The sequence below is a fragment of the Neomonachus schauinslandi genome, chromosome 7, assembly GCF_002201575.2.
Source record: "Neomonachus schauinslandi chromosome 7, ASM220157v2, whole genome shotgun sequence".
NCBI lineage: Eukaryota > Metazoa > Chordata > Mammalia > Carnivora > Phocidae > Neomonachus > Neomonachus schauinslandi.
This window is the reverse complement of record NC_058409.1, coordinates 58,204,538-58,276,626: the sequence shown is the minus strand read 5'-3', so window position 1 is coordinate 58,276,626 and position 72,089 is coordinate 58,204,538. Positions and strand designations below refer to the sequence as shown.

General features: G+C 38.3%; 2 protein-coding genes across 2 annotated transcripts in view; one reads left to right on the top strand and one right to left on the bottom strand.

Annotated features, from left to right (window-relative positions):
* Nucleotides 1-9,894, top strand: part of ANKRD34B (ankyrin repeat domain 34B) — a 12,030-nt gene extending 2,136 nt beyond the window's left edge. Inside the window, exon 3 of the mRNA XM_021699730.1 lies at nucleotides 8,226-9,894. Coding sequence (XP_021555405.1) covers nucleotides 8,248-9,792 — 1,545 coding nt within the window. The 5' untranslated portion in view covers nucleotides 8,226-8,247 and the 3' untranslated portion in view covers nucleotides 9,793-9,894. The remainder of the gene's footprint in view (nucleotides 1-8,225) is intronic.
* Nucleotides 9,895-22,788: 12,894 nt separating this feature from the next.
* Nucleotides 22,789-68,859, bottom strand: FAM151B (family with sequence similarity 151 member B). Its single transcript, XM_021699745.1, has 6 exons — nucleotides 68,750-68,859; nucleotides 59,981-60,106; nucleotides 50,116-50,281; nucleotides 45,014-45,231; nucleotides 40,888-41,023; nucleotides 22,789-23,032 (listed from the first exon to the last, which is right to left on the bottom strand). Exons 1-6 carry the CDS (start codon nucleotides 68,772-68,774, stop codon nucleotides 22,873-22,875), a joined length of 831 nt encoding a protein of 276 aa, XP_021555420.1. The 5' UTR covers nucleotides 68,775-68,859; the 3' UTR covers nucleotides 22,789-22,872.
* Between the last annotated feature and the right edge of the window lie 3,230 nt (nucleotides 68,860-72,089).

Sequence of the window (72,089 nt, the reverse complement as noted above, 5' to 3'; positions counted from 1 at the left end):
AGGTCTGGGAATTCCACCATTCAGCCTGTAAACTCTCACTTTATCACCTATTTTTAGCCTTTCTGATGGATCTGTTCAGAGCATAAATCTTGTTTTCTTGCCTAGGATAGTGGTTGTCTACTTGGGGTGGGGAAAAGTACCTGGGGGTCCAGTAGATTTGTCCAGAGACTTTGAACCACCCTCGCTGTCAGCCCTGCACCTCATTGCCACTTTCTGTGCTACGTGGGGCCTCTCAGCACTAAACTTCCCTGGGCCTGTGGGTCAGCTGGCTCCCCTGTGGTGGGGCCACCTCCTGGGAGCTTTATGGCACAGCCTCTGCTGTGCTAAGGCAGTTTACCACACCGCCATCCCCGCTCTGTTTCCAAAGCTTGTCTGAAATCGCTCATCTGATGATGCAGCTCTCCTGCAAGCTTTTGTTCTTCAGAGTGTGTATTTTTTTAAATTTTTAAGTAACTAAACTGTAATTTCAGTGAGGTCTCGGGAGTAGAGAGAGGCACTAAAAGAGTATAGTAAATATGCCGTGATGAATCATAAGTGATGTTAAAGACATTCTAATTTTAAAATAAAAAGCAATTTGTCCAGCTGTTTAATAATTAATCTATAATATGCTGAAACTATTGTATTTGGAAATTATAAGGAAAATACATTTAAGGCTATCTTTTTTCCATATTCACTTAATAGATTCCATTTATGTTTACAAAGAATTATTTACAGATCTTTAAAAAAAATGTTAAATATTTTATCTGTTATTTAAGTAGCCTGTGAATTAGAGACATGATATAAATAAAAGAAGGCTAAATTCTGAGATAAAATTTTTAAAAAGAATACATTGCCTAGTGAGGCACAATAGGAAAGTCTTTTTCTAGACATCTGATTTCATCACCTCATCCCACCCCCTCCCCACCTTGAATGAAGGTTAGATCCTTGTCATGTTACAGAGGAGGGACCCAAGACTGAGAGGCTGAGACATCTGACTGTGGTATACAGCTTGTAAATAGGGGAATCAGGATGGAAATGTGGGTCTGTCTGAGTCCTGAACTTTCTCCAGTTGAACTGCTATCTATTTGGCACGTGTAACTGAATGTGGGGGTTATTTATATGCTATATTATAACAAAGGGTCTGACTGAATGTTAATACAGTATCAGCATTGGGTACTCAGTGAGGATGTTTCACAGAATGAGACAGGAAGCAAGAACATTCCTGAACTAGGATAATTGTAGGCTAGAGAAGTGATCTTCGTCACAGGTAGAGCTTAGCTCTATGAAGAGTAGATAAATAGAGCTTCAGTTTCAGCATTTTTGATGTGCAAATGGATGACCATGATAAAAGAATTGAAAGAGAGTAAAGGCATAAAGACAAGGGGATTGTTCCAGTAAGGAACTGAATATGAGACACTAGGAAAACAAACATGTATACATGTGGACAATAAAGTATCTGACAGCTTTTTTTCTCTGTGAATTTTAATTTTAAACAATTTTAGAATTGTTCTATTAAATGTGAACAATTTAAAAAGTGAGCAACCCAAGGGGTTTTAGAAGTCTTTAAAATGAACCAAGAGGGCACCTGGGTGGCTCAGTTGTTAAGCGTCTGCCTTCGGCTCAGGTCATGATCCCGGAGTCCTGGGATCGAGCCCCACATCGGGCTCCCTGCTCTGCAGGAAGCCTGCTTCTCCCTCTCCCACTCACCCTGCTTGTGCGCTCTCTCTCTCTCTCTCTGTCAAATAAATAAAATCTTAAAAACAAAAACAAAAACCTTTAAAAAAACAAATAAAATAAAATAAAATAAAATGAACCAAGAGTAAGGCTTTGTTGTGGCTGGTTTTTTTTCTAGACAGTTCTAGAGGGGATATGCCTACATCCATGAGACAGATTCACTAGTTGCCAGTAGCTAGTGGTGCCACTGCCCAGCCTCTTCAGAGAGCCCTGGAGCCCACAGCACCAGCCCTTTCCACAGGACCACAGTGGGGCCACTGCCCCCTTCAAGCAGCCAAGCTGGCAGTACCTTGCCAGTTCCCCTTCTTTTCCCAGAACCTTCTGATGCTAATCTTGGTGAGAGAAAGTTATGACAGAAAGTGGTCAGGTTTAGTGTTGTAGAGAAAGCCTTCACATGAGGGTGGGTGAAAAGATTTGAAAGTCTTTCCAAAAGATTCTTATAAGACTTTTTTAAAAAATAAACAAACAAACAAGCAAGACTGGCCCCAAAACTAGAAACTATATGAGAATACAGTATTGAAACCTACGGGGCACCTGGGTGGCTCAGTTGGTTAAGTGTCTGCCTTCAGCTCAGGGTCCTGGGATTGAGCCCCGTGTTGGGCGGGGAGCCTGCTTCTCCCTCTCCCTTTGCTGCTCCCCCTGTTTGTGCTCTCTCTCTCTCTCTTTCTCTCTCCCTGTCAAATAAATAAATAAAATCTTTAAAAAAAAAGAAATCTGCTATCTGGCAACTTGTTCTCATTTGAATATGTTTCTCAAATGCCACTTTTGGTCAAAGGTGTTTTTATGTGATTGATACTGTACCTCTTCTCCAACTGTGGTTATTAAATGATTTCTATATTTGATATTATGTTCCAGCTAATTTCTCTACATCTCTTTGCTTTATTAAACACATTAGTACTGGGGTGCCTGTGTGGCTCAGTCGTTAAGCGTCTGCCTTCGGCTCAGGTCATGATCCCAGGGTCCTGGGATCGAGCACCGCACCGGGCTCCCTGCACCATGGGAAGCCTGCTTCTCCTTCTCCCACTCCCCCTGCTTGTGTTCCCTCTCTCTCTGTGTCTCTCTGTGAAATAAATAAATAAAATCTTTAAAAAATAATAAAAATAAACACATTAGTATATGAAAAATGCAACAAAAGGTTTCTTTTGCGAACTCTTTTCAGATGCTTTGCATTCAGAATAGACCTCTGTTGGGACCCAAGCTGTCAACCAATCCTAAATTCCTAAGGTCCCAAATTGCAGGTGTGCCTCGCTTTGGAATGGCTTTTATAGATGTTGCACAGGGGGACAAAAAGCGCAGCATTCACTTTCATTGTATTTATGTATGTATATATTGAATAGTTCTTTGCTTAACATAATGAGTGATACTAAAGTAGAATGATAAGTATATTCTTTTGAATACTGCCTTTCAGGAGCTCCCTAGTTGAAAGTCCTTGAAAGTCTAGGCATAAATACTACTGATAATACCACAAAACTGAATGATGTTGTAAAAAGCTACAACCTCATATGGCTCTTTTAAAATTTTAATTATGGAACAGGGCACCTGGGTGGCTCAGTTTGCCTTCAGCTCAGGTCATGATCCCAGGGCCCTGAGATCAAGCCCCGCATGGGGCTCCCTGCTCAGCGGGGAGTCTGCTGCTCCCTCTCCCTCCGCCCCTCCCCTCTCCTCATGCTCTCTCTCTCAGAGGCTCTCTGTCTCTCAAATAAATAAAATCTTAAAAAAATATATAGGTACTGTGTTAAAAAGGAACAGAGACGCAGTCAGGACAAAGCACATAGAGATAAGAGCTGAAGGCAGGGTCACCTGGGCATTTAGTTCTCAGTTAATAAGATAGTAAAATGACAGTATGATCTCAGAGATGATGTGCACATCCATCATCCTGACCCCTCACCATCTTCCTGGAGATATTTTGTACTTCTCCTCTGAGATGATCTCCAGCCTCTGGTATCTTGTTTCCTCTTTCTTCTTCTACCATTTCATCTTTGTAGATTATATCCTTCAGTACATTCTTAAGAGTATCTCAATTCTTGGGGTGCCTGAGTGGCACAGTGAGTAAAGTATCTCACTCTTGATTTCACCTTAGGTCATGATCTCAGGGTCATGAGATGGAGCCTGGCATTGGGCTCTGTGCTTAGCATGGAGTCTGCTTGAGATTCTCTCTCCCTCTCCCTCTGGCCCTCCTGCTCCTGCGTGCTCTCTCTCTCTCTAAAAATAAATAAATCTTTTTTTTTTTTTTTTTTTTTTTTTTAAGATTTTATTTATTTATTTGACAGAGAGAGAGATAGAGAGAGCAGGAACACAAGCAGGGGGAGTGGGAGAGCGAGAAGCAGGCTCCCTGCTGAGCAGGGGGCCCGATGTGGGACTCGATCCCAGGACCCTGGGATCATGACCTGAGCCAAAGGCAGACGCTTAACGACTGAGCCACCCAGGCGCCCTCTAAAAATAAATAAATCTTAAAAAAAAAAAAAAAGTATCTCAATTCTTGACTGATGGTTTGGCTAGATATAGAATTCTAAGCTGGGAGTTATTTTTCCTTCAGATTTTAAAGGACATTCCTCTATTGTCTTTTACTGTTGTTGATATATCTGAATCCACTGTAATTCTTGATCCTTTAGCATGTGACTTATGTACCCAACTCCCCACTTGCCCCCAAGCTTGTGGAATCTTCTTTATTCTCAGTGTTCCTTGAAACTTAAACCATGTGCCATGGGTCTGTTTCCATCTATTGTGCTATGTTCTAACTGGACCCTTTCAATTTGGAAACTGGTATCACGCATGACATTTTTCTTGATCTCAGTCATCATTTCCTTTCCTGCTTGCCCCTTCTTCCACCCCCACTATTTTGTCTTGCCAGAACTTCGAGTAGTTGAATGTTCAACTTCTAGTAGTTGAATTTCCTAGTGTAGACCTCTAATTTTCTTTTTTCCCCCCTCTATTCTTTTTGTTTAACTGTTAGGGATTTTATCAACATTGTCATCTAACCCTTCTATTGAGTTTTGCAGTTTGTATGGTGTTTTTACCTTTTGAGAATGCTTTTTATGGTCTCTGAATATTTTATTTTTGTTTCATGGTTACAACATCTTATATCTAAAGATAATGAGCTTTTGAAGTTTTCAGCTTCCCGACTAGTATCTGTCTCGTCCAAGTTGCTTTTTTTCTATGTCTTCTGGTCTCTAAGGTAAGAGGCTTTTCTATTTTGTTTTGTTTTTTATTTTGATTATCTGCTCATGATTAAAGGGCTTGGATTAAAAAGCTGATGAGAAGCTTTGAGCACATGGGTGAGGCTTGTAATCCTTAAACCTCACTGTAGGATGATCTGTGTGGCATGTTAGGGAATCCCTGTGGTTAGTACCCTTAGGTATTTTCTTTTCAGCAGGTCAGATTATTGAGAGAAGAGTACAGCAATATTCCGTTGCATAATAAGGGTACAGCTGCCAGCCTTCTTGGAGTTGAGTTGGGGAGAAGGCTCTGAGTCTCTTCATTCAGTGATCAGTGAGCATTCCGTCACTTATTCACTGTTTTCTTGTCCCCAAATATGTCAGGTGTCTTCCAGTCCAGAGACCCTCCATTTCACCATTTCTGGAGAATAAAGGTCTGGACATCTCACGTGGGAGGGCTAATATCCTATCCCCTAGTGGCTTGGAGTGGTGGAATGACCTGAGGCAGTCAGATTTTAATGCACATACAAATCACCTGAGGATCTAATTAAAATGTAGGCTCTGATTCAGTAGGTCCGGCTGGAGCCTGAGATTAAGCTTCAGGTAATGGTGGTGCTGCTGCTGGTCCAAGGTAGGATCACACTTTGGCTGACAAGGACCTAGGGATCTAACTGCTTTTCCTGACAGCTTTTCACCTAGTCCTCATTATTTTAGCTATACTCTCCACCACCACCACCACCACACCCGCCCAGTTCTAGAACTTCTGCTGTTACTGCCTCTTGTGAGGATGCTGCAGTGTACATGGGCTGAGTTCTCAGCTTTATCATGAATGATCTGAGGCACAGCCTTCTCGGGTTGGATAAGTTGGTTAACACTGGCCCATCTGCTTTCTGGCTTCCAAAATGTTGCCATTGTCTCCTTTTCCTGCTATCCTTGTGAAGTTATGTCCTTTAAAAAATTCTTGGGGCACCTGGCTGGCTCAGTCAGTGGAATGTGCGACTCTTGATCTCAGGGTTGTGAGCTGGAACCCCATGTTGGGTGTAGAGATTACTTAAAAAATAAAATCTCGGGGCATGGGTGGCTCTGTTGGTTAAGTGTCTGCCTTCGACTCAGGTCATGATACTAGAGTCCTGGGATCGAGCCCTGCATCCAGCTCCCTGTTCAGTGGGGGGTCTGCTTCTCCCTCTCCCTCTGCCCCTCCTCCCTGCTTGTGTTCTCTCTCTCTCTCTCAAATAAATAAATAAAATCTTTTAAAAAATAAAAATCTTAAAAAATAAAATTAAAACTTCTTTCGTTTCAAGGGATTGTTCAGGAAGAGGCAAAATTAAATGTGTGTGTTCTGCCATATTTACCCTAACTATAACCATCTGCTAAAATATTTTTCTAAAGTTTGGTTATATCAGCATAAATAGAGCCTGATTTATGATAAATAACTGCTATTTTAAGCCTCTAGGTTTTTGCACAAGGAACATTCTCTACTTCTCTCTTCCTACTTTATCTGCCTACCAGACTCTTATGCAGTCTTTAAGACCCAGCTCAAATGGCTGGCCTCTGTGAAGCCCCTCAGTCCCCAAGCCACCAAAGCCTGTATATTCTCATGACTTTAACTCATAACCAGCTGCTTATATAGTGTTTCTTCCAAACAACTGAGCAAGCTCTTCAGGGCTAGGGCATGTGCCTTTGTAGCTCAGTGCTCAGGAAATAATAGGAGCTTGCAGCTGTTTAACACTTAGATTCTAAGTTCTGTGTGCATGTCTTTCTTCCCCCCTTCATTTTCTTTCTGTTCCCTTCATCTCTTCTTCTGTCTGTTAAAAGGTCATTATATTTATTATCTATTCTATTATCCAGTAAAAAAATTCATGTCCCATATTGTTAATCTACAAGTAAATAAGTGGAATAAATAATACTTCTCCATTTCTAAAACCTACCTCATTAAATAAAATAGATTTAAATATTATATAAACTCCATTTGATTTTTCTCCCCAGCTCTAAGTACTGTTCAAAGACAAACATTTCCTCAGCTCTAGATAAAGACATAATTCTTTTTTTTTTAATAAGCTCTACACCCAATGTAGGCACCCCTAAGGACATAATTCTTATCAACTAATGGAATTATCTGTTGAAGGAGTTTGAATCTAAATTATTTAAATAAATTAAACATAAATAATTTTTAGTTTTAATGATAAAAAAATAAAATGTTTATAAAGGCACCTGGGTGGCTCAGTCGTTAAGCGTCTGCCTTTGGCTCAGGTCATGATCTCAGGGTCCTGGGATCAAGCTCCACATCAGGCTCTCTGCTCAGCAGGAAGCCTGCTTCTCCCTCTCCCACTCCCCCTGCTTGTGTTCCCTCTCTCACTGTGTCTCTCTCTGTCAAATAAAATAAAATCTAAAAAAAAAAAAATTATAAATAAATAAAGGCTACATGTCATCATTCACATTTCCAGCCTAGAAAACTCCTTTTTCAGAACAAATGTACTGCTGTCCAAATTTAACCAAACAGTATGTGGCCAACCCCATCCATAATCTAGTGTCTGATTTAAATAATGAAATCAAGGAAACTGCATAATCACCTGTTCACCATTCCCATCTCAGTGTGAGTTCCAGACAATGTGTCAGGTATTTTAATGTCTTGTAGTTCAAATGATTTTTCATCCTTTAAAAGAAACATAGAAATGTTCTTTAAGGGGCACCTGGATGGCTCAGATGGTTGAGTGTCTGCCTTTGGCTCAGGTCATGATTTCAGGATCCTGGGATCAAGCCCCACATCAGGCTCCCTGCTCAGTGGGGTCTGCTTCTCTCTCTGCCTCTCCCCTCCACTCGTGCTCTCTCTTTCTCTCAAATGAATAAATAAAATCTTAAAAAAAAATGTTCAAGTTGAAAATCTAGATAATAGTTGCATTATTTAACTCAAGAGCACATATAAGTAATTGGACACTAAGGAATTTTTAGATTATCTGCCATAAATATCTGTATTTTAATTGATTCAGTTGCAATTACACAGAATTTTGGAATTTTTGCTTAAATCTACATTTTTAGTGTTATTTTAAAAATATTTTTCACAAGTAGAAAGTAAATGGATTGTTGTTTAATTAACGTGGAATTTAGGGAAGTAATGGGTTGGTATTATATCATAAATATTCAATGAAGATTTTGAAAGTAAATTTTAGTATGTAATTCCCTAAAAACTGTTACCATTCTAAAATTTCTTTAATTTTGCAATTCACTATTTTGTTCTATATTTATTAATAACATAATCTCATTTATGTCCTATTACTCTATACATACATATTTCAGAAATTATGAATACAAATTGGGATTCTGTCTAATCTTTTGTTCTTCATATTCTTTGATAACCAGGTATTGATTCTGACTTTTTAAGATGGATGAAGGTGTAGAAATTTCAAGTGATGGAAATTCCCTCATCAAAGCAGTCCATCAGAGCCGGCTTCGCCTCACAAGACTCTTGCTAGAAGGTGGTGCCTACATTAATGAGAGCAATGACCGTGGGGAAACCCCTTTAATGATTGCTTGTAAGACCAAACATGTTGATCACCAGAGTGTCAGTAAAGCCAAAATGGTTAAATACCTGTTAGAAAACAACGCTGATCCCAACATACAGGACAAATCTGGGAAAACTGCTTTGATGCACGCTTGCTTAGAAAAAGCTGGTCCTGAAGTTGTTTCCTTGCTCCTAAACAGTGGGGCTGATCTCAGCTTGCAAGACCATTCTAGTTATTCAGCCCTTGTTTATGCTATAAATTCAGAGGATAGAGAAACCCTGAAAGTTCTACTTAGCGCTTGCAAGGCAAAAGGGAAAGAGGTCATTATCATAACAACAGCTAAATCACCCTCTGGTAGGCACACTACCAAACAGTACTTAAATATGCCTCCTGTAGATATAGATGGGTGTCATTCCCCAGCCTCCTGTGCCACTCCTTCAGAAATAGACATAAAAACAGCCTCATTGCCACTTTCACATTCTTCTGAAACTGAAATGACACTTTTTGGCTTTAAAGGTCTGGAGCCCTCAGGAAGTAGTGATGATACGCAGGACCCAGGCTCCCCTATGAGGAAGCCTGCTATGGCCTCTAATGGGCCCAAGCTACCCCAGGCTCCAACTTGGATCAAGAGTCCTCCCTTATTAATGCACCAAAACAGAGTGGCCTCCTTGCAAGAGGAGCTCCAGGATATTACTCCAGAGGAAGAATTATCCTACAAAACCAATGCGCTGGCACTTTCCAAGCGATTCATTACTAGGCACCAAAGTATTGATATAAAAGACACTGCACATTTGCTAAGAGCCTTTGATCAGGCCAGCTCAAGAAAGATGTCATACGATGAAATAAATCATCAGTCATTTTTTTCAGAAGGAAGCCAGCAATGCATTGAAATCCCTGCTGACCCAGATCCAGACTCTAACCAGACAATCTTTGCTTCCACCTTAAGAAGTATAGTTCAAAAAAGAAACTCAGGGGCAAATCACTACAGCTCTGATTCCCAGCTCTCGGCTGGTCTTACCCCTACAACTCTAGAAGATGGCAAAGCACTTATAGGAAAGAAAAAAATCTTCTCACCATCTCCTTCCCTGTTGTCAGGGCCCAAAGAATTGCTGGAGAATATCTCACCAGGTCCCTTGAGCAGGAGAAATCATGCACTTTTAGAAAGGCGTGGTTCAGGAGCTTTCTCTTTAGATCACAATATTACTCAAGCCAGATCAGGATTTCTGCCACCCTTAAACGTGAATCCTCACCCCCCCATCTCAGATCTCCATGCCAATAACAAGATTTCCAGCCTCCTTTCTTGTGGTCAAAAAGTGCTTATGCCAATAGTTCCTATGTTCCCTAAAGAATTCAAAAGTAAAAAAATGTTGTTAAGGAGACAATCATTGCAAACAGAACAAATTAAGCAATTAGTAAATTTTTAAGAAATGGCTAGAAAGCACATTTTGTTCAAATGTCTACATCAGAGAAATATAGAACCAGAGAAGAAATCTCAAATGTCCATCCTTTTAAATCTTGTAATTGGTTAGTCCATAATTGTTAGGGGTATCAAAATGTACTGTGTATCGTACTAGGCACTGTGGACATACAAATAACATGTAGTTCCTACTAAGGAAATTCAAACAAAATTAAAGCTATATTTCTCAAAACTCCTAATATTTAGCAACCTTCATGTGGTCCAGGTTTTTAATTTAAACAAAAATCAGTTAAAAAAAAGGGCAAATATGTTGGAGATGACTTTAAAATTTTTTTCAGATTTCCCAGATGTTTTATTAGGAAACACTGCATTCAAGTCAATAAACGTTTTTAACATTACAAGTCAATAAATAAGATTGTAATTTTCCATGATGCCAAAAGCATAAAAACAAAACAAAAACAAAACAGTCCTATGATCAATAAGCCTATAAGGTATAAGGTATAAGGAAAGAATGAACTAATTCTTAAAACTGTTGATTGCAAGTATGTGAAATCTAATTAAAATTGTAAAAGGCCAACCATTATAGTAGACTGGGCAGCTAATATTCACGTTGTCAGCTTAATCAATGTCAAATAACAGATCAGAGTTTTACAAGCTAGTAATAATCTATGCTAAGTGTTGGCGTGTTGTTTTTTGCTTGGTTTTATTTTGTCTTTAATGTTATCTCATAGAATTCTTTCTTCATATCTTTTAATTCCTGTTATTATTTTTGAGGTCTATCTATAGGTTCCCAATAACAAGATAAAACAAAAGTTTAAAAGCATTCCTCGTTACTTATATCAAATTATTCTTGTCTTTCTTACAGACAACCAAAAAAAAAAAAAAAACCCGGGGATTTATCACAAATAGAGACTATGTGCTTGCTTCATTTTAGAAAAGAAAAACTGATTATTAGATTCTCTTAGATTAGCTAAAATTAAGAAAGCCAATAGAAACTTACAGAATAGAAACAACATACACTAAATATTTGGTCAAGATTAAATAATATCTCTTAATTTCTAACATAATTATTAAACATTTATATAATAAGGATAATAAGGATAATTTCCTTAGTGTGACATTCCAATCATCTAGTATTTAGGACCTGTGAATAACTTCTAACAAAATAAATGAATACCATGTTACTATTATAAAATGTTACAAAATGACTATATTATCTATATGATTTCAAAATGTGTTTATATAAAGAATCCTTATTTCAACCTAGCAGTTTCACAACAAAGAATAAGTCAAATTATATAAAACTGGAGTGCACTAATCTGATGACTGTCATATACAAGTTTATTTCTTTGCCTTCTATTAGTAGAGGAGATCCTAACAATTGGTATGATGCTTTTCTTGGTAATTTGATATAAGCAAGTTGTAATGTACATGGTAATTATTTAATGTTTTTGTGGCTTTTATTTGAAAAAAAATAATTGGAGGTTTTTCATTTAATGTTTTAAAGAACATTAATGTAAATTACATTAGAAATAGTTTTTGATTCAGAACTTAGAATTGTACCTGATGTTTATAGGTAGCTAACCCTTTTCACAAGTTTAATATTGAGAAAAGTGCTTGGCTTTAAGTTGCAAGGATACAGTTTGGAGAAATATGTAAATATATTAGTTCATAAACAAAATGCTATCAATAAAAATTTTAAATGTTATTTTGATTATCATTTTTATTTATCTCAAATAGTAATGATAAATATTTCAACACAATCTCAAGAGAAATTGTGCCACATGTTACTTTGACTAAATAGAAAACTGAGAATAATTTTTGTTGCTATTCTAATCCCAACATGCAAAAAATATTTAATAGTACTAAACCTTTGTTGGCCATATTTGGAAGAGGTTTTAGTCTTCTCTCAATCCTGAAAACATTTTAGGGGCTAAGGTTGCCTGAGTTAGGTTGTAAAACCATCCTATGGGACTCTTCACTCCATTAAGTGGAGTATATCACTGGGCTCCCAATGGTAAGTCACATATGTTGGCAACAGGAGTCAGATATGTATATATGTGTTATATTTTAACATAAAAGTATGATTTAACTTTAATTTAAAGGTCTGATGACACTTCATGCATTAGTTTTACAGGTACCATTCTTAGTTACTTGTGGCTAGGACTTCCAAAGAGTACAGCTAATACTGATGCACAGCAAGGATAATTTTGGGGAGGATATAGGGCAGTCTTAGTTACAGAGACAAGTGCTGACAGTGTCCCATCCAAGCAGTGCCAAGGGAAGGTGATGAACACCTGCCTGGCATATTCTTTGGTAGAGATGTACCCATCAGTTATCCAGTACCTGGACCTTTTAAAATCTCAAATGATGACGCTTAGTCTGATTAAATACCATGTAGCCTTCTAGTAACTTGATTTCCATATAGTTTGTTTAAAGGAAGGAATGAACTTGTCAGGGTGGTGACAACTGTATTAATCATGGGGGTTTTTTGTTGGTGTTTGTTTGTTTGTTTTTTGTATTTTCTGATGCTTTGATATCTTGGGGCCTTGCTGACACTAGAGGGACCGCCCCTCCCAGGGTTAGCTAATTCCTAGGGATAGAAAACAATTTGCCCCAGAATGCATCTTTCATATGCAAACCAACCAACTCAGAGTCCATAGTCCAACCATCTCCTTTATCAGGCACTCACAGGGCTCTCAGGGCCACTACCCCCCTGTCCTGATCACCCCAGGGTCAGGTACCAAACAACCAGTGACAGCTCCCAAATCCCAGAAACCACTGAAATTATTCAAACTAGCCAATCCTAAACCTGTTGACCTTGCCTCACCCCTTCCCTCCTACAGAAACTCTAATAAAGGGTCTGACTGACCCAGTTTTGCCCTCACTCCGTCTGCAGGCAGACACTGGTGCTTCCCCACATTGGCCCTGTGTGATGTGGTATGCCTGCCTCTTCTTGGCAACTGTGAGTAACAAACTATATTTTCAATGTAACGGTTTCCTGTTGGCCTCAACATATGTGAATAATAAAACCTGTATTTTTAAACAAGAAGGCACAGTCTACTTGGAAGTCATAATTCTTGATAAAATAATATTTGAGTTTATATAGCCTTGTTTAATGCCAATATTCCTTAGATCTAAGTCACATTTTTAAGTCATTTCTAAGTCACCAAGAGGGCCAGAACATGGACCATGATAAATCCGCTAGATTTACTGGAGCTGGCCATTGGCCTTTCTAAGGTGACATCCTATCTCCTTATGACCTTCTTTGAATGTCTATAATTCTTTTTTTTTAAGTGTATGTATGTATATATTTATTTGAGTAATTTCTACGCCCAGTATGGGGCTTGAACACATTCCCCCTGACTAAGCCTGCCAGGCCCGCCTGAATGTCTACAAGTCTTTTTTTTTTTTTTTTATGATTTTATTTATTTATTTGACAGAGAGAGACACAGCGAGAGAGGGAACACAAGCAGGGGGAGTGGGAGAGAGAGAAGCAGGCTTCCCGCGGAGCAGGGAGCCTGATGCGGGGCTCAATCCCAGGACCCTGGGATCATGACCTGAGCGGAAGGCAGATGCTTAACGACTGAGCCACCCAGGCGCCCCTGAATGTCTACAAGTCTTAAAGGGAAGACCAGAAAAGGAAAATCTGGCAAGAGTAGTTAACACAACAAATAACAACAAAAACAATTTAAAAGACTTTCAATTAGCTGGAACACTGGATCAAAGTGTAATTGTACTAAAACAGTCAAGATACTCTGCTGGGTCAGGATACAGGCACTTTCCCAATGCTAGGTTCTAGCATTATCCAGCATTATTGTTGAGTCTGCCTGATCTACTTTGCTAAAGCCTCATCTTCCGAGGCTGTCTTCCATCCTTTGCCTTCCTCCTAAAGAGAACTCCCTCTCATCTGCTTCTCATGAGTAGGCTACATTTAGGTTTTGAAAATCAATTACTTGGTGCCTGGGTGGCTCAGTCAGTTAAGTGACTGCCTTTGACTCAGGTCATCATCTCCAAGTCCTGGGACTGAATCCCGCATTGGGCTCCCTGCTCAGCAAGGACCCTGCTTAACTGACTGAACCACCCAGGTACCACAGTAGACAGTTTTTCATCAGTGACATCATCACTGTCATTGAGACATTTTAGAATGGCACCTAGCATCATATACACACTTATTATCATCATCATAAATGTGTGGATAAGGAATTTGGGAAAACTGAAAAGATCAAATTGTTTGATAAATTGGTAAAACAATGGTTACAATTATATTCTTTCCCCTACAAATTTCCAAACGGTCATTTCTTTTATTCATCCCTTTTTTTTTAAAGATTTTATCTTATTTACTTGCCAGAGGGAGAGAGCACAAGCAGGGAGAGCGGCAGGCAGAGGGAGAAGCAGACTCCCTGCCAAGCAGGGAGCCCGACATGGGATTTGATCCCAGGACCCAGGATCATGACCCGAGTCAAAGGCAGACGCTTAACTGACTGAGCCACCCAGACGTCCCTTATACATCCCTTTTAACTAAAAAAAAAATTTAAATATATCTTTGTACTGTTTGAATTTTTAAAAACCATATGTATTTTGTTCTATTTAAAAACCAATAGAACTACTTTTCAAAAATTAAATATATTTAGTCACAAATGTATCACAAATTTTAAATACATTAAATATATTTAAATGACACATTTTATAGTTAAAAAAACAATGCCTTGGGCGCCTGGGTGGCTCAGTTGGTTGGGCGACTGCCTTCGGCTCAGGTCATGATCCTGGAGTCCTGGGATCAAGTCCCGCATCGGGCTCCCCGCTCAGCGGGGGGTCTGCTTCTCTCTCTGACCCTCTTCCCTCTCGTGCTGTCTCTCATTCTCTCTCTCAAATAAATAAATAAATAAAATCTTAAAAAAAAAAAAACAATGCCTTTATTTTATTTTTTTATTATTTTTTAATACCTTGATTTTAGAATGATTAAAGCAGAAATGGAATTAGCTTTTTATCCATATATGCTGAACAGTTAAAACTTCTGGAGACATAGGTTTTCAAACCTTACGGTCTCAGGACCTTTACACTCTTAAAAAATGAGGACCCTAAGGGCTTTAAAAAAAAATCCAGGTTATATATTTCAGTGTTTGCTACATTAAAAATTAAACCTGGAAAGGGGTGCCTGGGTGTCTCAGTTGGTTAAGCATCCAACTCTTGGTTTCAGCTCAGGTCATGATCTCAGGGTCCTGAGATCGAACCCTGCATCCAGGCTCTGTGCTCACTGTGGAGTTGGCTTGAGATTCTCTCCCTCTGCCTTCCCCTACTCGTGCTCTCTCTCTTTCTCTCTTTCAAATAAATACATCTTTTTAAAAAATTTAAACCTGGAAAACTTTACAAACCCATTACATGTTAGCATAAATATTTTATGAAAAGTAACTCTATTACCCAAAATATATTTAGTGAGAAAAGTGGTATTGGTTTATGTTTTTGCAAATCTCTTTAATGTTTGGCTTAATAGAAAACAGCTGGATTCTCCTGTTTCTGCATTCAATCTGTTATAGTATGTTGTTTTAGTTGAAGCATTTGAAGAAAATATGGCTTCACACAGATATGTAATTGGAAAAGGAAGAAATAACTTAATAGGCTTTTCAGATAATTGTGGATAGTCTTCTTTGATACTATACTCCAACTCGGATAAGTGGTAGTTTCTTAAAAGGTTAGCTGTAATATGGAATCTGAAACCATGTCAATGAATTTCCATATTGTGTTACACTAAATTTCACTCTTCTGTCCTGCAATTTGAAAGGATTCCTTACTCATGCCCTGTCTTATCATATCATGCACTAGTTATTTGGAAAATAAAGACTCTTTGAGTTATGCAGATCTTCCAAATGTTGGCACATTTTTTTATATTACCACTGATAACAGAAAAAAAAAAAAGTCCTTAAGCATTGGGAATCAATCACAATGATTGATTCAAATTTATTCAAATTCTAATTTTTCATTATAAAACTTCAGGTTCTATCATTGGCAACAGATACTATCAGTTCTTGTCCTTGAAGTGACAAATTTGCTTTGTTCATTTTTGAGAAAATATTCGCCAAATACCCAAGATTGAATAATTAGTCTGTCAGTTGTTCTTTCAAGTAAATATTTTTTCCATGAAAAAAATGACTAGTTCTGTTTGCAACAAGTGCTTTTCTTTAGGACAACCATTGAATTTCAGTATACAGAAGGCCTGTTCTGTGTTTACCTCCCATTTCATCACACAGACTATTAAAGAGTCAAGATGTTAATCTTTTTTTAAAGATTTAAAAAGGGGAGCCTGGGTGGCTCAGTTGGTTAAGCGACTGCCTTCGGCTCAGGTCATGATCCTGGAGTCCCGGGATCGAGTCCCACATCGGGCTCCCTGCTCAGCGGGGGGTCTGCTTCCCCCTCTGCCCTCTTCCCTCTCGTGCTCTCTGTCTCTCATTCTCTCTCTCTCAAATAAATAAATAAAATCTTAAAAAAAAAAAGATTTAAAAAAATTTTTAAAGATTTTATTTATTTATTTGAGAGAGAGAGAGAGCACGAGCAGGGGAAGGGGCAGAGGGAGAGGGAGAGGGACAAGCAGACTCCCAACTGAGCTGGGAGCCTGACACAGGACTCAATCCCAGGACCATAGGATCATGAACTGAACCAAAGGTAGCCGCTTAACTAGCTGAGCCAGCCAGGCACCCCTTAAAGAGATTATTTTTAAGTAATCTCTACACCCAACATGGGGCTCAAACTTACAACCCCCAAGACCAAGAGTCACATGCTCTACCAACTGAGCCAGACAGGTGCCCCAAGATCTTTTTTTTTTAATTTAATTTTTAAATTATTATTATGTTCAATTAGCCAGCCAGCCATCATTAGTTTTTGATGTAGTGTTCAACGATTCATTAGTTCAGTATAACACCCAGTGCTCATCACCACACATGCCCTCCTTAATACCCATCACCCAGTTACCCCATTCCCCCAACCCCCTCCCTTCTGTAACCCTCAGTTTAGTTCCCAGAGTCTAGAGTCTCTCATGGTTTGTCTCCCTCTCTGATTTCTTCCCATTCAGTTTTCCCTCTCTTCCCCTGTGGTCCTTCACGCTATTCCTTATGTTCCACATATGAGTGAAACCATATGATAATTGTCTTTCTCTGCTTGACTTCTTTCACTTAGCATAATCCCCTCCAGTTCCATCCATGTCGATGCAAAAGTTGGGTATTCATCCTTTCTGATGGCTGAGTAATATTCCATTTTATATATGAACCACATCTTCTTTATCCATTCATCTGTTGAAGGGCATCTCAGCTCCTTCCACAGCTTGTCTGTCGTGGACATTGCTGCTATGAACATTGGGGTGCATGTGCCCTTCTTTTCCCTACGTCTGTATCTTTGGGGTAAATACCTAGTAGTGCAATGTCTGGGTCATAGGGTAGCTCTATTTTTAACGTCTTGAGGAATATCCATACTGTTTTCCAGAGTGGCTGTACCAGCTTGCATTCCCACCAACAGTGTAAGAGGGTGCCCCAAGATCTTAACTCAGGGATGTTAATCTTGACTCAGCATCAAAAATTAATAATTTTTGCCAAATCAGTGATGATACTTCTAAGTCTTTTTTTTCCTTTTTAATGTGAGTGGTGGCAGTGAGGAATATGATTACTAGTTGATGCCATGAACTTGATTTATACTAAGGCATCAACAATTTAACCTACCATTGTTTTTCCAACATCAGTGTAAATGTCAAGATGAGACAGGCAAATGCTGTTATTTGTGAATAATAACAATTTCACAAATGGTTCTGACCTCATGAATCTCCTAAAAGCATCTCAGGGGGACTGAGGGGTTTGTGAGCCACACTGTAAGAACAACTTGTCTAAAAAATTATTGAGGTTTTGTGTCATCCATCCATCCATCCATCCATCCATCCATCCATCCATCCATTTGTTAAGGGCCTATTCTGACCAGAAATCATATTAAAATGAATAGTTTCTTCCTCTAAAACAACACAGCTGAGAACAAAACACAAACCTGTAGAATAATTATACTCTAGCAGAGAAGGTGCCTCAGGAGAAAGCCCACAGGTCTGCCTGGGGAAGTCACAAAAGACTCCTTAAGGGAACCCTGGTTTATGGCTGAACTCAATAGGCTCTGTGAAAAGATCATGCCTTTCTACTTCAAACCAAAGTTTTTGATTAGCTCTTGAATTCACAAAGTAGCAACAGACTCTCACAGTCATCATTTCAGTTAAATTTTTTGAACTCTTATTACATTCTTTTATCCCAAGGAAAGGATAAAGAAGAAAGAGGCAATGACCAGCCTTAATGAACATTTTGTAGCAGCAAGCAAACCCAAAAGAGCTCAGCCATCAGATTTAGTCAGACTGGTCTCTTTCTTGGGCAGAAACATAGAAACAAGAACCTCCCTAGAGGGCAGGAGGCTGACTGAGCCCCTTTCAAGCCCTGCCTGTTTTCTCTCTTCACTGACAGTGGGACTATGGAAATAGTTTTCTTATTTAAAATCACAGAATAATTAAAATATGTAGTAAAGTAGCAATTATTTGGGGAGGATCTTTAAAAAACTGGTCAAATTAAATAAAAAAGAGCATCCTTCCTAATGTTAGAGTAAGAGGTAAGTGAGTTAAGGGGCAGGCAGATGGGGTTTTGAGTTTTCTTTCCAATTTGGTATAAAGGAGCAATATCAACAAATCACTGAGAAATATAGCTACACTTGGACTCTGTCCTATCCTGTTTGGGTTAGTAGCAGCACCTGACCCTCTGTTACTTAATCAAAAAAACGCATATGCTAGACTTTTCCCTCTCTCCCATACTCCCCATTCAACTAGTTTAAAAACTCTTACAAATTCTTCCTTCATAACCTCTTTCCTCTGTCTCTTGAGCATTTCCATCCCCATTTGCAATCACCTTACTTCAGGGCTTCATCTCCTTTCACTTCAAGAATGCCAAATCTCGGGGCGCCTGGGTGGCTCAGTTGCCTGGGTGTCTGCCTTCGGCTTGGGTCATGGCCCCGGGGTCCTGGGATCGGGCCCTGCATTGGGCTCCCTGCTCAGTGGGGGGCCCGCTTCTCCCTCTGCCTCTGCCTCTCTCTCTCTCTTTCTGTCAAATAAATCAATAAATTAAAATTAAATTTTAAAAATTTAAAAAAATAGAATTTCAAATCTCCTTCTCATGCCATTGTAAACACATTTCTAACACTCAAACTGATAATAAGGCTCCCGTACTTAAAATGGTGTAATGATTCCTATGACCTACAAGAAAAGAAGCAAATTCCTCAACTCAGAAAGTGAATCTGGTCCGTGCATAAATGCCCAGCCTCATAGTATGGTGCCTCTACATACTTTTTGAACAGGTCAGGTCAGTCTCTTTCCCACTTAGAGTTCCTTTGCTCATGTGCTTATGTCTGAAAGGCCCTTCCTCCTCTTAGCCTACCCAGTGAATCTTGCTCATCACTCAAGACACAACTTAGGTGTTTCCTCTCAATTTGAACAAAATGCTGTCTGTCACCATGACCTGGTATATAGTTCCATCATAGTGGCAAATATACAACTTATTGTTTACGGGTCTCTCTCCCCTACCTAGACTGTAAGATCCTTGAGGTAGAAATTGTTTCTGAATTATTTGTACAGCCTCAGCACATCAGACACTAGTTAAATGCCTGTCCCCTTCCCTCCACGCAGTACTCCCCAGTGAGCCCTGAAGACACAAATGACTAGACAAATTACAGTCCCTGGATGGTAGGTACAAAGAAGAGAGAGAAGCAATCACAGTCACAAGTAAAAGAATGACACTGATGTGGAACACTAGACACTAGAACAAAGACCCTGAGCTCCTGCTGCTGAGGTCCCAAGAACCCCTGTATCCTGCCCTGCTTCTTCCAAGACCTGGTTATCAGACCGTCTTGGTTTCGCTCATTCATTATACTCCCATTTTCTAGATAATAAAAAGTTCTTTAGTACTACTATCTTCATCTTTCTATCATTCAACTATTTTCCCGGCATTGATTCATGAATATATGATTATAAGCAGAGTGTAAGCTCCAATTAGGCAAGCTCATATCTTAAATTTCAAGGTGAAAGATAGGGCATTTTTCTATATATTCACTAGGTACTTAAGTTTTTATAATTACAAGGAAAAAATCTAAGACCCTAGCTCCAATAAACAAGCAAATAAGCAACCTGTTCTGAATAACTTTTAACAATTTCCCACTTGATAAATGAGTATATATCTGACTAAATAGTAATTACATCAAATTTACAGGGCCATAAACTACTGTACTTTATAAAGCTGATTTTTTGAAAAATTGGATCTCGTACCAAAGTCTCTTCTAGGACCAGGAGTGTTCTGCCAGGCTTGGGAAATAGCCCTCAGATGCTATGAGTTCTCAACACCAATAAGTTAGACTTGAGAACCTGGAGGGGAAAAATAGGTTATACTTATTTTGTGTCTTATTTTGCCTTAAGACTAATATTTTAAAAAATATTATCAAAGTTCATGGGGTGCCTGGATGACTCAGTTGGTTAAGCATCCGACTCTTGATTTCGGCTCAGGTTGTGATTTCACGGTCATGGGATTGAGCCCTGTGTCAAGGTGTGGAGCCTGCTTAAAATTCTCTCTCTCCCTCTCCTTCTGCCCCTCCACCCCCTCTCTAAAAAAAAAAAAAGTATATATATATATATATATATATACACACACACATTATATATATATATATATAATGTGTGTGTTCTGTGTGTGTGTATTATCAAGGGTCAGATAATCAAGTAGCAAAAATAATCTTCTGGACAAATGACTTTTATTTAAAACCTCATTAAAATGCAGTTCATTTACAAATTCAATTTTCTTTATAAAAGTAAAGCGTGGTCATTTTACAAAATTTATAAAGTAAACATTAATTTTTACTATAATTTTAAGAGTTAATCTTTGTTGCTATTGTTAAAATTTTATAATTATAAAATTGCATCTTTTGCTTTTGGCAAACAACCATAGAAAGTGAAGTTTTAGGTGTTATTTGACAAATGGCACTGCATTTAGTTGGAGCTAAAATTTAAAGTGGAAATATAATTGTCTTCTTTAAATATATGTCTACAATGTTTCATGTTATACCCCTTACTGTTCTCTATCTATCTACAGTGGATATGATCATGTGATAAGTCTAGAAGAAGGGAACTAACTTTGTAGAGTACTTGCTATGTGTTGAGCATTGAGCTAGATGCCTCTATTCCATGAATCTCAATCTTCATAACAACTCTTCAAAAGAATCCTCATTTTCCCTCCATTTTATAGATGAGGAAACCAAGATTCAATGAGGTTAAATATTTCCCAAAATCTATAGCTAGGAAGGGACAGAGGTGAGGCTGTAAAGGAAGTCTGTCTCAATTTAAAACCCAAGCTCTTTTCTCTATATACTACTGTTCTCTGGGAGAAAATGGTTGACAAAGGCAAATTATATATTTTAGGATATTCATTGGTAAGTTTCTTTTCAATAATGAAAGAAGTAACGTGTTTTTCTGAATACCTTGCTCAAGACTATGGCACACACTATAAAGGACAGTTAAGAATGTTCCCTTACCATGAAGGACTTTATATAACCTAGCTGAGCAGATAAAACTAACATTTATGACCTAATTAGTGAACAATATCAAATAGTTAAAATTAACTGTTAAAGATCTGGAGACTGTTGTTGTAGGCATTTTTTTTTTTTAAAGATTTTTTTTTTTTTTTTTTTTTGAGAGAGAGAGAATGAGAGAGAGCACATGAGAGGGGGGAGGGTCAGAGGGAGAAGCAGACTCCCCGCCGAGCAGGGAGCCCGATGCGGGACTGGATCCCAGGACCCCAGGATCATACCTGAGCCGAAGGCAGTCGCTTAACCGACTGAGCCACCCAGGCGCCCTGTTGTAGGCATTTTTGAAATGATGACTGTGCTGAAGGTCACTGAGTTGATGTTTAGAGTGGGCTACATTATGAAGGATCTTGAAAGAGTAAAATTTAATTAAGTGGCATTTAAGAGACCCCTGGAGCTTTCTGATTTGGCAAGAGGTGCTTACAAAAGTTTTCTTCAACAGAAATACTCAGGGCATCTCTGAGTAGAATGTGAACAATGAAGTCATGAAGAACTTTTTAAGATTCTAGCAGTAAAACAAGGGCCTGAACTAAGGTGGTGCCGGTGAGGAACTTGAAAATCAAATGATATGTTACTAGGATTAAAATTCTGCTCTCCAGGGGCGCCTGGGTGGCTCAGTCATTGGGCATCTGCCTTTCGCTCAGGTCATGATCCCAGGGTCTTGGAATCGAGCCCCGCTTCGGGCTCTCTGCTCGGTGGGAAGCCTGTTCTTCCTCTCCTGCTCCCCCTGCTTGTGTTCCTGCTCTCACTAGCTCTCTCTCTGTGTCAAATAAATAAAATCTTAAAAATAAATAAATAAATAAAAAATTCTGCTCTCCAGTAATATTGTACTTACTATAGATAAAATACTATGATTGAAACAAAGAATATAAACAACATATATAGTTGTCAGCATGCTCCCAACAATATGGAAATTCTAGATCCATCTAATTTAATCTATATTGTTTTCAGTAAATGGATTTTATTCTGTTATGAGAAAGCTGCTCACCTCTGTGAAAATTAAAACATTTTTAAAGCCCTCTTACTTTTCCTTAGTCTCTGAAATAACAAGTTCTCCAGGAAAAAAGAAAGATGGTGCCACAAATTTGTGGAATCTCTGTAATGTAAGGCCAACCAAAATGTGATTTATACCTGTATCACATGCAATGCGATTACAGGTTATGACATGTAAATTCTTTCAATTATCTTCAGCATATCAAAATTACATTTTATAAAGGGGTTTAAAGCATAATTTTCCTAAATTATTATTAGACCAGGCCCACTGAAATCTCTTCTTTCCAAATCTTTGAAGTACAAACGGTATCATAAGGGCATAGGCCTAAGAAAGTAAGCACTAAGTGTTTTTTGATTAGACGAATTAAAGCATAAATCAATCATCACAATTTATATGGTAATTAATTCAGACCAAAGCAGAGGATTATGAAACCAAAACATGAAATAATTTAGAAGAATCTTCTTAGAGATTAACTTTGACTCCAATGGCTTGTTTAAATTCATGGTTTTGTGGTTCCAAGATGTCATAGAAAACTTGTTTTTTGTCAAAATGGTCTCTAATGCAAAGTAAATCTTCAATGGAATAGTTATCATTTTTCCCAGTCCAAATAGTCAGGCTGTACCTGCATTAAAATAAAACAGAATTTTGTAGTGAAAAGTAAAAGATAAGAAACAGTGATGAGGAATTCCAATAAGCCTAAAAATAGTTACTCTCATTTATCTTTAACCCAAATTCACACAGACAAAAAAATTAATTAGCAGTGCTGGAACATATAGTTCCTGTTTCAGTCCTTCATGAACATCAAAAGGACTAGAGAGAAAAAAACACACATTGCCATCATCTAAATTAGGTAACTGCTATATCTGAATTACAGGAATGGGAAATGGCTTTGGAAACCCAGACTGGTAACACTGAAAACGGGCCGAATTTTGGACAAAAAAACTGAAGAGATTGTATTGCTGATCAAGGAATCTGTTCTCTACACAAAACCTACAGCTCTAACTTGGGTTTTTTTCAGTAGGCTGGGTAGGGTCAAAGGCATGACTACAAGGGATTATGAACAGACACTAATGTCAATGACATTACCAACATTCATATTCACTTTCAAGTGGCCCCACTCTCCCTTCTGGGGGGAGGGAGGTTGTATGAGATATAAGAATGCCAAGAGATGTCACTAAGGATGCCAACAATAAATTTAGATCCATTTCTGGGCATTAAAAAAGCAATAATAACATATGCAGATTTATCATGGATGTTAAGAACATACTCAGAATTTTAATGTTATTTAAGTTGTGTATTTTCATTTCTTCCAGTAGACATTACTTCTATTACAATACTCCTATTGCATCAGTCTAAGAAAATGCAAAGCTGCTAAGTAGTTTCATACTTATTTTCCCCATCAGAATGCAGGAAAAAAATCTCCAAAACACTTCATCTACTAATAATAAGAAATAGTCTAACCAAGGTATGTGTTCTTGCTATGTTGACACATTCCTGTCCTTAAGGATGGTGACACCATTCTAGAGATGTACTTTGAATTTTATTCCACAGCAGCATTATGTGGCAAAACAAAAAGAAATTTTAAGCTACAGATGAGGACACACACAGACACACACACAAATGGGAATTACTTTAGGATCCATATTTTTACAACTTATCAAGACTGAATTAGAAAGAATTAAAAAATCTGGATAGATTAATTACTAGTAAAGAAACTGAATCAGCAATTAAAAATCTCCCAATGAAGAAAAGCCCAGAACCAGATGGCTTCACTGTTGAATTTTCCAAACATGTAAAGAAATAACACCAATTCTTCTCCAACTCTTCCAAAGAACTGAAGAGCAAGAAATTTCAGCAGCATTATCTTGATACCAAATCCAGAAAAGACACTACTAGTGAAGAAAACTGTAAGTCAATATCCCTGATGAATATAGATGCAAAAATTCTCAATAAAATACTACCAAATTCTGCAGCACAATAAAAGAATCATTCACCATGATCAAGTAGGATTTATCCCTGTGATGCAAAGATAGCTCAACACACACAAATCAATCAATGTTACACATCACATTTAATAGAATGAAAGAAAAGAATCATATGATCATTTCAGTAGGTGCAGAAAAAGCATCTGACAAAATTCGACATCCACTCATGAAAAAACTTAATAAATCAGGCTCAGAAGGAACATATCTCAACAGAATAAAGGCCATATATGACAAGTCTACAGCTAACAGCATACTCAATGATGATAGGTTTTCAATGATGAAAGCTTTTCCTCTAAGATCAGGAACAAGACTGGGGTGCTCACTCTCGCCATTCTTATTCAACATAGTACTGAAAGTCCTAGCTACAGCAATGAGGCAAGAAAAAGAAATAAACAGTATAAAAATTAGAAAGAAGTCAAATTGCCTCTACTTGCAGATGACATGATTTTGTACATAGATTTTGTATACTCAATCAAAAACCTGTTAGATCTAATCAATGAATTCAATAAAGTTGCAGGATACAAAATTAATATACAAAAATCAGTAGTGTTTCTATACACCAACAGTGAAATTTCTGAAAAAGAAATAAATTGATCTCATTTACAATAGCATCAAAAACAGTAAAAGACATGTGAATAAATTTAACCAAGAGGTAAAAGATCTTTAAACTAGAAGTTATGATACTGATGAAAGAAATCAAAGAAGACATAAATAAATGGAAAAGTGTTCTGTCTTCATGAATTGGAAGAATTAATGTTAAAATGTCAGTACTACCAAAAGATTCAGTGCAATCCCAATTGTAATGGCATTTTTTAGAGAAGTAGGAAAAAAACTCCCCTAAAATTTATATGGAATCACAAAAGACCCTGAATAGCCAAAGAAATCTTAATAAAGAAGAACAAAGCAGGAGGCAGCATACTTCCTGATTTCAAGTTATATTATACAGCAATAGTCATCAAAACAGTGTGGTAGTGGCATAAAAACAGACAAATAGACCAATAGAACAGAATCAAGAGCCAAAAAATAAACCCAAGCATATATGATCAACTAATATTTGACAAGGGAGCCAAGATTACTCAATGGAGAAAAAAGTCTCTTCAATAAATGGTGCTAGGATAATTGGATAGTCACATGTAAAAAAATGAAACTGACCCCATATCTTATACCAGTCACAAAAATTAACTTGAAATGAGTTAAAGAATTAAATGTAGGATCTGAAACCATTAAACCCCAAGAAGAAAACATAGGAATAAAGCTCCTTGACATGGGTCTTTGTAATGATTTTTTGGATATGACACCTAAAGCACAAGCAATAAAATAAAAAATAAACAAGTGGGACTAAATCGAACTAAAAGGCTTCTGCACAGCAAAAGAAACCATCAACAAAGTGAAAAGACAACCTCTGGAATGGAAATGGGACAAAATATTTGCAAACCATATATCGGATAAGGGGTTATTATCCAAAGTACATAAAGAACTCACAGCAAAAAACTAATAGTAATAAACTATAACAAAAAAACAAATAACCTATTTTAAAAATGGGCAAAGGACCTAAATAGACATTTTTCTAAAGAAGATATATGAAAAGCCAACAGGTACATAAAAAGATGCTCAAGATCACTAGACATTATGGAAATGTAAATCTAAACCACAATGAGATATCATTTCATGCATGTTAGAATGGCTATCATCACAATGCTGGTGTGGATGTTAAGTAAAGGGAATCCTGTGCACTGTTGGTGGGATTATAAATTGGTACAGCCACTACAGAAAATAGTATGGAGGATCCTCAAAACTACCATATGATCCAACAATTCTACAATATACCCAAAGGAAACAAAAATATTAACTTGAAAAAATATCCACACCCTCATGTTCATAGAAGCATTGTTTACAATAGCTAAGACATGGAAACAACCTAAGTGTCCATCAATGGACGAATGGATTAAAAAGTTGTGGTATATACATATATACAATATAGCATTATTCAGCCATAAAAGAATGAGGAAACCTTACCATTTGCAACGACATGGGTGGGCCTTGAAGGCATTAGCTAAGTAAAATAAGTCAGACAGAAAAAAACAATACTGTACAATCTCACTTATATGTAGAATCTAAAAGGAAAAAAACTCACAGAGATTAGACTTGCGGTTATCAGAGGTAGAGGGTGGGGAGAGGGAAATGGAGGAAGGTGGTCAAAGATACAGACTTACAGTTATAAGTAAGTACTAAGGTTGTAATGTATAACATGATGACTAGAGCTACCACTGCTGTATAACTACATAGGAAAGTTTTTTAGAGAGTAAATCCTAAGAGCTCTCATCACAAGGAGAAATTTTTTTCCTTTTTCCTTTTCTTCTTTCTTTTTACTGTATTTATATGGGAAGGTGGAGGTTAGCTGAATCTATGGTGGTAATCATTCCACAATATATATAAATCTAATCATGATGCTGTATACCTTAAACTTATACAGTGATGGGGGTGCCTGGGTGGCACAGTCAGTTAGGTGTCAGATGCTTGATTTTAGCTCAGGTCATGATCTCAGGGTTGTGGAATCAAGCCCCACGTCAAGCTCTACGTTCAGCATGGAGTCTGCTTAGGACTCTCTCTCCATCTCCTTCTCCCCCTCCCCCTGGCTCTCTCTCTCTCTCAAATAAATAAATAAATCTTAAAAAAAAAATGCTTATACACCAGTGTATTCCATTTATTTCTCAATAAAACAAAGAAATACAAAAAAAAACCCTGTATTTTTTTGCTAAAATGGCATCTTTATTACTTTATTTGAACACCATAATGACAAACCTTTTAAAAAAAAATACAGATATGAATTTAGGTTACAAAAGGAGCTCTCCAGTGTTATTCGGCCTCTTTTAATCCTCCATTATATTTAAAGAGAAATAGGGAAAAAAATTGCCTCAGGGTACCTTAAACTGTATTTATTCAAATCAATTCTCAGGTTTCATTTTTTAAGCTCTTTTTCTTAGGAAATAACATATATAGGAAAAATGCATAAAACATAAATATGCATTTTAACAAATTATTATAAAATGAACTCCAGTGTAACCAAACACAAATCAAGAAGTAGAGCACTGCCAGTACCTTGGGAGGTACCTATATGTCACTCTGTGATCAAACGTTTCCTCTACCCTGGAGTCCTCACAACCTTGACTTTTGTGGTAGCCATATTCTTGCTTTTCTTTACTTACTACCTATATATCCATCCCTAACGAGTACAGTTTAATTTTTGCCTGTTAATTTTATATAAATGGAATCATATGGTATATATATATATATATATATATTTTTAAAGATTTTATTTATTTATTTGACAGAGAGAGACACAGCAAGAGAGGGAACACAAGCAGGGGGAGTGGGAGAGGGAGAAGCAGGCTTCCCGCTGAGCAGGGAGCCTGATGCGGAACTCGATCCCAGGACCCTGGGATCATGACCTGAGCCGAAGGCAGACGCTTAACGACTGAGCCACCCAGGCGCCCCTGGTATATATTTTTTTGGTCTTGCTTCTTTTTTTAAAAAAGACTTTATTTATCTATTTGGGAGAGAGAGTCCTAAGAGACTAGTCTAGAGTCTAGAGAGAGAGCGAGTGGGGGGGAGGGGCAGAGGGAGAAGCAGACTTCCTGCTGAGCAGGGAGCCTGATGCAGGGCTTGATCCCAGGACCCAAGATCAGGACCTGAGCCAAAGGCAGACGCTTAATCTATTTCATGTAAAGAAGTGAAGAGAATTTGCCCATGTCTGTAGATGACAGAGAAAGCCTACCAAAGACATTTCTAGATGAGGGGCACATTCCACCTAAACACTTTGCAACAGCGGGAATGGCATCCCTGAGCGACAAGTGGAAGCTTTCTTGAATTAGGTTTGATCCCAAGAAGCTATGAAGATAACAAGAGTTAACATAGAAAAGCCATAGTTGTGACTTTACCTATTCCTGCGGAAACTCAAAATTTAAAATTTAAGCAATAGGGGCGCCTGGGTGGCTCAGTCATTAAGCATCTGCCTTTGGCTCAAGTCATGATCCCAGAGTCCTGGGATCGAGCCCGGCATCAGGCTCCCTGCTCAGCAGGAGGCCTGCTTCTCCCTCTCCCACTCCCCCTGCTTGTGTTCCCTCTCTCGCGTTCTCTCTGTCAAAAAAACAAAACAAACAGAAAACTTTAAATAAAAAAATAAAATAAAATTTAAGCAATACATAAAAGATTTTACTTAGAGGGGTGCCTAGGTAGCTCAGTCGGTTAAGCATCTGCCTTCAGCTCAGGTCATGATCTCGGGTCATGGGATTGAGCCCCACATCAGGCTCCCTGCTCAGCGGGGAGTCTGCTTCTCCCTCTGCCTCTCCCTCTGTTCTCTCTCTCAAATAAAAAATAAAAAAGATTTTACATAGAGATACCACATTGCCTACCTCCATTGACCGAGAAAAGTTAAAGGTTAAACAAACTCCCATATAAGACTCTCTAAGTCTGGGGCGCCTGGGTGGCTCAGTCGTTAAGCGTCTGCCTTTGGCTCTGGTCATGATCCCGGGGTCCTGGGATCGAGCCCCGCATCGGGCTCCCTGCTCAGCAGGAAGCCTGCTTCTCCCTCTCCCACTCCCCCTGCTTGTGTTCCCTCTCTCTCTCTCTATTAAATAAATAAAAATTTGGAAAAAAAAAAAAAGACTCTCTAGGTCTAAGAAACAGAGTCTTGGTCCCTCTCCAATATCCACTTTGGGCAAGTAGCCTATCCAGAAAAAAAATGACTTCCTTTAAAGTACAATAATCAAAACTTGCAGAGGTTTTACACAACAGAGTACAAGAAAACATAAGGATAAATAGGGGTGCCTGGGTGGCTCTCCCTTTCCCACTCCTCCTGCTTGTGTTCCCGCTCTTGCTGTCTCTCTCCCTGTCAAATAAAATCTTAAAATATATATATATATATATATATATATATATATATAAGGGTAAACAAATGGCAGATGGAGAAATAAGAACTTAATCTTTAAAAAACTATCAGGTAGCAGAAATATATGTAAAACTTAAAGAATGCCAAAAGGCAGGTGAAAGCCATGACCAACATTTTTTACATGATGCAACAGCTTCTTTGAAGAAAGAACACAGGGCAGAGGTATGAGCTCATGGAAAGGAATACAAGACAATATAAAAAAGATGATGAAACATTAATTGGCAGATTTTAGGAAAGAAATGAAAAATTAATACTACTACAGAAATAAAGTGAAATCGGAAGATATACAAGGGAAAACAGACATTGTTGCAAATACTGTAAGGGATATAAAAGATAGATAATTGGGCGCCTGGGTGGCTCAGTTGGTTAAGCGACTGCCTTCGGCTCAGGTCATGATCCTGGAGTCCCTGGATCGAGTCCCGCATTGGGCTTCCTGCTCGGCAGGGAGTCTGCTTCATCCTCTGACCCTATCCCCTCTCAGGTGTTCTCTCTCTCTCATTCTCTCTCTCTCAAATAAATAAATAAAATCTTAAAAAAAAAAAAAAAAGATAGATAATAAAATCAAGAAAAATAAAATCCAAATAAATAGAAAGGAAAGAAAGACTAAAGAGAAAAAACAGATACCAAACATAGGCAATGGAGATCTAAATATTCATAGCTGGAATCCCAGAAAGAGAAAAGATAAGTTTACAAATAAAATAGAACAAGTATTGGGCGCCTGGGTGGCTCAGTCATTAAGCGTCTGCCTTCGGCTCAGGTCATGATCCCAAGGTCCTGGGATCGAGCCCCGCATGGGGCTCCCTGCTCGGCAGGAAGCCTGCTTCTCCCTCTCCCACTCCCCCTGCTTGTGTTCCCTCTCTCACTGTGTCTCTCTCTATCAAATAAATAAATAAAATCTTTAAAATAAATAAATAAAATAGAACAAGTATTTTAAAATATAATTCACAGAAACATTCCAGAAAAGAACATTTGAATCTATATACTGAAAACAACCCTTGCTACATTCAGTTGTCCTCCCCCAAAACCCTGGGCCAAATCAAGACACTCACAAGGGCAAAAAGAAAATCAGGCTGGCTTCACATCTTTCCACACAGTAGAAAGCAGAGGAGCAATGTATTCAAAATCCTCAAGGAAAGGCACTGTGAGCTAAGAATTTTACAGCTAGCCAATTTATCATTGAATATAACAAAGCTGGACAATAAGAGACAATAAGTCAACTAAAATTAGCTGAAAGAGGTGAAGAAATACACTAATTTTATTACTGGTCACAGGAAGAAGTTAACAGGTACCTGTAAAGAAGCAGATTAAGCATACTTTGTGAAATTACAGTAATAAATAACCAATAGAAAAAAAATGAACCTCCCAAATTATTAAAATTAAAAATACAAAACAAACAGCTACAGTGAAATATTTTCAAAGCTATGCAGATAACAAGTACTCTAGTTTAAAAAAAATGACAGAAACAAGACCAAACAAGACCAACATCTCTGTCTTATAAATAAAAGTAAATAAGTTAAACTCTCCTTTTAAAAGGCTGTTAGATTAAATTAATGGGAGTCAGGTAAGTTTGATAAGAAATTTACAACAGAGAAAGGGAGAAGGCTAGAAAGAACTCTAAGGGGTTGGGTTGAAATTGGAAGTATCAGTATGAACCCATGGGCTTTATATATGTATATATAGACACACAGAAATGGTTATAGATGTATATATTGGCATGTGTGTATGTATGCATAGGTGTGTGTCTGTACACATACACAGACTGTAATCACAGACACACAGACAAGCACTTACCAGCTCTGTCCCCTGAGATGTCCTAGAAGCAATGACACTCTAGTAGCAATGATCATACTAAACTCCCAGATTTTACTTTCAAAATACCATCCACCACTATAATCAGGCACACATTCTTGAAGAAGTAGCTAATTTGAGAATTGGGACAGGGAAAGTACATGAGTCTCCAGAGAACATAAGCATGAGATCTGTCAAGAGGAAATAGTGAGCTGATCCAAGTTGAGAACATCTTTCATAACAAAAGCCCTGTCATCTTTAAGACTGTCAAGTGTATGAGATAGGGGAAGACTGAGGGCCTATTCCAGACTGAAGGAGACTGATGAGACGTGAAAAATAAATGCAGTACATGTTCTTGGAGAGTTTCTTGGACCACAAAGAAAAAAGAAGCATTTTTTGAATGGTTGGTAAAATCTGTAATAGCTCCTCAGTCTCATGCTTTTTATGGGGTCTTTATCTGATGTTGGAATCAAAGTAATGCTGGCCTACATAGAAAGAGTTTGGGAGTTTTCCTTCCATTTCAATTTTTTGAGACATTTTCAGAAGAATAGGTATTAATTCTTCTTTAAATGTTTGGTAGAATTCCTCTGGGAAGCCATCCAGCCCTGGACTCTTGTTTGTTGGCAGACTTTTTATTACTGCTTAAATTTCCTTGCTGGTTATGGGTCTGTTCAGGTTTTCTATTTCTTCCTGGTTCAGCTTTGGTAGTTTATACATCTCTAGGAATGCATCCTATTCTTCCAGATTGCCTAATTTGTTGGCATATAGTTGCTCACAGTTTTTTCTTATAATTGTTTGTATTTCTTTGGTGTTGGTTGTGATCTCTCCTCTTTCATTCATGATTTTATTTATTTGGGTCCTTTATCTTTTCTTTCGGTAAGTCTGGCCAGGGTTTTATCAACCTTATTAATTCTTTCAGAGAACCAGCTCCTAGTTTCATTGATCTGTTCTACTGTTCTTTAGGTTTCTATTTCATTGATTTCTGCTCTGATCTTTATTATTTCTCTTCTCCTGCTGGATTTAGGCTTTATTTGCTGTTCTTTCTCCAGATCCTTTAGGTGTAAGGTTAGTTTGTATATTTGAGAACTTTCTTGTTTCTTGAGAAAGGCTCATATTGCTATATACTTCCCTCTTAGGACCACCTTTGCTGCATCCAAAAGGATTTTGGTTTTTGTGTTTTTTTTTAAGATTTTATTTATTTATTTTATTTATTTATTTATTTGACAGTGAGAGCGGGAACACAAGCAGGGGGAGTGGGAGAGGGAGAAGCAGGCTTCCTGCAGAGCAGGGAGCCCGATGTGGGGCTTGATCCCAGGACCCTGGGATCATGACCTGAGCCGAAGGCAGACGCTTAATGACTGAGCTACCCAGGTGCCCTGAATCCAAAAGGTTTTGAACAGTTGTGTTTTCACTTTCACTTGTTTCCATGAATTTTTTAAATTATTTTTTAATTTCCTGGTTGACCGATTCAGTCTTTAGTAGGATGTTCTTTAGCCTCCATGTATTTGAGTTATTTTCGAATTTCCTCCTGTGATTGAGTTCCAGTTTCAAAGCACTGTGGTCCAAAAACATGCAGGGAATAATCCCAATCTTTTGGTACCAGCTGAGACCTGATTTGTGACGCAGGATGTGATCTATTCTGGAGAATGTTCCATGTGCACTCGAGAAGAACGTGTATTCTGTTGCTTTAGGATGGAATGCTCTGAATATATCTGTGAAGTCCATCTGGTCCAGTGTGTCATTCAAAGACCTTGTTTCCTTGTTGATCTTCTCCTTAGATGATCTGTCCATTGCAGTGAGTGGGGTGTTAAAGTCCTCTACTATTATTGTATTATTATCGATGTGTTTCTTTAATTTTGTTATTAATTGGCTGCTCCCATGTTAGGGGCAGAAATATTTCCAATTGTTAGATCTTCTTGTTGGATAGACCCTTTAATTATGATGTAGTGTTCTTCCTCATCTCTTATTACAGTTTTTGGTTTAAAATCTATTTTGTCTGATATAAGGATTGCAACCCCAGCTTTCTTTTGATGTCCATTAGCATGATAAATGGTTTTCCACCCCCTCACTTTCAATCTGGAGGTGCCTTTGGGTCTAAAATGAATCTCTTACAGACAGCATATTGGTGGGTCTTGCTTTTTTATCCAATCTGATACCCTGTGTCTTTTGATTGGGGCATTTAGCCCATTAACATTCAGAGTAAGTATTGAAAGATATGAATTTAGTGCCATTGTATTATTACCTGTAAAGTCATTGTTTCTGTATATTGTCTCTGTTCCTTTCTGGTCTATGTTACTTTTGGGCTCTCTCTTTGCTTAAAGGATTCCTTTTAATATTTCTTGTAGGGCTGGTTTGGTGATCACAAATTCTTTTAGTTTCTGTTTGTCCTGGAAGCTTTTTATCACTCCTTCTATTTTGAATGACATCGTAGGTGGATAAAGTATTCTTGGCTGCATATTTTTCTCATTTAGCACCCTGAATATATCATGCCAGTACCTTCTGGCCCACCAGGTCTCTGTGAATAGGCTGCTGCCAATCTAATCTTTCTACCCTTGTAGGTTATGGACCTCTTGTCCCAAGCTGCTTTCAGGATTTTCTCTTTGTTTCTGAGATTTGCAAGTTTCACTATTATATGTCAGGGTGTTGACTTATTTTTATTGATTTTGAGGGAGGGATCTCTGTGACTCCTGGATTTTGATGCCTGTTTCCTTCCCCAGACTAGGGAAGTTCTCCACTATAATTTGCTCTAATATACCGTCTGCCCCTCTCTCTTTCCTCTTCTTCTAGGATTCCAATTATTCTAATATTGTTTCATTTTATGGTGTCACGTATCTCTCAAATTCTCCCCTCGTGATCCAGTAGTTGTCATCTCTTTTTCTCAGCATTTTTCTCCATCATTTTATCTCTATAGCACCAATTCTCTCTTCTGCCTCATTTATCTTAGCAGTTAGAGCCTCCATTTTTTTTTTTATTTTTAAAGATTTTATTTATTTATTTGACAGAGAGAGACACAGCGAGAGAGGAAACACAAGCAGGGGGAGTGGGAGAGGGAGAAGCAGGCTTCCCGCCAAGCAGGGAGCCCGATATGGGGCTCGATCCTAGGACCCTGGGATCATGACCTGAACCGAAAGCAGACACTTAACGACTGAGCCACCCAGGCGCCCCTAGAGCCTCCATTTTTTATTGCATCTCATTAATAGCCTTTTTTATTTCAACTTGATGAGATTTTAGTTTTTTTATTTCTCCAGAAAGGGATTCTCTAGTGTCTTCTATGCTTTTTTCAAGCCCAGCTAGTATCTTTATAATCGTTATTCTGAACTCCAGTTCCAACATCTTACTTATGTCCATACTGATTAGGTCCCTGGCAGTTAGTACTGCCTCTTGTTCTGTTTTTTGAGGTGAGTTTTTCCATCTTGTCATTCTTGCAGAAAGTGGTCACTTTTCTATTTGTAGAGTTGCAGTTATTCTTTTCTTAGATCTCTGGTTGAGTTCGTAGGTGTTTAGAATGATTTGATAGCTATCTAGCCAAGTTCCTGGGACCAGACGAAACTAAGGTCTCCTACTCCTCCACCACCTTGGACTCCTCACTGACAATGTGAATTTAGGTAAAAAATCATTCAATAGGCCAAGAAGATCTTTTAATAATAAACTTGTAATTAATTCTTCATTAAGATAAAAGATATATGAATATGCACCAAATAACATATCATGAACATTTTAAAAAGCAAAAACTATGAAGGTAGAAGAGGAAACAAAAATATTTTAACAGCTGGAAACTTGAACTCTCTTAGTCCATAAGAAAGCAAATGGCCAAAAAATTAAAGATGATGTATTTGCACACATGCAAAATGGCACACATTAAGACTATTTATTATACCATCCTGTGTAATATCAAATATTGGAAACATTCTTCATGTTTACCAATAGGAAGCTCATTAAATACCATATTATAGTACATACATAAATATGATGCACCTAGAAAGGAAGCTTACCTTGGAAAGAGTCCCAAGATGTACTGCTAAGTAAAAGGGGTGGGGGGGAAGCAAAGAACAGAACAGAAGCAAGGTATATGCTACCTTTGCTTTAAAGAGAGGGGAAACTAAGAATCTGTATTTGTATTCACTCTTACCTGAATAAAGAAACTACTAACTGTGGTTATCTAAGAAACTAACAACTGTGGTTAGTGAGATTGGGCAGGACTGGCTAGATGGGAAAGAGGGTTTTCACAGTATAACTCTCCGTTCTTTGGTTTTTGAACCAGGTGAATGTATTAGTTATACATTAAATGAATGAATGAATTACATTAAAAGTATTTTTTAAAGCAAGCAAAAATTAAGGCATAAAAGAGTTAAATTACATAACTAATAATGTACATTAATGTGTTACATAAATTAGTAGTTTTACTCCAATATTAATTTTCCTTTCTTACACAACAAATACCTGAATTTTAACTAGACACAAGATTTACAGAATAACAGCAACATTTCCCGGCTTCACCAGCATCTAGGTATAGGCAGATGACTAAATTACAGCAAATGAGTTGTAAGAGGATGAGAAGTTGTGAAACTTCTAAGTCATGCCCTGGAAAGAAAGAGGCCTGCCATGAGCTTCTCTTTTTTCCTTCCTTACTACTGATGGAGTTTTTGAATATAGGTGAGGTTTGGTGGGGTGAGGTCCATAGCCGACAATCAAGAAAGAATTCTTGAGATGTCTTTGGTGCAAAATGGTGGTTTTATTAAAGAACAGGGACCCGTGGGCAGAAAGAGCTGCTGCACCAGGGTTGTGAGGGGTGGCTGATTATATACGTGGGAGCTGGGGGGAGGTAAGGAAAAGGGAGGTTTTCAAAAGAAATTTCAAATGCTAAAGAGGACCTATAAGATACTGGAGGCCTTGCCATTGTCAAGTTAAGGCTGTTTTTCCCTCTAGTAAGGCATTAACATTAAGGCAGTTGGGAGCTTCCTGGAGGAACATTATACTCTGCCTGCCTCAAGTATTTGTGAATGGGCTGCAGATTATAAATGTAGATAAAATTAAACTTAATTTTATCTACATTTCCTTCTGGAAGTTAGATTATTGATAAGAATGCTTTTTTTTTTCTTGTAAATCACTAAGACATTTTAAACTGAGGGAGACTCTTGTCTTGGAGGACTATAATCTCTATAAGTTAACCATTTGTTTTTCCTTCCTTTAGCTTTAGGGCAGCCAGGAATGCCTGAGGTTTCCCACCTGGGGGAGGGGGGGGCAGAGGGAGGGGGTTTGTGGGTGTCAGCTTGTGCTTTGTCCGCAACTTGCCTTCTGCTCCCTCATCACCACCAACTGAAACTCAGACTGGGCAGTAATCAATGTGACCATATGGACGAAGGAAATATCCTAAGGAAAGCAGAGAATCAAGATAGAAGCATTCTGGGTCCTTGATATGTGGAGGCACAAAATCAGCCCTGAATTATTTGTGCTTTGCCAGCTATGTGAAAGAGAACTAGACTTGTTAAAGCTATTGTTAATTTAGGTTTCTATTGTAACAGCCAAACTATATCCTCATACAATAGATAAACTCATACAAAATATCTGTATATTAAGCCCTTAATAAAATCTACAAAGTAAAATAAGATGTTATCTGATTATAATACAATAAACCTAGAAACTATTAATAAACCCAAAACAAATAATTCAACTACATAGATGCCTAAAAAATTTCTCTTAAAACAACTTTTGAGGAGGGGCACCTGGGTGGCTCAGTCGTTAAGCGTCTGCCTTCGGCTCAGGTCATGATCCCAGGGTCCTGGGATCGAGCCCCGCATCGGGCTCTCTGCTCTGCGGGGAGCCTGCTTCTCCCTCTCCCCCTGCTTGTGTTCCCTCTCTCACTGGTCTCTCTCTGTCAAATAAATAAAAAAATAAAATCTTTAAAAAAAAAAAAACTTTTGAGGAAAAACTCACACTTGTATAATACTTACAAATTGATAATAATGAAAATCTACACAAAAGAAATAATGGGACACTGATAAAGCAGTGGCCAGAGAAAAAAGAAAAGTCTTAAATACTTGTATTAATAAATATAAATATGTTAATATAAAAATGAAAGTAAGTAAACCATCCAACTCAAGAAATTATAAGAAGCTACATAAAACATAATTTAAAAAGATAAAAGAGAAATTCATGAATCATTAATAAAAAACATGAATAAATCTAAGAGCTGATTCCTAAAAAAAGAGAAAGAGATAAATCCATTATCTAGTTTAATCAAGAAACAAGAGGGAAAGCTCAAATAAATAAAATAAGGAAATAAAGACATAGAAGTGTAGGGGCCAAGAGCAGGCCATCCCAACATGGACCATTTTGGCACAAACATTATTTTGAGTTAAAAACAACGAAAATTCCAACAGATACAGGAAAATCTCTTTACCTCCCCCACAACAGCCAGCATGTACCAGGAAGAGAGCTATTAACAGAGATTGCTCTTAACCTAAGAAACTTACCACATTAATAGAGCAACAGTTGTTTTCCAAACATCTCTCACCTTCCTGCTAATGGTCTTTCTCCCCTTTGAATCCTCAGACCCAACCTTCCTACTCAGCTCCTTGAAGCCTCATGTTGCCTCACAGTCTCTGGAATTTCCACGTCTGCGTGGATTCCCTGTGCGTATGCTATTAAATTTGATTTTCTCCTGTTAATCTGTGTCATATGTATTTAGTCCAGGACCTTGAAGGGAAGAGGAATACTTCTTCTCCAACAGAAGAAATTAAAAGAATAAGAAACTATTTTAATAGCTTCTGTGTATAAATAAACTTTCAAAAACCTGGGTGAAATGAACAATTTTCTAGGATAAATATATCAAAATTAGTTCCCCCAAAGATAGAAAATCAATATAGACCATTTACCATATAATAAAAAGGCTGTATAATTAAGCTTTCTACAAAGTATCAGGTTTAGAAGTTTACTAAAACTCAGGTGCAATCCATTTCAATGTTATTTTTTGTAATATCCCAGAACACATAAAAAGAAGGAATGGTCCCTAGCTTTTTAAATGAAATGTACATAACATTTATACCTAAAAATGAGAAAGAAAACACACTACAGACCAATCTCACTTCCAATTGCAAACAGCCTAATTAAAATTTAGCAATGAAATTTGGCAGTATATTAAAAGAATGATACATTTCATGAACAAGTGGGGTTTATTCTAGAAATGTGAAGATAACTCAATATTATAAAATATTAACATAATTTATTTTATTGATAGATATTGGAAAAAATATTTTCACAGAAACTGAAAAGGTATTTAGTAAAAATTCAATATCCACAGGAATGTGAGTACTTCTTTAATATATGCATATCTGCTTCCCTTACTCTTTCCAATATAGTGAATTACTAAACTGAGTTTTTTCCTGGATGATTTGGGAAAATTCTTTATTAGAATTCTTTATATCTGTGTGACATATGTATCAAGAATAGTTTTACGAGAATCTTTACTTTTTAAAAAAAAAGATTTTATTTATTTATTTGAGAGAGAGAGAGAACATGAGCAGGGGGAGGGACAGAGGGAGAAGCAGATTCTCCGCTGAGCAGGGAGCTGGATGCAGGGCTCCATCCCAGGACCCTGAGATCTAGACCTGAGCTGAAGGCAGATGCTTAACTGACTGAGCCACCCAGGCACCCCTAGAATCTTTACATTTTTATGTGTTCAAATATATCAAACTTTCCTTTTTTTTTTTTTAGAGAAAGAGCATTTATGCATATGCAAGCATGAGGGAGGACAGAGGGGGTTTGGCAGAGGGAAAGGGAGAGAGAAAATCCTAAGCAGGCACCACACTCAGCAGCACAGAGCCTGAGCCGGGGCTCAATCCACAACCCTGACATCATGACTTGAGCCAAAATCAAGAGTCAGCTGCTTCACAGACAGAGCTGCCCAGGTGCCCTCAAACTTTCCTTTTATAGTGGTGAGAGAAAAATTCTCTGAAGTCCTGATATACAAGGGAAGCCATTTTAGATTTCCTTCTAAGTCAGCAGTACTGTATATAAACTTTGTTCAAGCCAAAAGCCTGATGTATGGCCTGCCATGCATGCATTGTACATCTGGTTTGTGAATGAATAGCCTAAAGGAAAACCATCTTGTCCTTGAGATATTGATCAATGCTCCTGCTCTCTGCATTCCTTGATGCCTGCCTATATACTAATCTATAATCCTTTGAGCTTTTACAAGATGTAAAAAAGTATATAACCCTGTAAACTCATTCATTCTCTAGAACACTTTCTTCCCTGCGTTTCCCAGGTAGCTTTCTTAATTTGAGCTCAAGTAAAACTAATTTTTTTTTTTTTTTTTTTTTAATATTAGAGTTCTTTCTCTGGTAACATTGCGGTGACAAAAGCTTCTCGATTTGTGCCTTACTAAGAAAGGTCTTCTCCATTCTGAAACTATATAAAATATCATATTTTTTCTTTATGTATTTAATGTTTGATTTTCAAGTCTTTAATTCATTTGGAATTTATTTTGGAAGAAAGATTTTTTTTTTTTAAGATTTTATTTATTTGACAGAGAGAGACACAGCGAGAGAGGGAACACAAGCTGGGGGGGGGCGGTGCGCGGAGAGGGAGAAGCAGGCTTCCTGCCAAGCAGGGAGCCCAATGTGGGGCTCAATCTCAGGACCCCGGAACCATGACCTGAACAGAAGACAGACGCTTAACGACTGAGCCACCCAGGTGCCCCTATTTTGGAAGAAAGATTACGAAAGTTGCCAGTTTTTTCTGCACAGGTGGCCTGTTCTCACATACCATACCAAACTTTTGCACCAGTGATTTGAAATGATAGCTTTTCCTAAACTAATTTCCATGATAGATTTGGGTTTATTTCTAGATTTTCCCTGTTGCTCTACTGACTAGTATATTAAAAAGATAGTATCAAAACTGCTTCAGTATCTGTACATTTATAATATCTTTTAATATTTAATAGGTGGTCCAACTAATTTTTTATTACATATTAAAATGATAAAACTTTTATATGGAAAAAACTTCAGAAATTAAGATAGAACTCAAAGAGAAACTATTTTATCAACTTAAAACTTTTTGAGAATGGGGCGCCTGGGTGGCTCAGTCATTAAGCGTCTGCCTTCGGCTCAGGTCATGATCCCAGGGTCCTGGGATCAAGCCCCGCATCGGGCTCCCTGCTCAGCGGGAAGCCTGCTTCTCCCTCTCCCGCTCCCCCTGCTTGTGTTCCCTCTCTCGCTGTGTCTCTCTCTGTTGAATAAATAAATAAAATCTTTAAAAAAAAAAAAAACTTTTTGAGAATGTATAAAATAATAGAAAAAGGACATTTACTAGGCACCTACTGTGTTCAGAAAATTTGTGAGGAATAGAGGTAAAAGACATGATGTTATGTAAGTGAAGATTCATCAGGAGCTTCATTCAAGTGAGGGAGTATGTTTGCTTACACAATCAGTGCTCATTCTCTCTGTCTCCATCTTTTGCTCACACAGTCTTTACTTTTTTTTTTTTTTTAGATTTTATTTATTTATTTTTGAGAGAGAGAGCATGAGTGGAGGGGGGAGGGGCAGAGGGAGAAGGAGACTCCCCGCCGAGCAGAGAGCCCGATGTGGGGCTCGATCCCACGACCCTGGGATCATGACCTGAGCCGAAGGCAGACGCTTCACCAACTGAGCCACCCCAGGGCCCCCACACACTGTCTTTACATAATCAGTTTTCATCCTCTGTCTCTTTCTCACATATACTCACAGGCACATGATATTTTGTTAAACTTATACGTACCTGTTTGATTTCTTTAACAGCCAGAGTAACTGAGAACAGGACTGCCTGACTAATGCTGCTCTGACAGGAAATGTTACAGGCTGCTTCAGCTCCTTACATATATATTCCATTTCTTTCACCATTGTCCAGCTGTAACCTGAAATGAAAGAAAGAAATTCAATTTTTCTAACTGGCATCCTAAAAGTCAGTTAAATAAAAAACTAAATTAAATTACCTATGAGTAGGTAATTTATAGGTATTTTATTAAAAGTTCTATTTAGATTCAGAGTGAATTAAAATACCACTTAATACATGAAAATATTTTGAATGGAAAATAGAGACAAAAAATCAAGTCTAAAATCATGCTACAAGTGACCTAGAGCAAAATAATAAAAGGTTAAAATATTAAAAAAGGTTTTACTAATCTCTCAAGAACAAAACAAGCAAATTTTGACACTATGTTTATCTTAAAGATTCTAAGACTCTTCCCTTAGGTATATCTGCCTCATTTTTTTTTTTTTTTAAGATTTTATTTCTTTGAGAGGGAGAGAGAGACAGAGAGTGAGCAGGAGCACAAGAACAGCAGGAGGGAGAAGCAGACTCCCGGCTGAGCAGGGAGCCTGATGAGGGGCTGAATCCCAGGATCCCGGGATCATGACCTGAGCCGAAGGCAGAGAGGCCCAACCAACTGAGCCATTCAGGCGCCCCTATCTGCCTCATTAATATTCTCTATAAACATATTTTCCAGGGTGTCTGGGTGGCTCAGTTGGTTAAGCATCTGCCTTCAGCTCAGGTCCTGATCTCAGGGTCCTGGGATTGAGCACGTTGGGCTCAGTGCGGAGTCTGCTTGTCTCTCTGCCCCTTCCCCTGCTCATGCTTGCTCTGTGTCTCTCTCAAATAAATAAAATCTTTTTAAAAAGGTAAATAAATAAACTTAGATTTCCCATTGTGTTACTTAAGTATTCTTTTCCAACAGAAAGATGCCTGCTAGGTAGTAGATGTTTAAGAAATAATTATCTTCATGATTATTTTTTGGCTAGTCCAAACTATTTGGATTAGAGTGGAAATAGAAAAATGTCCTTCATTTTTTTTAATGATTTTATTTATTTATTTAGAGAGAGAGCATGTGTGTGAGTGGGGGGAGGGTCAGAGGGAGAGGGAGAGAGAGAGAATCCCAAGCAGACCATGCTTTTAGCATGGAGCCTGACACGGGATTCAATTCCATGTCCCCGAGATGATGACTTGAGCCAAAATCAAGAGTTGGATGCTTAACTGACTGAGCCACCCAGGCATCCCAAAAATGACTTTTATATATGGGTTTTAAATCATGTTAAGAGACTGGAAAATACACTTGCCTGTTTATAAAGGCTTTGGGAAAAAAATTTATATTTTGGGGGGGCACCTGGGTGGCTCAGTCGGTTGAGCGACAACTCCTGATTTCAGCTCTGGTCATGATCTCAGGGCTGTGAGACTGAGCCCCTCATCAGGTTCTGCGCTGGGTGTGGAGCCTGCTAGGGATTCTTTCTCTTCCTCTCCTTCTGCCTCTCCCCCCTTTGTCTGTCTCTGAAAAAAAAAGAAAGAAAAAAATTATATTTTCAAAATAACAGCCTCTATGGGGCACATGGGTCCCTGAGTGATGCAGTGGGTTAAAGTGCCCGATTCTTGGTTTCTGCTCAGGTGGTGATCTCAGGGTTGTAGGACTGAGCCCCACGTTGGGCTCTGCACTCAGCGTGGAGTCTGCTTGAGACTCTCTCTCCCTCTCCCTCTGCCCCTCCCCTGCAGAATAAATAAATAAATAAATAAATAACAGCCTCTATCAAAAACAGGCTGTAAAAATATTGGTAAATAAAGGAATATTTTACCTGCTTCTCCCTCTGCCTCTGCCTTTCTCTCTCTGTCTTTCTGTCTCTCATGAATAAATACATAAAATCTTAAAAAAAAAAAAAAAAAGGAGGGTGCCTGGGTGGCTCAGACAGTTAAGCGTCTGCTTTCGGCTCAGGTCATGATCCCAGGGACCTGGGATGGAGGTCTGCATCAGGCTCCCTGCTCTGCGGGGAGCCTGCTTCTCCCTCTGCCTCTGCCTCTCTCTGTCGCTCATGAATAAATAAATAAAATCTCTTTTTAAAAAAAAGGAATATTTTATAGAAAGCCTATGTGAATATGTTAGTTTAGCAGCTAAATTCCTCATGAAAGAAGGGCAATGTTCTGCTTTCCTTGAAAATCTGAAAAACCATATCTTTGTAATTAGAAAAAGGGATTGCTAACAGAAGCTGTATTTACGTGACTATAAATTTATAAACTCTTTTCTAAATCTGTGAAATAAGGGGTGCCTGGGTGGCTCAGTCAGTTGGGCAGCTGACTCTTGATTTCTGCTTGGGTTGCAATCTCGGGGTTGTGAGATCTGGCTCCAAGCTCAGCATGGAGTCTCCTTGGGATTCTCTCTCTCCCTCTCCCTCTGCCCCTCCCCCCACTCGCATGCACAGCTCCCCCCAAAATCTGTGACATAAGAAATAAGGAAGCATAAAGTACATGTTGGTAATGACAAGAGGGCAATGGGAAAAAAGCAGCCTGGACACATTCAACACCAGAATGACTTCAAAATCCAGATATAGTCTAATTCAGTTAAAGCTTGAGGTTAAGCCAGAATTATACTAAACAGCGACAAAAGGAGTTTAGAGTCAGTAAGGAAGTTACTAAACTATTTCTAGTTTACCTTATTTATTTATTTATTTTTTATTTTTTTAAAGATTTTATTTATTTATTTGAGAGAGAATGAGAGACAGAGAGCATGAGAGGGAAGAGGGCAGAGGGAGAAGCAGACCCCCCGCTGAGCAGGGAGCCCGATGTGGGACTCGATCCCGGGACTCCAGGATCATGACCTGAGCCGAAGGCAGTCGCTTAACCAACTGAGCCACCCAGGTGCCCTAGTTTACCTTATTTAAACACTTTGAAGTATAAGCAATATTCTTTAATGAAACTAATAAAAATTAAAATGATTAAAAAATTAGAATTATGGTAAAGCATATTATTCTTTGTCTCAATCACATCAATTGCTGGCCCAGAGGGTTAGAACCTAAATGTCACTACTCACTAGATAGCAGTTACTCTAATCTTATGTTGGACTAAAAAGTTAACATCTAAAAACAATAATTGCAGGGGCGCCTGGGTGGCTCAGTCGGTTGGGCCTCTGCCTTCAGCTCAAGTCATGATCCCAGGGTCCTGGGATTAAGCCCCATGTTGGGCTCCCTGCTCAGCAGGGAACCTGCTTCTCCCTCTGCCACTCCGCCTGCTTATGCTCTCTCCCTCTGTCAAATAAATAAGTAAAATCTTTTAAAAAAACCCAATTATTGACAATAAGTAAAAGATGAATTCCCTGAACACAGGATAAAGACTAACATCTCCATAGGCTCTAAATACCTTCTTAATTTATTTTTACCATGTGGACAGGTGCTCCAGAGCATCTGATTGCTTACGAGCTGTTTACCTGTAAATCACTGCCTAGGGATATATGAAGAAATAAAAAGATGAACCCAAATGGCATAAGCAGTTTCAACCAGGAAAAAGAAGCTGAATGTCAAGTCAATCCTGAAGTGAAGAGGTGAAAGGAAAGAAGGGATCCAGCCTAGAGAAGAGTCTCATGGCCTCCCACTCCCCTGTCCAGGCAAAGAGAGGAAACTAGCAGTCTACCTGTGGAGCCCCTTTCAGTGTCCATGGAGTAGAACTTGTGCTCTTCAACAACACTCCCCCAACTTCTGGCCTCACATCACCGGAGAAGTTTTTGTTACTACTTTATCTTTCATCTGACATTGGAAGTTTGCTCCAAGGTAAAAAGAAAAAAAAAGTATAGGATGTTTTGCAAGTTCAAAGAGACCAACTCAGGATTTGTTTAAAGTTTATAGAGGCGGCTTTGGTTAATCTAGACCATGCAAATTTCCCATCGAAGTTTGGTGACACACTGTCACCAACAAATGCAGTCTATCTGAAATAAATGAAAGAGTCATACAGATGCCTTTAGGGCCAGACCTTTATCTCCATTAGGCTCTTAGATTGTGGAATAAGTTTTTAGTTTTGTATTTAAACCTGTTATTTTTATATTTTGAGTGGATTTTAATTTGACCAATAAGAAATACATTTTAAAAATCATTACCTTCATTGACTTTCTCAGGATGCCATCCTGTTGTCCAACCCAGAGAAAATGTCACATCAGGAAAGAAGGATGTTACCATGTCTATAAAAGGTTTTGCATCCACTACCCTGCTATTTCCATTTGGACCCGGAAGAATATCAGCATTAATCCACACAGGACGTTTCAGATGCCTCTTCACACTCTCCAGGAGCATCATGGATGGTTCTACAGCTGCCAGACTAAAAACATAGTTGTTGTCAATGAGACGTATTCCTAAAGTAAAAGTAAAAAGTTCTTTCAGACTAGTGGTTTCAATGTTTTCAACTTCCTAACAAAAGTGTAATATGATAATGCCTGAATTAAATAAAATCAAAGATCATATAGCACCAGAGGAGAAAGTTAACATATGCCGTATCTCAAAATGTTGATTTATACTTATTATTCATGAGGATACCTTAAAGGTTCTATAAATACATGAATAATGCCACTACTTGTAGACAGGCTGAAGTTTCAAAACTCTGTATTAGGAACACTCAGTATAAAATAATTTAAGAAAAGACATAAATATTCACTCATTAGAAAATGTATAAATAAGACTTAAAAATTAGATATACTCATAACCTGAAAATTCACATTTATGAAAATACCTACAGTACACCCAGGCACTGTGTCTCTAATACTGACTCATAATCCTAGAGAAAAGAGCCTCTTTTCCTTCATGTATTCTTTTAAATTTGGATGCATAAATATGTTTCTAAAACTGATTGCAAAGTATAAAATTATAACATCCTCTTAAAGCTTTTATACATTTCATAAACATCTTTTCTAGAAACTAGAGACAACTATATTTTAGTTACTATTTATTTATTTATTTAGAAAGATTTTATTTATTTATTTGACAGAGAGAGAGAGATAGTGTCGAGAGAGGGAACACAAGCAGGGGGAGTGTGAGAGGGAGAAGCAGGCTCCCCGCTGAGCAGGGAGCCCGATGCGGGGCTGGATCCCAGGACCCTGGGATCACGACCTGAGCCCAAGGCAGACACTTAACGACTGAGCCACCCAGGCACCCTATTTTTTTTTTAAAGATTTTATTTATTCATTTGACAGAGAGAGAGCGAGCGAGCACAAGCAAGGGGAGTGGCAGGCAGAGGGAGAGGGAGAAGCAGACTCCCCAGTGAGCAGGGAGACCGATGTAGGGCCTGATCCCTGGGATCACAACCCAAGCCAAAGGCAGTCACTCAACCAACTGAGCCACCCAGGTACCCCTTTAGTTACTATTTAAATAAAAAAGCTCTTTTTACTTTTCTGTACATCTATTCTAACTGACATCTATAGATTTTGAAACAGTAAGGTTTTAATCAGCCTACATAAATTTTACTTATTTTTTAAGATATATTTATTTATTTATTTTAGAGAGAGAGAGAGAGAGGGAGCAAGGGGAGGGGCAGAGGGAGAGGAGGAGAGAGAATCCTCAAGCAGACTCCCTGCTGAGAGCAGAGCCCAACGCAGGGCTCCATCCTAGGACCCTGAGATCATGACCTGAGACAAAATCAAGAGTTGGACACTTAACCAACTGAGTCACTCAGGTGTCCCCATAAATTTTACTTTTAAAAATAAATACACAAACTTGACTGGACTACTACACTACTTATAATTCTGAATCTCTTCTGAACCTTTAAGGCCTAAGTTTGCTTCTGAGAAAATTAGCTTTTAATGACTACTACAGTGGGAGGCTGACTTGGGGAGATGGCTGTTGGAGGGGAGAACATTCAGTACCCTCTCCTCACATTTCCATCTTTCTTAAGGGATTGAGTCCTCCTGCCTTTGTTTCCACCACTCTTCAACTCACTCCTTTCAGGCCTCCTACTCTAAGAAGAGAAACTGATAACCTCATTATTTATTAGGTCATATTTATTAGTGAGCAAGGATACTGCTCATTAAAACCAGAGGAAGCCAGCCTCCAGCCTGTCACTGCTCCCATGTAGTGAGCTTCTTTTTGTTCATTCTTCTCCCTCTGAAATGGAGGCCCTAGATGTTAGTGGATTACTAAACTCTAATGCTGGACCTTGCAGACTTTAATTCAGATGCTGTCATTTCTCTGTCTCAAACACTTTTTGCCTTGATCAAAATCAGTGCCATGTTAAAACCACAATTCTAAGATCTGGCACCCCCATTTTTGGTAGCAAGCAACTTATACCTGTGACTCCAAAGCTTGCTTGTCTGCAAGTCCTGCAGCAGCAGCCAGGTTCCTGTGGGGTTCTGCTCTTCATGGTGGAAGAGGAGGAAAACCTGAACTAATCCATGCACGTCTGCCACCAACATCTCTTTTTCCAGAAAGAATTCTGATTTCTTAAGAAATTTGGTGTCTGTGGAGGTTCGGTTAAACATTAATTTCCAGTTTACATTCGGGGGGGGAGATTCTTAGGCTTTCTCAATTTAGTAAGGTGATATAGGGCTGTTCAATAATGGTTTACTACTGGTTAACATCAGCAGACAGCATATTCTCCCCAAAATTGAAATTACACCAGCGTATATGAAGTGTCTACTATGTGCAAAGCACCATGCAGTTAAACCTAAGGAGTTACGACATAGAACATAATGAAAAACAATTTAATATACGTATTCTATTTTTATATGTAAATATTTTAATTACTGCTAATATAGACTATGTTAATGCTACTTTCCCTTATCAATAACTTAAATAAGAAAATAAAACCTATATTAAGAAAAACCTAAAACCTTATTAAATAAAATAAAACTTTTTGTGTTGTAGTTTTTATATTTCTGGAACAGAAAGTTGACAAAACAATGATAAAATTCTTCTTGAAGAGTAAATGTTGAGGAAAAGCCCTATCACTTTTGGGGAAAAAAAAAAAGACTGAGGATGTATTTTGCCCAACAGCAACATAAAATGTATACTTCAAAAAATAACATACCATGTTCCAGATAAAATTTTAGTACTTAGTTATTATTTGTATACCAAACAAAATAACTTAGAGGCATAAAATAAGAACTAGTAAAATTTGACTAATAGGTCCATCAGCTCCTGTTGCAGAGGTAGTACAGAGTTCTGGTTCACAGTGTCTGACACAGTATACATGTTCATATAACTGTTAGTTAAATTCATTGCCCTTCAAATATGTTATGACCAAAAACTTTGCAAAATCCTTTTCTTAGTGGCTCAGCTCATGTGTGTGTGGTAGCTGCTAGGAACGAATGAGTTGATCTGACTAGTGAGGAGCCAAAGAATGTATCAGAGAGAACAATTCAATGGGGAATAGTAAACATACACATGAAAAGGCAAGGATAGCTAAAACTCTGAGTTCCCAAACATTAAAGATCAAATGCTTTATTTCACGGTACAGAGAAAACTGAACTAGCTCCAGGAAACCTGGGATCTCGTCCTAGCTCAGCTGTCAAGTTCAGCTATTGTTCTTGGGTCAATTATTTAACTTCTCTGGGACTAAGTCTCTTTGTCAATAAAGTAGAGTTGGGCCATTCGCCAATCTAAGTGCTTTAAGATCTTAAAATAGTTCTCTCTGGGGGGGGCCTGGGTGGCTCAGTCGGTTAAGCGCCTGCCTTCAGCTCAGGTTGTGATCCCAGGGTCCTGGCATTGAGCCACGTATAGGGGCTCCCTGCTCAGCAGGGAGTCTGCTTCTCCCTCTCCTTTCCTCCTGGCTTGTGCTCTCTCTCACTCACTCTCTCAAATAAATAAATAAAATCTTAAAAAAAAAAAGCTCTCTCATTTACCAAGAGTGTAATGAGGTTTACTGGTATATTTAGCCTACAACAAACAGAGTCACCTTAATAATTCTGTAAGTAAGATTTCCAAAACTTTATTAATTTCTTGAGAATATTCAATTTAAAAATATTGTTCATAGATAAGGTAGGTTTACCACAAATCCTGGATTTTCTTTTCTTTTCTTTTTTTTTAAGATTTTATTTATTTGAGAGAGAGAGAGTGAGCGAGAGAGAGCACAAGCTGGGAGGAGAGGCAGAGTGACAGGGAGAAGCAGATTCACCACTGAGCAGGGAGCCCAATGCGGGGCTCAATCCCAGGGCCCTGGGATTATGACCTGAGCCGAAGGCAGATGCTTAACCCACTGAGCCACCCAGGTGCCCGAAATCCTAGATCTTCGTAGCAGTCACTTTCATGGGACTTATAGTGAGCTTTTGTGATATCACACTATATTTCTGGCTTTATCTATAATTTTTACACTGCCAAAATACCACAAAAGTAAAATTTTCCATGACAGCCAAAGAAAAGGAAATAACACTTAGTCTTGCTCTTCATTGTCAATGCTTCCAAAATACTATTTATAAGGAACTCTTGGGTTATTGAAAGACTTTTAGATAATTCTCCATATACAAATATAACATAAATCAAGTAGGATAAGCATTAACTACCCAAACTACTACCAACTCTCTCTCTCAGACGATTTTTTTTTTTAAGAGGGGGAGTGGGGGGTAGGCAGAGGGAGAGACAGAATCTTAGGCAGGCTCCATGCCCAGCACTTTGCACAACTTGGGACTTGATCTCACAACCCTGAGATCATGATCTGAGCCAAAATCAAGAGTCTGATGCTTAACTGACTGAGCCACCCAGGTTTCCCTCAGACTACCTTTTTTTTTTTTAAGATTTTATTTATTTATTTGATGCAGAGAGACACAGCAAGAGCGTGAACACAAGCAGGGGGAGTGGGGAGAGGAAGAAGCAGGCCTCCCGCAGAGCAGGGAGCCCAAGGTGGGCCTCAATCCCAGGACATGGGTTCATGACCTGAGCCAAAGGCAGACGCTTAACGACTGAGCCACCCAGGCGCCCTCCCCTCGGACTACTTTTAATGAAAGTAGCATTTTAAATTTACCATTCTATTATCACAATGGTCACTTATGATAAATTCCTTTGTAAAAATGAACTTAATTTTAGCCTCAAAGGGTTCCTAAGAAACAATTTAAGCGACCAACTCAATAGGTCTTAGGTCCCTTCTTGAAACATATTAGTTTGCAATTCCATTTTCAGTTTAAAGTATAGTTAGTCAAGCACAGATATATGAAGCTATTAATCTTTTAATTTCGTTGTTACTCTCTGACAACTAAAAGACTGAAAATGTTTATACAAATACCTCTTGAAATCCAGCTTGATGCCTTTATTGCTTTTTATAACTGCAGTCAGCCATTCCTGTAAAGTATTATCACTATTTGTTTCAGGAGGATGGGCCATGATTGGTTGGCTATATTCTGATCCATCACTTGGAAGAAGGACATCGGCCTCTATCATGTGAGCAGTGCCTGTCCAAATAAAAGAACTTAAGTTAACGCTAATAAAATAGGGACTGAAGAAGAGGTCATGTCCAGTAGCCTTTTGAGGAAGATAAAAACTAACATTTACTGAATAACTACTAAGTACCAGGTACCGTACTAGGCCTTCATATGGTTGTTTGTTTCATAGATGAGCAAACAGGTGAAGAGTTAAATGCCTTTCTGTAGATCATACAGCTCTTAAGCTATTGTTAAAATATTTAATTTCTGGGCAGAGGAATAGGGGACCCTATTCCAACCGGTCCCGGAATTGAGCTGGATATCTATGAGACCACTCTGAACACCCATGAAATCAGCCTGAGATGTAAGAAGATAGATCTGGATCTCTACAAACAGAATATCGCAGGCAGTTGGTTTCAAGGTATGAAGTGGGGAGCCATGATTCCGCCGGTAGATATCGGAGGATAAACGGGAGGGGGAGGGAGCCGAGGCTTCAGGATCCTGCACCACCAGTGAGTGATAGCCTCCCGCACTGGGGACCGGGCATAGACTCGCAGACTGGTAGCAATGGGGAAAAGACTTTAGGGCAGCCCCCCGGACTGAAACCAAGAGCGGCGGGCCGCATGTATGAACTGGAGGTGCCTGGCAGTTTTAGAAGCACAAAGGGGAGAGACATGTCCCGACCTGGAGGCGAGGACTGGGAGTGCTGCTGAGGGGCGCACAACCCAGGACGCTGCAGTTTATAGCAGCACAGACAGGAACGGAGATAGTGTGGCCTGGAGAGCTCACTGAAGAACAGACTGCGATCTCTCTGCTCTGAGGCAGAGGGTTGGAAACGATCTCTTCTGCTCTGACTCTTGGAAGAGATGCGGAAAGCCGCCAGAGAACAAAAGCCCCCAAAAACCAGTTTTCACTGAGCCTATCCCCCGCCAAAGGGGGCAGGGCAACTCTGACCAAACAGGTTTGCCTGAGTAACAGCATGGCAGGCCCGTCCCCCAGAAGATAGGCTGGAAGAACAAGAGGCCAGCAACCCTAAGGTCCCTATAAAACAGGTGCATCTTCCTTGGGTTGTGGTCAATAACTTGGACTCTGTACATTCCCTCAACCACCCCTCAACAAAATGACTAGGAGGAGGAACCCCCAAAATAGGAAAGACTCAGAGACTGTGACTACTTCTGCCACAGATTTACAAATGGATACAGATATAACCAAGATGTCGGAGATGGAATTCAGGGTAGCAATTGTGAAGATAATAGCTAGAATGGAGAAATCCATTAATGGCAACATAGAGTCTCAGGGCAGAAATGAAAGATGAATTGGCAGAACTTAAAAATGCTATTAATGAGATTCAATCTAATCTAGATTCTAACAGCTAGGGTAAGCAAGGCAGAAGAATGAATTAGTGATCTAGAAGACCAATTAATAGACAAGAAGGAAAAAGAGGAAACCAGGGAAAAACAACACAAAATCCATGAAAATAGAATCTGAGAAATAAGTGACACCATGAAACGTTCCAATGTCAGAATTATTGGAATCCCTGAGGGGGAGGAGAGAGAGAAAGGACTAGAATATATATTTTAGCAAATCGTAGATGAGAACTTCCCTAATCTGGGGAATGAAACAAACATTCATGTCCTAGAGGCAGAGAGGACCCCTCCCAAGATCAAGGAAAACAGGCCAATGCTCCGGTATATAATAGTAAAACTCGCAAATCTTAGAACCAAGGAAACCATCTTAAGGGCAGTTAGGGGGAAGAGATTCCTTACATACAGAGGGAGGAACATCAGAATAATGTCAGACCTATCCACAGAGACCTGGCAAGCCAGAAAGGGCTGGCAAGGCATATTCAGGGTACTAAACGAGAAGACCATGCAGCCAAGAATACTTTGTCCGGCAAGGCTGTCATTTAGAACAGATGGAGAGATGCAGAGCTTCAAAGACTGGCAGAAACTGAAAGAATATGGGATCACTAAGCCGGCCCTGCAAGAAATATAAAGGGGGGTTCTATAAAAGAAGAAAGACCCCAAGAGTGATATAGAACAGAAATTTACAGAGACAATCTATAAAAACAGGGTCTTCACAGGCAACATGATGACAATAAATTCATATCTTTTAATAATCACTCTCAACGTGAACAGCCTAAATGGTCCCATAAAACGGCACAGGGTTGCAGAATGGATAAAAAGACAGGACCCATCCATATACTGTCTACAGGAGACTCATTTTCAACCTAAAGATACATCTAGACTGAAAATGAAGGGATGGAGTTCCATCTTCCAGGCCAAAGGACCTCAAAAGAAAGCTGGGCTAGCAATTCTTATATCAGACAAATTAGATTTTAAGCTAAAGACTGTAGTTAGAGACACAGAAGGACACTATATCATTCTTAAAGGGTCTATCCAACAAGAAGATCTAACAATTATAAATATCTATGCCACCAACATGGGAGCAGCCATCTACATAAGCCAACTGTTAACCAAAATAAAGAGTCATATTGACAACAATACGTTAATTGTAGGAGACCTCAGTACTCCACCCTCAGCAATAGACAGATCATCTAAGCAGAAAATCAACAAAGAAACACAAGCTTTGAATGACACCCTAGACCAGATAGACCTCATAGATATACACAAAACATTCCACCCTAAAACAAGAGAATACTCATTCTTCCCGAGTGTACATGGAACTTTCTCCAGAATAGATCACATACTGGGTCACAAATCAGGTCTCAACCGATACCAAAAGACTGAGATTATTCCCTGCATATTCTCAGACCATAATGCTTTAAAACTGGAACTCAATCACAAGAAAACATTTGGAAGAAATTAAAACACTTGGAAGCTAAGGACCACTCTGCTCAAGAATGTTTGGGTCAACCAAGAAATCAAAGAAGAACTTAAACAATTCATGGAAACCAATGAGAATGAAAACACATCGGTCCAAAGCCTATGGGATACTGCAAAGGCAGTCCTAAGGGGGAAATACATAGCCATCCAAGCCTCACTCAAAAAAATAGAAAAATCCCGAATTCACCAACTAACACTACACCTTAAAGAACTAGAGAAAAAGCAACAAACGATGCCTAAGCCACACATTAGAAGAGAAATAATTAAGATTAGAGCAGAGATTAATGAATTAGAAACCAGAAACACAGTAGATCAGATCAACGAAACTAGAAGCTGGTTCTTTGAAAGAATTAATAAGATCAATAAACCATTGGCCAGACTTATCCAAAAGAAAAGAGAAAGGACCCAAATTAATAAAATTATGAATGAAAGGGGAGAGAGCACGACTAACACCAAGGAAATAGAAACAATTATTAGAAATTACTATCAACAACTATATGCCAATAAATTGAGCAACCTGGATGAAATGGATGCCTTCCTGGAAACCTATAAACTCCCAAGACTGAAACAGGAAGAAATTGACAACCTGAATAGGCCAATAACCAGTAACGAGATTGAAGCAGTGATCAAAAACCGCCCAAAAAACAAGAGTCCAGGGCCTGATGGATTCCCTGGGGAATTCTACCAAATATTCAAAGAAGAAATAATACGTACCCCCGAAGCTGTTTCAAAAAATAGAAACAGAAGGAAAGCTTCCAGACTCGTTCTATGAGGCCAGCATTACCTTAATTCCCAAACCACGCAAAGACCCCATCAAAAAAGGAGAATTTCAGACTGATAGCCCTGAAGAATATGGATTCCAAAATCCTCAACAAAATCCTAGCTAATAGGATCCAACAATACATTAAAAGGATCATCCACCAAGACCAAGTGGGATTTATCCCAGGGATGCAAGGGTGGTTCAACATTCGCAAATCAGTGTGATAGAACACATTAATAAGAGGAGAGAGAAGAACCATATGGTCCTCTCAATTGATGGAGAAAAAGCATTTGACAAAATACAACATCCCTTCCTGATTAAAACTCTTCAGAGTATAGGGATAGAGGGAACATTCCTCAAGTTCATAAAATCCATCTATGAAAAACCCACGGCGAATATCATCCTCAATGGGGAAAAGCTGAGAGCCTTTCCCTTAAGATCAGGAACACATCAAGGATGCCCACTTTCATCACTATTGTTCAACATAGTACTAGAAGTCCTAGCAACAGCAATCAGACAACAAAAAGAAATAAACGGTATTCAAATTGGCAAAGAAGAAGTCAAACTCTCTCTCTTCACAGATGACATGATACTTTATGTGGAAAATCCAAAAGACTCCACCCCCAAATTACTAGAACTCATCCAGCAATTCAGTAATGTGGCAGGATACAAAATCAATGCACAGAAATCAGCTGCTTTCTTATACACTAACAACACAACTGTAGAAAGAGAAATTAGAGAAACGATTCCATTTACAGTAGCACTGAAAACCATAAGATACCTTGGAATAAACCTAACCAAAGAGGTAAAGGATCTATACTCTAGGAACTACAGAACACTCATGAAGGAAATTGAAGAGGACACAAAAAGATGGAAATCATTCCATGCTCATGGATCAGAAGAATAAACATTGTTAAAATGTCTATGCTACCCAGAGCAATCTATACCTTCAACGCCATCCCAATCAAAATTCCAACAACATTTTTCAAAGTGCTGGAACAAACAATCCTAAAATTTGTATGGAATCAGAAAAGACCCCGAATCGCCAAGGAAATGTTGAAAAAGAAAAACAAAGCTGGGGGCATCATGTTGTCTGATTTCAAGCTATATTACAAAGCAGTGATCACCAAGACAGCATGGTACTGCACAAAAACAGACATATAGACCAATGGAACAGAGTAGAGAGCCCAGATATGGACCCTCAATTCTGTGGTCGAATAATCTTCAACAAAGGAGGAAAAAATATTCAGTGGAAAAAAGACAGTCTCTTCAATAAATGGGTAAATGGTGCTGGGAAAATTGGACAGCTATATACAGAAGAATGAAACTCGACCATTCTCTAACAGCATACAGAAAGATCAACTCAAAATGGATGAAAGACCTTAATGGGAGACAGGAATCCATTAAAATTCTAGAGGCAGTACATAGGCAGTAACCCCTTTGACATCGGCCACAGCAACTTCTTTCAAGATTCATCTCCAAAGGCTAGTGAAACAAAAGCAAAAATGAACTTTTGGGACTTCATCAAGATAAAAAGCTTCTGCACAGCAAAGGAAACAGTCAACAAAACAAAGAAGCAACCCACAGGATGGGAGAAGATATTTGCAAATGACACTACAGATAAAGGGCTGGTATCCAAGATCTATAAAGAATTTCTCAAACTCAACACCCAAAAAACAAATAATCAAATCAAAACAGACACTTCTCCAAAGAAGACATACAAATGGCTAACAGACGCATGAAACAGTGTTCAACAACATTAGCCATCAGGGAAATTCAAATCAAAACCACATTGAGATACCACCTTACACCAGTTAGAATAGCAAAAATTGACAAGGCAAGAAACAACAAATGTTGGAGAGGTTGTGGAGAAAGGGGAACCCTCTTACACTGTTGGTGGGAATGCAAGCTGGTACAGCCAATTTGGAAAACAGTGTGGAGGTGCCTCAAAGAATTAAAAATAGAACTATCCTATGACCCAGCAATTGCACTACTGGGTATTTACCCCAAAGACACAGATGTAGTGAAAATAAGAGCCACATGCACCCCAATGTTCATAGCAGCAATGTCCGCAATAGCCAAACTGTGGAAAGAGCCGAGATGCCCTTCAACAGATGAATGGATAAAGAAGATGTGGTCCATATATACGATGGAATATTACTCAGCCATCAGAAAGGATGAATACCCAACTTTTACATCAACATGGATGGGACTGGAGGAGATTATGCTAAGTGAAATAAGTCAAGCAGAGAAAGTCAATTATCATATGGTTTCACTTATTTGTGGAACAGAAGGAATAGCATGGAAGACATTAGGAGAAGGAAGGGAAAAACGAAGGGGGGGAATCGGAGGGAGAGATAAAACATGAGAGAATACGGACTCTGAGAAACAAACTGAGAGTTTTAGAGGGGAGAGAGGTGGAGGGGATGGGTTAGCCCGGTGGTAGCTATTAAGGAGGGCACATACTGCATGGAGCAACTGGGTGTTATACGAAAACAATGAATCGTTGATCACCACATCAAAAACTAATGATGTATTGTATGGTGACTAACATAACATAATAAAAAAATAAAATAAAATAAAATAAAAAAATATTTAATTTCTTCCCGGTACACAGCAAAGTCAATATACAAAGGAAAGATTAATAAGTGTTTGTTGAAGTTTCTGAGAATAAAAATAGTACTTTTATCTTCTCACTCCTCAAATTAGAAACCGTAGATATTTATTGCTTATAGTCACACTTTTCCTGAAGATGTTACAAAAGCTTTTTTAAATACATTTTTTATTCTCAAAAAGACTTAATGCTTTCTATTTTTCTTACCAGCATACTTTTTAATACGAATGGGTTTATAATCTAAATGCTAATAAATAAATAAATAAATAAAATCTAAATGGTGAAATACTGTAACATAAAATTAGGTTTAATGTAATAACTTCTGTAACAATTTTGACTATTCTGAGATCTGGATGGGTTGACAGTGCAATACCAAGTGGTACTTTTACATTGTTCCTCCTGTACTCTGTTTTTTAAAATCATAGACATTGTTGAAAATCCAGTTTTACATGTTAGCCAAACTGAAACAGCTCTATTAATAATAGTTATACTAAGTTTAAATATTCTGGGAGAAATGAGATAAACCACTGAAATATAGCCTTCATGTCTCTAGGATCCTCTCTTTTCCCTTTAGACTAAAAAGAAATCGCAAAACTAACCATGGCTGAAAAAAGGGATTTGTGAAGAGCATTCCTAAACTGTAAAATCTGGGGCTATGGTTTTGCCAAACAGAATGTTAAAAGGACATTATCTGAAGACTGAATAACCTATGAAAACTTCCCAGATCAACATCAGACTGTCAGCAATTGGAAATGACTTTCCATTAGCAATTTTAAAAACAAGGTGAATGGATGGAACTAGAGGGAATTATGCTAAGTGAAATAAGTCAATCAGAGAAAGACAATTATCATATGGTTTCACTCATATGTGGAATTTAAGGAACAAGGTAGAGGATCGTAGCGGAAGAGAGGGAAAAAAAATCAAACAAGATGAAACCAGAGAGGGAGATAAACCATAAGAGATTCTTAATCTTAGGAAACAAACTGAGGGTTTCTGGAGGGGAAGGGGGTGGGGGGATGGGGTAACCAGGGGATGGACATTAGGGAGGGTATATGTTGTAATGAGCACTGGGTATTATATAAGACTGATGAATCACAGACCTGTACCCTTGAAACAAATAATACATTATATGTTAATTAACTGAATTTAAATTAAAAAATTAAAAAATTAAAAAAATAAAAATTTTTTAAAAAGAAAAAGAAAACAAGGTTAAAAGTGAAGTATCCACATTTAATTAGATTATTTCTAGTATAAGATTTCAGCATATACTATTATAAATTGTAAATTTTTCACGATTTTTTTCCAAATTTTTAGTTGTTGTTGCATAGAAATAAAATTTATTTTCTGTTTGACTTTGTATCCTGAGATTTTCTAAATTTACCCATGAATTGCAATCATTTATTTGTAGCAACTTTTTGATTTTCTATATAGACAACCATACTGTCTGTAAGTAGCAATTTTATTTCTTCTTTTTTTCCATTTTTAAAAATTAACATTTTTAAAAATTTAAATAGTACCTAGGTGGCTCAGTTGGTTGGGCGTCTGCCTTCAGCTGGGGTCATTATCCCGGGGTCCTGGGATAGAGTCCTGTGGGCTCCCTGCTCAGCAGGGAGTCTGCTTCTCCCTCTGCCCCTCCCCCCTGCTCATGTTCTCTCTCTCGCTCACTCTGTCTCTCAAATAAATGAGTAAAATCTTTTAAAAAATTAACATATAATTCACAGACCATAAAATTCACACTTTTAAAGTATACCATTCATGGTTCTTTTTATTTTATTTTTTTAGATTTTTAAAAATTTATTTATTTGACAGAGAGAGCACAAGCAGGGGGAGTAGCAGGCAGAGGGAGAGGGAGAAGCAGTCTCCCCACTGAGCAAGGAGCCCATACACAAGCAGGGGGAGTAGGAGAGGGAGAAGCAGGTTCCCCGCTGAGCAGGGAGCTCAATGTGGGGCTCCATCCAGGACCCTGGGATCATGACCTGAGCCAAAGGTAGAAACTTAACTGACTGAGCCACCCACGTGCTCCAATTTAGTGGTTTTTTAGAATATTCAGAAGGCTGTGCAACAACCACCAGTACCTAATTCCAGAAAAATTTCATTATCCCAAAAAGAAACCCTGTACCCATTAGCATTTACTCCCTATTCTCCACTCTGGCCAGCTCCTGTCACCCACTAACCAACTTTTTCCTGAGTGTTGCTTTTGCTAAAATTCATTTATTACACAATCACTGTGTGGTTATTATGTGTTAGGCACTGTTTTAGGTATCAAGGATTCAATATTAAACCAAAGTTCCTCCTTTTGAGGAGAAAGAATAACAATTAAAAAATATCTTGGGTGCCTGGGTGGCTCAGTCGGTTAAGCGTTTGCCTTCGGCTCAGGTCGTGATCCCAGGGTCCTGGGATCGAGCCCCACATCGGGCTCCCTGCTCAGCGGGAAGCCTGCTTCTCCGTCTCCCACTCCCCCTGCTTGTGTTCCTGCTCTCGCTATCTCTCTCTGTCAAAGAAATAAATGAAATCTTTAAAATAAATAAATAAAATTAAAGATATCTTTACAGTAAAAGAAATATATATCAGATACATTATCCAGATACATAATTGAGTAGGATGCAAAAGATGCATAGATTTTTTACAATAAAACTTGGGACTGACGAGTTTTCCTCATTGTACCAGGTCATTTTGAGCTATGCCCCAGACCTCTCTAGTAATATGCTTTTAGTCTCCTGTGCTGCTGCAGCCAACACGGGTACTTCATAGGAAAAGGCTAAAAAAACTGCTATAGTGTTCATCTATAATGAAGGGATATATATGTGTGTGTGTGCGTGTGTGTGTGTGTGTGAGATAGATATATATATAAAATTATAGATTAAGTTGGTAAACCAAAGTCTTGGTTTCTAGCCTAAGCATAAATACTGCCCAAGGCAACTAATTATAAGTTAGTATACAATGGCTTCATCCATCCATCAACAAATATTTATTGAACTTCTCCTTAGTTCACTATGAAAGACACAAAAATATGTAAGACATACAACACTGATCTTAAAAATTTACTCAAATCACTACAGTATATAAGCAAGTGTAATAATACATTGAGAGTTTGAAATAGACACAGAAAAGGTAAATCACTTCTGGAAAATAAGAAAATTCTTCCATTATGGAAATTTGTTCATTTTGTAAACAAAATGAGATCTTTTATAAAAATGTTTATGTCAGCCTAGAATTTAGACTTCGATCATCTAAGTCTTTGATACCTACAAATACGCCCAGATATCAAAAAAAGAGCTGAATTAATCTATTTTTTTTAAGATTTTATTTAATTATTCATGAGAGAGAGAGAGAGAGAGGCAGAGGGAGAAGCAGGCTCCCAAGGAGCAGGGAGCCCGATGTGGGACTCGATCCCAGGACCGTGGGATCATGACCTGGGCCGAAGGCAGACGCTTAACCATCTGAGCCACCCAGGCGCCCCTGAATTAATCTATTATCCAGTGTAAATACAAGAAACTGTATTGACTTACTTTTCAGTGCCTCATTCAGTTGTGCCTTGTGGTTAGCTGCATGATACCAGATGATCTCAGCGCCATCTTCTGTTGTGATCAGGTTATTTCTCAGAAAATATTCTAGTATATTTTCACTCCAAGATCCTAAAACAACATGTATATTAAAACGAATGGATTGTTTTTTATGATGCAAACATTTTTTAATAAGAATGGGCAGAACATACTTTGGGGGAGAACATAAAGTAATTAAACTGGGAATAATATAAGGTCTTAAAAATTGAGAACAAGTATTATGATGTGCAGGTATATATTATACATACAAGCATGTTATATATGATATAAGTAATAATTAGTAAGCATATAGGATAGTCTATCTGAAACTCAGAAGCATGAGGAAGCATGGAGGAAGAAAAAGAAATGGGAAGAAGCAGATATTTTAAAGCAAGAATTTTCACATGATATTGTCTCTAATCCTGGACTATAAATAAGTAAAATGTATGTGAAGTATATTAAAAGCTATATTAAAACTTCTTAAATTTTGTGCAACTTAATTGTTTTATCCACCTGAGACCCCATTCTATATTTATGTTAATTTAGAATCTTGTAAGTGTATTCACCTTCGGATTATGAATCTCAACATTTATATGAGTGACCAAACTCCTGAATTAGTAATTACAGATTTATCTAGCATGTACAAATACAGATAATTCCCATATCTATCAACTACTTTTTGGCTCACCAGATTTTCTCTTAATTAAGCCTTAAAATATGTGAGTTAATCAAGACTAAAATACTTGAATCCAAGTCTACTCCACACTATGTCATATCCCAATATAACGAGAAAACTAGTTATCTACCTAATTCTTGTTTATTCATTTAAACATTTTAGTGCCTATCAATTGGCTGTAAATTCCTTATGCATGAGATTATGTCTTCTATTAATTATTTATTTATTAACTCTGCCTAATAACTGTTAAAAACCTACAAATGGCCAGCAGAAACTGCCAATAAGACATTGCGAAAAAATAAATTTTGATTAGAGAATGGAGGGACATATAAAGAGAACTTCTAACTAATATGCATGGAACTTAGCAACCACTCTGTATATTGGGCTACAGAATAAAGGTGAGAGTTAGCTGCAGCATCCACTATAGCCCAAAACATATGGCTCTATTTAGCATACGCAACAGTCACAGACTATTCAAACTCAGATGAAAATACATAGCAATTTTTAAAATATTTGAGTTAGGCATTTTTAGAAGGCAAATTATAGGCTAAAACAGAAATGTCCTACAATGGGAAAATAATTAAAACATAGTACATCTTCATGATAAAATATGTGACTGATACGGCTGTTAAAAAATGTTTTTGAGATATACCAAAAGTCTCACAGAAATGGTAATCATGCATATTATTACAAAAAAACTAGAAGTTAATTGTGCATATTGGATATGTCTGTGGTACCTTACCACTAGACACACTGCATTCACAATTTTTATAAGGGCAACTTACAAATTAACAATTAAATACCATAATTCCAGCAATTAAAAACATTTGAAGTAAAAAGTTCTCCTTGCCCTATTAATGGGTGAAACTGACCTTACACTTACCCACAACAGTGTATGTATTTGGAATTTAAGAAGGCTCCAATTACCTATGATCTAGTGTATTATTACCATTTTAACTAGGCTATAACTGAAAATAGGACAAAGAGAAAGTCAAAATTAGTTGTAATTTTTTAATGAGGACTTTTGGGGAAGTAGTTTTAGGTTTATAGAAGATGTGCCCTCCCCTAATTTTTTTACATCTTTTTGAGGTGATGGAAATGTTTTAAAATTGATTGTGGTGATGGTTACACAACTCTGATAAACTAAAAACCACTATATTATATATGCTTTTTTTTTTTTTTTAAGATTTTATGTATTTATTTGACAGAGAGAGAGACAGCGAGAGAAGGAACACACGTAGGGGGAGTGAGAGAGGGAGAAGCAGGCTTCCGGCTGAGCAGGGAGCCCGATGTGGGCCCTATCCCAGGACCCCGAGATCATGACCTGAGCTGAAGTCAGATGCTTAACAACCGAGCTGCCCAGGCATCCCTTATATATGCTTTAAATAAGTGAATTGTATGGTATGGAAATTATATCTCAGTGAAGATTTTAATTTAATTTTATTATGTTAATCACCATACATTACATCATTAGTTTTTAATGTAGTGTTCCACGATTCCTTGTTTGTGTATAACACCCAGTGCTCCATTCAGTACGTGCCCCCCTTAATACCCATCACCAGGCCAAACCATCCCCCTACCCCTCTCCCCTCTAGAACCCTCAGTTTGTTTCTCAGAGTCCATAGTCTCTCATGGTTCATCTCCTCCTCCGATTCCCCCCTTCATTTTTCCCTTCCTACTATCTTCTCTGTTTTTTTTTTTAACATATAATGTATTACTTGTTTCAGAGGTACAGGTCTGTGATTCATCAGTCTTACACAATTCACAGGGCTCACCATAGCACATACCCTCCCCAATGTCTATCACCCAGCCACCCTATCCTTCCCACCCCCCACCACTCCAGCAACTCTCAGTTTGTTTCCTGAGATTAAGAATTCCTCATATCAGTGAGATCATATGATACATGTCTTTCTCTGATTGACTTATTTCGCTCAGCATAATACCCTCTAGTTCCATCCACGTCATTGCAAATGGCAAGATTTCAGGTTTTTTTGATGGTTGCATAATATTCCATTATATGTGTATATATATATATATATATATATATATATATATATACACATACCACATCTTCTTTATCCATTCATCTGTCGATGGACATCTTGGCTCTTTCCATAGTTTGGCTATTGTGGACATTGCTGCTATAAACATCAGGGTGCACGTACCCCTTTGGATCACTACATTTTTATCTTTGGGGTAAATACCCAGTAGTGCAATTGCGGCTCGTAGGGTAGCTCTATTTTCAACTTTTTGAGGAACCTCCATACCGTTTTCCAGAGTGGCTGTACCAGCTTGCATTCCCACCAACAGTGTAGGAGGGTTCCCCCTTCTCTGCATCCTCGCCAACACCTGTCGTTTCCTGAGTTGTTAATTTTAGCCATTCTGACTGGTGTGAGGTGGTATCTCATTGAGGTTTTAATTTGGATTTCCCTGATGCCAAGCGATGTTGAGCACTTTTTCATGTGTCTGTTGGCCATTTGGATGTCTTCTTTGGAAAAGTGTCTGTTCATGTCTTCTGCCCATTTCTTGATTGGGTTATTTGTTCTTTGGGTGTTGAGTTTGATAAGTTCTTTATAGATTTTGGATACTAGCCCTTTATCCGATATGTCATTTGCAAATATCTTCTCCCATTATGTTGGTTGTCTTTTGGTTTTGTTGACTGTTTCCTTTGCTGTGCAAAAGCTTTTTATCTTGATGAAGTCCCTATAGTTCATTTTTGTTCTTGCTTCCCTTGCCTTTGGCGATGTTTCTAGGAAGAAGTTGCTGTGGCTGAGGTTGAAGAGGTTGCTGCCTGTGTTCTCCTCTAGGATTTTGATGGACTCCTGTCTCACATTTAGGTCCTTCATCCATTTTCAGTCTATTTTTGTGTGTGGTGTAAGGAAATGATCCAGTTTCATTCTTCTGCATGTGGCTGTCCAATTTTCCCAATACCATTTGTTGAAGAGACTGTCTTTTTTCCATTGGACATTCTTTCCTGCTTTGTCAAAGATGAGTTGACCATAGAGTTGAGGGTCCATTTCTGGGCTCTCTGTTCTGTTCCATTGATCTATGTGTCTGTTTTTATGCCAGTACCATACTGTCTCGATGATTATAGCTTTGTAATAGAGCTTGAAGTCTGGAATTGTGATGCCACCAGGTTTGCTTTTCTTTTTCAATATTCCTCTGGCTATTCAGGGTCTTTTCTGGTTCCATATAAATTTTAGGATTTTTTGTTCCATCCCCTTGAAAAAAGTTGATGGTATTTTGATAGGGATTGCATTAAATGTGTATATAAAAGGGCGCCTGGGTGGCTCAGTTGGTTAAGCGACTGCCTTCGGCGCAGGTCGTGATCCTGGAGTCACGGGATCGAGTCCCACATCGGGCTCCCTGCTCAGCACGGAGTCTGCTTCTTCCTCTGACCCTCCTCCCTCTCATGCTCTCTGTCTCTCATTCTCTCTCTCGCAAATAAATAAAATCTTAAAAAAAAAAATTTAAATGTGTATATAAAGATTTTTTTAAAAGAAAAAGTTAAAAAAACACATTTACCCTATGACCCAGAAATTCCACTTTCATAAACTTATCCCATAGACAGATACACTTATATGTGGGAAATGACACATTTGATGCAAAGATATTTGCTATCACATTGTTTGTAATAGCAAGAGTGAAAATAACCTAAAAACCCTCAACAGTGGATTCATTAAATAAATTATGGTATATCCATGCAAAGGAATATTATGCAGCCATTAAAAAGAATGAGGCAAATCTGTATATATTGATACAATCTTAAAGATATGTTAAGTGGGAAAAAAGCACAATGGAGAACAATTTGTATGGGTACTGTGGCAGGAAGAATAATGACTCCCACCCAAAGATGTCCACATCCTAATTCCTGTAAACTGTGAATATGTTATATTACATAGCAAGGGTAATTAAGGGGACAAACAGAATTATGGTTGCTACTCAGCTGACTTTGAGGTGGGGAGATGAGCTGGGATTACCCAGGTGGGCCCACTGAATCACAAGATCCTTGTAAGTGAAAGAGAGAGGCAGGAGAGTGTGTCAGAGTGATACAATGTGAAAAAGACTGAACCAGCCCTGCTGCCTCTGAAATGGAGGAAGAGACCATGAGCCAAGGAACTCAAGCCGTCTTCAGAGGATGGTAAAGGCAAAAACACTGATCTTTCCTAGAGCTTCCAGAAGGAATGCAGTCATGCTGCCACTTTGATTTTAGGTGAGACCATTTCAGACTTCTGACCTACAGAACTATAAGATAATAAGTTTGTGCTGTTCTAGCAACTAAAAACTAATGCTCTAAAAAAGTAGTTTGTGTATTAAAAAAAGTTGGAGAAAACCAAAAAAGAGATACATAGTATATGGTGGCGTGTATACCATGTTCTTAAAAGTCAGGACTGTTAGTGTCAATCAAGAGAAGAGGCAGAGCTGAAATAAAGGCATTTAGTTGGGGTGTGAAAATTGCAATTTGGGGAGTTTTTTAAAAAACTCAAAGCCAGGGGTTTTTAAAGACAAAAAAAAAAAAAAAAGCTTCTATATATTGTTTACAAAAAATTTTAACTGGTCTTGATGGCAGAAAATTAATCTTAGCTAAACATAATTGGTTGCTAAGGCTATCACTAAGAAAAAGTCTGTTACTGCAGTAAGTTGCAGGTATTCGTGCAGAGTCCTTGGAATATTTGCAGTTTAGCCCAGTTCAAAAGTTCAGGGTTCTACCTGATGAGAATGTGCATAAGGCCCTCCTCCTTAATGGCCTTCTGGCTCCATTTTAAAACCCCTTAAGTTATTCCATTTTATTTTACCAGTCACATTAGAAAATATATCAAAAAGTTACTATTGGCATTGTGTGGACTTTTTTTCCTACTTCAATGTATTTTACAAATGTTCTATAATGAGCATGTATTATGTTTACAATCAGGAAAAAACTTAGGCTGAAAAAAGAATACGTCACCAAAGCTGTCTAATGTGACTACTTAGGTTTATGTAAAAGATACTGTAACCCTCTGGGGGCCCCTGGGTGGCTCAGTCAGTTAGGGCCCCTGGGTAGCTCAGTAAAACATCTGCCTCTTGATTTCAGCTCAGGTCATGATCTCAGGGTCCTGGGATCGAGCCCCGTATCCAGCTCCTTGCTCAGCAAGGAATCTGCTTAAGATTCTCTCCCTCTCCCTCTCCAGCCCCCTTGATATCTCTCAAATAAATAAATAAATCTTTAAAAAAAAAAGATAATGTAACCTTCTGGAGTAGAATGCCTGGTTTAAAACACCTAACTCTGGGGTGAAGGGACAGGGACACACTAATTACCAGCTTCTGAAAATTGTATAACAAAAAGCTGGAATAATTCTTGACCACATCCCTTTGTCTTCATTTCTCACTCTCACCCAATTCCAAGAGAAATCGGACTGACCAAAACTACTCCCCATTTGATCGAATGAAATTACAGATCAGGTAAATGTCACTTTCAACCAGGACCTCAAGATGCAACAGTCTACCCCCTCACCCACTCCTTTTCAACATCATACTAGAAGTACTAGTTATGCACCAAGACAATAAAAGTAAATAAAAAGTATACAGATTGGGGAAGAAGATATAAAACAGTCTTTGTTCACAGATGACATGATTATATATGCAAAGAATCTGAAAGAATCTACACAAAAACTCCCAGAATTAATAAGTGATTGTTGCAAGATTGAAGGATACAAGGGTAATATATAAAAGTCAATTGTTTTTCTACTTACCAGCAAAAAACAAGTGGAATTTGAAATGAAAAACACTATACCATTTACATTAGCACCCAAAAAGCCAAAAATACTTAGGTATAAACCTAACAAAATATGTCTAAGACCTATAAAAAGAAAACCACAAAACTCTGATAAATGAAATCAAAGAACTAAATGGAGATATTCCATGTTCATGGATAGAAAGACTCAATATTGTCAAGATGTCAGTTCTTCCAACTTGATGTACAGATTCAAGCAATCACAATCAAAATCCCACTAAGTTATTTTATAGATATTGACAAACTGATTCAAAAGTTTATATGAAGGGCCTAAAAACCAGAATAGCCAACACAATCCTGAGGGAGAATAACAAAGAAGTGACACTACCCAACATCAAGACTTATTATAAAGCTACAGTAATTAAGTCAGGGCAGTATTGGTGAAAAAAACAGACACATAGATCAATGGAATAGAACAGACAGCCCTGAAGTAAACACCCTGTAAATATAGAGTCAACTTATCTTTGACAAAGGAACAAAGGCAATACAATGGAGTAAAGATAATCTTTGTAACAGTGATGCTGAACAACTGGACATCCGCATGGAAAACAATGAATCTAGAAACAGACCTTACATCCTTCACAAAAATTAAATGCAAAACTATAAAACTCCTATAAGATAATATAGGAGAAAACCTAGATGACCTTGGGTATGGTGATGACTTTTTAGATACAACACCAAAGGCACCATCCATAAAAGACATAATAGGTAAGCTAGACCTCATTAAAATGAAAAAACTTTTGCTCTACAAAAGTCACTATCAAGAAAATGAGAAGACAAGCCAAAGACTGGCAGAAAATATTTGCAAAAGGCACATCTGATATTGGACTGTTATCCAAAATATTAATACTTAAAACTCAAACAATAAGAAAATAAACTTTAAAAATGGACCAATGACTTTATCACCAAATATAAAGAAATGTCAAGCATTTGAAAAAGTGCTCCACATAATATGTCATCAGAAAACACAAAAGAGGGCGCCTGGGTGGCTCAGTTGGTTAAGCGACTGCCTTCGGCTCAGGTCATGATCCTGGAGTCCCTGGATTGAGTCCCGCATCGGGCTCCCTGCTCGGCAGGGAGTCTGCTTCTCCCTCTGACCCTCCCCCTTCTCATGTGCTCTCTCTCATTCTCTCTCTCTCATTCTCTCTCTCTCAAATAAATAAAATCTTTAAAAAAAAAAAGAAAACACAAAAGAATAATGAGGTACAACAACCCACCTATTAGAATGGCCAAAATCTGGAACACTGACAACACCGAATGCTGGTGAGAGTGGAGCAACAGGAACTTTTATTCAGTGTTGGTGGGAATGCAAAATGGTACAGCCACTTTAAAAGTTAGGCAGTTTCTTATAAAACTAAACATACTCTTACCATACAATCCAACAATTGTGCTCCTTGATATTTACCTGAAGGAGTTGAAAACTTAAGTCCATACAAAAACCTGCACATAGATGTTTACATCGGCTTTATTCATAACTGCCAAAAATTAGAAGCAACCAAGATGTCTTTCAATGGGTGAATAGATAAATAGATAAACATTGCTACATCCAGACAACTGACCAGGAGCATTACTCAGTGCTAAAAAGAAATGAGCTCTCAAGTCATGGAAGAACCTTAAATGCATACTATTAAGTGAAAGAAGTCAATTTGAAAAGGCTACATACTGTATGATTCCAACTACATGACATTCTGGAAAAGACAAAACAATGATCAGTGGTTGTAGGAGGTGGGTGTGAATAAGTGGAGCACAGAGGATTTGGGGATTAGTGGAACTATTTTGTATGATACCATAATGAGGGATACAAGGCATTATACACTTGTCTAAATCAGAAGAACGTACACCACCAACAGTGAACCCAAAAGTAAAATATGGATACTTTGATTATGATGTGTCAACGTAGATGCCCAAGAATAGGAACTGTTGATAATGGGGAGGCTCTACATGTGTTCAGGTAAGTGGTATATGGAGAATCTGTCTTCCAGGTCAATTACCCTATGAACCCAAAACTACCCTAAAAAAGAATTCCTTGTTAAAAAGGGCCCAATATTCTTGCTATTCTTGGCCGCCTCACTGGCTTTTCTCTTAACACCCACGCAAGGAACCAACATTCTAGGCCAGTCCACGGTGCGCGCTCTGAGAATGCAGACCCCCATCAGCAACTGGGAGTGGTGCTGCCAAGGGAGTCTCTCAAAGCGCTCCAACTATAGGCCGCAGGCCAGAGAAAGTGCAGGGCTGCGAGCCAATCGTGTGCAGCCCTTCAGGGACCCACAGACGCGGGATCCGCGCTTACCAGGGCCCCCAGCGGTCGCTGTCATGGCGATGGCCAACCGCGGAGGCGCGGAGCCGTGGGCCACCGCGGCGGACCTTCACAGGTGGCGTGGAAACCCTGGAAACCCTGGAAACCCGACTCAACAAACGACACACTGTACAAAAAGAAGCCGCCTCCCACGGCCCACCGACCTCCGAGCTGAGATTTCCAAGCGGAGGCGGAAAGAGAAGCGGTGCGCAAGCGCAGAGGCTGAGGCTCGAGTTTCCCCAGCGCGCAGTCTCCTGGCTGGGGTTCGCTGTCCAAGTGTCGCGCGAATTGCTCTTTTGAAAGATAGTCAGAAAACCCGTAGTTCCGAAGAACTCTACGTCAGGGAAGGCGGAGGATGAAGCCCCGAGTTTGAAAGAAGTCACTGGTGTGGGGTACGATTTTCCAAAGTTGGATATATTTTCTCTTTTTGATTTTAGTAACATCGTAAAATGACATAGAATCATTTCTCCATAAATATGAGTGTTTCTTCACAAGGGTACAAAAGTGATAACTTGAAAGTTTTCTGCCTCCCTCTTCCTCTCTACCAGGGTTCATTCAGGAAACACTTGTAGCACTGGATTCTCTCACCCATTGCCTTTTTTGCCCACAACTCCTTACTTTCCGCAGCCAAGCTGAAGCTAGAGGAAAGACCTCAGGGGAAATCAGAGCACTGACATTTTCTGGTCCTGTGACTCTAATACAGCTCAGTCAGTGGTAAAATTAGGATGACACATCACCTGACACATAACGCAAATGGCAGCCCTTCAGATTTTAATATATTTTAGTCTTTCCACACTTGGGTTGTAATTATTTCCATTTGTCTTCAGTCAGGCTTCCAGTATTCTCTGAATGTTCTCTAGCTGAATCAAAAAGATTTCTAGAGTTTCAGAAAACACTAAATTCTAATGGTTTCAGCGGTGTTTTTTGTTTTTTTTTTTAAGAAAAAATCTTTGAGATATACAGTTGGTTGACTCCTATTTGATTTGTAGTTCCCTAATGATAAAAAATGTTATACATTTAAAGTGTCCAAATCACTGTATTCATAGAATTTTGCAACCACACCACAACCAACTTAAGAACATTTTCATCACCCCAGAGAAGTTACTTTCCATTTTTTCCCCAACCCTATGCAACCACAAATCTATTTTTTGTCTCTATGGATTTGCCTATGCTGGATACTTCACGTAAATGAAATCATACAATGTTACAGTCTTTTGTGACTGGCTTCTTTCATTTAGCATATGTTGGCAAGGTCCCTCAGTACTGTAGCATGCATCAGTACTTCATTCTTTATGGCCAACTAAAATTCCATTGTTTGTATATACCACACTTTCTTTGTCCATTCATCAATTAATGGACATTTGCATTGTTTCTGCTTTCTGGCTACTAATAACTAATACTGCTTATAAGCATTCACGTATAGATTCTGTGTGGAAGTATGTGGAAGGTATTTCTCTTGAAGTAGAACTGCTGGTTCATTTGGTAACTTTATGTTTAACTTTTTGAGGAACTGCCGAACAGTTTTTATTTTATTTTACTTTATTTTATTTATTTATTTGATAGAGAGACAGCACGAGTGGGAGGGACAGAGAGGGAGAGAGAGAATCTCAAGCTGACTCCATACTGAGTGTGGGGCCCGACACAGGGCTCGATTTCATGACCCTGAGATCATGACCTGAGCCGAAACCAAAAGTCGGATGCTTTAACTGACTGCGCCAACCAGGCACCCCTGCCAAACAGTTTTTAAAGGCAGCTATTCCCATTTTACATTCTCTCCAGCAAGGCATAAGAGTTCCAATTTCTCTATATCCTCAAGAATAATTGTTATTTTCTGTTGATTTTATAAAAATTGTAGCCATCCAAGTGCATAATGAAGTAGTATCTCATTCTAGTCTTGATTTGCATTTCCCTAGTGATTAATAATGTTGAGCATATTTTCAAGTGCTTATTGACTATATATTTTCTTTGGAGAAATGTTTATTCAAATCATTTGCTCATTTTAAAAAAATATTTTATTTATTTATTTATTTGAGAGAGAGAGAGAGGGAGCATGCAAGCTGGGGGAGGAGCAGAGGAAGAGAGAGAGAGAGAATCCCAAGCATATTCCATGCTGAGCGCAGCGGTAAAATTAGGATGCAGGGTTCAATTTCATGACCCTGAGATCATGACCTGAGCTGAAACCAAGAGTCGGACACTTAACTGACTGAGCACCCACGCGCCCCTTTTTGCTCATTTTTAGTTGGGTCATTTGTATATACCACAATTCAATTTGTATATACCACAATTCAATTCAATTCAATGTAATTCAGAGTTTTTGAGAATTGAGAATTTAAATATTATATACCTTCGTTCCCTTTAGCTGCTTAAAAAAATTTTTTTGTTGAATTGTAAAAATTCTTTATGAAGTCTGACTCCCAGTCCCTTAACATAGATGATTTGCAAATATTTTCTCCCATTTTGTAGGTTGTCTTTTCACTTTCTCGATGCTATCAGCTGCACTTCAAAAGTTTTTATGGCCTATTGGTTATGGTATTAGGTCAGTTTTCATAGATTTTATAGTTACGAATTGATTCAATTAAAATTACTCTTCACTGTCCATTTGTTAGAGCTGTGCACTGAAGTATGTGGCATGAAATGATGATGGCTGAGATTTGGTTGAAGGTACTCCAGCAAAGAAATAAAGGGTAGATGAAGCAAAAAGTAGAAAATCTTGAAAACTGTTGAATCTGAGGTTTATTGTAGGATGGGTACATGGAGCTATATCATACTATTTTCTCTACTTTTGAGTAGGAGAAAATATATTTTTATACCAAATATGTATCTAATTTCCTTTTTTTGGCACAAAGGAAAGGTTTCATATATTAAGGGTATATGGTGCATTGAGGAAAGAATAGCAGATATACAGAGCCTTATGAGATTAGAATGTGAAAATTGGGCATTGACCTGAAAGTTTGGAGATACTTTTGATGATATATATAAATAGGAATAAAGAGTGTATTGTTAGTTCTGAGTAACCCAATCTGGGTAGAAGTGGTGACTTTATACATATTAGAGGAGTGGAATAAGGTGAAGCTATTTGTGGAAGCATGACCTTTGATTCAGTTTACATAACTCTTGTAGTAAGAGCGTAGCTGGCCTTAGAATTTAGTTATTTTCCAGTCAGCACTTATGTGTGTCTGTTTCTTTGTTTATTTGTGTGTGTGTATACATATATGTAAAAAACTTTTTTACATGTATGGTTGACCCTGAACAATGTGGAGACATGGAGGGTTAGGGGCACTGACCCCCTGCACAGTTGAAAATCTGCATATAACTTTTGACTCCCCTAAACCTT

Coding starts and splice junctions, on each gene's coding strand:
- FAM151B (XM_021699745.1), bottom strand. CDS start 68,774: ATGACAGCGACCGCTGGGGGCCCTG. Junction 60,107..68,749: donor AGCGACCGCTGGGGGCCCTG/GTAAGCGCGGAT, acceptor ATGTTGTTTTAG/GATCTTGGAGTGAAAATATA. Junction 45,232..50,115: donor ATCAAGCTGGATTTCAAGAG/GTATTTGTATAA, acceptor CTATGTTTTTAG/TCTGGCAGCTGTAGAACCAT.